Below are 72,089 nucleotides of genomic sequence, written 5' to 3'. Positions count from 1 at the left end.
TAATTTATTAGAGGCACAGAGGACTTATTCCTAATCTTACTGGTGTAATGGGACAGAACTTAGGGGCAGCAAAAAGAGCCACGTGTATCTGGACTCCACAAATGTCTTGTTATCTGAGGCATTAGTTTGTGTGTTGCACAATTTCTTCAAAACTAAAATTACATGCTTTTATTTACACCATTTTTAGTCAGGGCTATCTTGCATAATAATAATTTTACCTGAAGAATTAAACCCCCCATTTTTTAAAACATTTCCCTTTGATACAGGACAATGACATCCATAAAGTCTCCCTGTACTTCTAATACTTAAAGGTACCACAGGTCAGTAAACAAAGGGAAGCTGGACACAGCTCAGAACATAAAAGACTTAACAAAGACATTAGCATTAAGTGGGGGCTCCAATATTTTCTAATCCCAAATAAGAACTTCCTTATTTATACTAAAAGAAAGTGCTTCGCCTTTGAAAGATCTGAGTGACACTTAGATTTTTATTTGGGGGGGTTGTTATAGGAGTTTTGTTCATTTTTTTTTCCTGATTCTGCACCCCACCCCTCCCAAACTTTGAGTCCTGGAAAACGAGGGAAGCATGGAAGAATGTCTCAGTGCTTGGGTTGGAGTGAATTAACCAAACATTGTCGTAATCATTTGCACAGTGACAGATCAATTAGGCAGAGTCCAGGGCACAGCAAAATATTTATGGTCCTCCTTCTTCCTGGAACAATGCACACCATTGCCTGGCAGCCAGCAAGCAACCACTCACTTTCCTAAGCAAACTGACCTTTTCTTTAGCTAGAAATTTCAGTTAAGCTAGCCACAGAGTAGGCTGTATAAGTCTGAATGGAATCATAGAGACAGAACAGTATGCAGTGGCCACATTCTACAACAGCCAAAAGATCACAATGTCCAAGGTTGTCTTGGGCACAAATTCTCTACCTGTTCACCAATCCTGGGATTTATTGAGTTCTTGCAGCAGGCCAAGCCTCATTCTAAATATTTTGTCTTTAATGATTCATTTGATCTTTATTTAAAACCCATGTTGTGGATACTGTTGCTTTTCTCATTTGATAGACAAAAACATCAGTTTTTCAAGAGGTTTCAACTTGCGGGATGACACTCAGTTTTACCCCTAAAATGAGCAGTATAGATGTAACCATTTTGTTAAATAAGAAACACAGAGCCTATTGCAGAGTTAAAAGCCAGAGCAATAGCTGAGAGGTGAAAACCTTACCCTTCACTGCTTCTGCTGTCTTTCCCCTCCGCAAGAGGCCTACTTCCTGTGTCCTGTCTTTTTTATAGACTTTCTGTTCTGCCTCTTCATTGGTTGTAAACCCAACCACATGACCTCATCACTGCCTGTCTGTACAGACCTCCAGGTCTGCTATGGTTGGTATTGAGATTAAAGGCGTGTGTCTGTCATGCTGGCTGTGTCCTTGAACTCACAGAGATCCACCTAGCTCTGCTTCCCAAGTGCTGGGATGAAAGGCGTGCACCACCACCTCCCAGCTTCTGCTATGGCTTGCTCTGACCCCAAGGCAACTTTATTAATATACAAATAAAATCACATTTCAGTACAAATAAAATATCACCATATTTCCCCTTTTCTATTTTAATAAAAAGGAAAAAGTTATAACTAACATAAGAAAAACTATATACAAAAGTATAATAACTATATACCATATATACAAGCAATAAATACCTTAAAAAATGTCTCGTCCATTCGTATTTGACAAATTTAGAGAAAATAATTCCATTATCTATCCTATTTTGGTAAGTCCAAAATGTACCTGATTCACTTTCTATCCTAACTTTTATTACTAACAGAACTGTCTTATAACATCTTTCAAATTTATGCACTTACACCTCTTTGTGAGTTTCTTTTCTGAAATTGTTAAGAAGGAAAACTATAACTATAACTATCTGATTTTCAACTCCTTCAGAGACCCAAGAAGGAAATAATACTACCTAATAAAAAATAAAAACAGGAAGTACAGGCAAGCAGCTTCCAGGAAAAAAAAAAATGTGAATTGACAGAAACAGCCAGCTGCCTGGACAGTCACCTGAGGTTTCTCCGCAGTGTTGGGGCATCATCTGCAGCCTATAGGCTTAGTGTATCTGACAGACTCATTTGTGAACTAGGATGTACACAAGGTCAACAGTTTGATGTCACATTTGATGAGAGCAGTCCATGTACCAGAAACACCTGAATTCCACTAGTGTCATGTCATGATTCAGGATTTTAAATTCTGGAAATGGTTGAGATTTTTTGAATTCAGCTGTTCATTCTTCTTGGCTGTGTATATGTGGCTTCATCAAAAGGCATCTTCTGAAGCCAAGACAATATGGCACCATCTCTGAAGTGAGTGGCCTTTGCAATCTGGAAAAGCTACCGTGCTCTTTTCTTCAAAGGTAACTGAACAGCACCTGAAACAGTTATTCTTGAAGAGTAACTAAGCTCACACCTCTCAATAGTAGACTGGCAAATAGCAAATAGTGCTTTACAAATTTTATACTATAACATCCTATCATCTTTTCTAGTGAATAAATACTAACTAATCTTAATTTGCAATGAGTAATCTCCACCTTTTGAGACAGTTATAAAACTCCAGCTTCTTATTTGAATTTTTCAAGATGACCTTCTCCGTGCTGGTACAGAGGGCACTCAGTCAATACAGTCAACTAATGAAGCCAGGGAAAGGGAATGTTCAGGCAGTATCTGAGTCAGAGTTGCCTCCTGTGAAGTTATAATCGGAAAATGTAATTCCCCAAAATAGAAATGGAAAGTATATTGGAGAAACCACTGCTGTTTAAGATACAAGTAGATCATTGCATGCCTGGAAAACTCAAAATACCTTCAAATGCTTCTATGCAACATGGCAGTAAGAGATGGAGAAAATATGGAGGACTTGGGTGGACAAGCGGAACCAAATCAAAATGCAATCCCCTGTCCATTGTCTCTGTGCCCCCAGAGTCCATGTCTTTTGTGAGAGAATTCAGGGACTAGGCAAACTAACACATGAAGGATAACTCAGACTAATTTGCATGAATGATAAAAATCTGATCATAGCTTTAAGATCTATGGAAATAAGATGCCCACCGAAGCGTAGCTTTCTGGAAGACAAAGACCTACCCATGGGCCAGGGTGGAAGGTCTAGGAAGACTTCCTAGGGTCTGTGGTGAATGGTATCACCCAAACAATAGGTAGGAGTGCCAGGTGGTAAGGACAAAAAGTGCCCTCCGCTGAAGGACCTGTTAGTGAGGTCAAGATGGAAGACATTGGAATCCATCTGTAGCTGGAGAGCTTCTCTCCAGGTGCCACCAAGCCCCCTGCGGTCCCACAACCCACTTATAAAATAAACACACAGCCGCTTATAGTATTTAAACTGCTTGGCTGTTAGCTCAGGCCTGCCTTTGTCTAGCTCTTACTCTTATATTTAGCCCATTTCTATTAATCTATACTTTGCCACGTGGCTCGTGGCTTACATGTACCTTACATCTCACTTGTCATGGTGGCGGCTGGCTGGTCTCTCTGCCTCAGCCTTTCTGTTCCCAGAATTCTCTTCTCTGCTTGTCCCTCCTATACTTCCTGCCTGGTCACTGGCCAATCAGCATTTTATTTACACAGAGCGATATCCACAGCATCCATCTGTACAGTAGGGACCTGAGGAGTCCTCCTGAAACAGACAGGGTACTGATGCAGAGGAGGAAGTCAGGCAGGAACACAGTCAAGGAGTGGGGGCTTGCAGATGGAGAAATACAGAGGTGCTGTGGGATATTCTGTATGTCAAATGTGTTGCTTTGATTGGTTAATAAATAAAACACTGATTTGCCAGTAGCCAGGCAGGAAGTATAGGTGGGACAAGCAGAGGGGAGAATTCAGGGAAGTAGAAGGCTGAGGGGAGAGACACTGCCAGCTGCCGCCATGACAAGGGAGATGTAAGGTACTGGTAAGCCACGAGCCATGCGGCAACTTATAGACTAATAGAAATGGGTTGATTTAAGATATAAGAACAGTTAGTAAGAAGCCTGCCACAGTCATACAGTTTGTAACCAATATAAGTCTCTGCGTGTTTACTTGGTTGGGTCTGAGTGGCTGTGGGACTGGCAGGTGAGAGAGATTTGTCCTGACTGTGGGCCAGGAAAACTCTAACGACAAATAGAAAACTCTAGCTACATAGGGTCATAGTTGGAGGGGAGGGGACTTGAGATGGAGGGATGCAGGAGCACAGTCAAGGGGGAGGGGAGTTCCAGATGGAGGGATGTCTTGGGGAAGTTTGAAGATTTATCGGATTGCAAATAATTAGATTGGTTGAGTCAATAAATAAAGGCATTGTTGATCATGAAAGCCACATTGCATTTTAATGGAAAATGCACTTTTAAACATGTCAAGTCAGAAGTCCAGAATAATTCTAAAATATTAGATTAGAGTCAGTGTGAACTAGAGATCAGATAGGTATGTCCTTATCTTTTCTTGTTATCCTTTGTTTTTTGAGACAGGCTGGCCTAGAATCACCAGGCAGCCCAGGCTGACCTCAAACTCATGGCCATTCTCCTGCTTTAGCCTTTCAAGTGCTAAGATAATAAGTGTGAGCCACCACACTGCATTGGCTTTTTTTCCCACCCCCCTTCATTCTTTCTCTCTCTTTTTCCTTCCTTGCTCTCATTAATCTGTCATCTAGAAGCTCAAAACAATGGTACTCAATTAGTCATAACAGTAAAATCACTCTAAACTTGACTGCCAACATCTAAAGAAACCATAAGCTGAGCTGGAGCCTGACTCAGTTGTTAAGAGCACTGACTGCTCTTTCAGAAGACCCACATGGCTGGCATTCATAAGGTTCTGTACCTGCAGCTCCAAGGGCTCTGACATCCTTTCTAGTCTCTAAGATAGCTGAACACACAGCCAAAACACCCATACACCTAATTTTTTTTAAGTTAACATTTCACTTTTTACTCCCAGAGTTTAAAGAGTTTCTTAATCACACATGCACTTCTTTATAATCCCTAGGCCAACCACAATGAAGAAAAGCAGGCAGAGAATGAACAGTGGGGCATAAATGAAAAGTGTTCCTGACTCAGGGGCCTGCATTCTTTGAGAACCACTTTTCAAACAATAAAATTTATGTTTACTTTTTATTTTAGTTAACATACACTTATTGAAGTCTTGCTATGTTTAAGGCATTGTGTACTTCCCTGGCACAATTTCCTGGTGATGAATTATATTGTTTCTGTCCCTGTGAGAAACAGCACAGTAAGCAATTACTAAATGAAGGTATTCTAGTATAAATCTGTTGTAGAATATTAAGATGGGTTACATTTGTTTATGTAACATTTGTTTAATGATGTAAAGATGTGTTGCATTTGTTTACCTCTGTGAAGCTGTGTTACTTTGCCTGTCTAAAACACCTGATTAGTCTAATGAGGTGGTATTGTGTTCCCCAAAATATTGTGCACCCTTTAATAAGACTGTTACATCTACAGTCTAATAAAGAGCTGAATGGCCAATAGCGAGGCAGGAGAAAGGATAGGTGGGGCTGGCAGGCAGAGAGAATAAATGGAGAAATCTGGGAGGAGCAAGAGAACAAGGAGAGGAGGACGCAAGGAGCCAGCCACCCAGCCACACAACCAGCCACAGAGTAAGAGTGAAAGAAAGGTATATAGAAACAGAAAAGGATAAAAGCCCAGAGGCAAAAGATAGATGGGATAATTTAAGAAAAGCTGGTTAGAAACAAGCCAAGCTAAGGCTGAGTGTATATAAGTAATAATAAGACTCTATGTAGATTTGTTTGGGAGCTGGGTGGTGACCCCCAAAAGAGCAAAGAGCAAAAGAGTAAAAAGAACACAACAACCAACCACATAAATCTCCAGTGTTTTCTAAAGCAAATATGTATCTTGTCATATAAGTATTGATAAGATACTGATAGGAACTTGAAATGCCCTATCCAAGGTGGATCCAAGCTCAGAGTCCCTGTCATGCAGTGGGCCCAGTGTCCTTTTAACTTGCACAGTGTCCAAATGCAATGTGTGGAGAATTGATGAAGTCCTGGGTGAATGTGTGTAGTTGGCATGGGCACAGCCATGCCAAGGACCTCAATGCCTCAGACCCATAGAAATCACAAAGCCATCCCCTGGTCCATGTACCAATGTTAACAATGTGTGCAGAAAGTGTGGACCACTGTTCCCTTCTCTAGGACTTCTACAGTCTGAGACTGCTCCCCTGCAGAGACCCCCCTACTAAGATTAGTTAATCCCACTCTTACAATAAACCCACTTTCTCTACTCCAATGTACAAAATAAGCATCCTGAGTTTCCAGTTGTGAATACATCTCCATCAGAGCACACGGCCCACCTGATCTCAGCCTTTTAGTGTGTGTGTGTGTGTGTGTGTGTGTGTGTCTGTCTGTCTGTCTGTCTGTCTGTCTGTCTGCCTGCCTGTCTGTCTATCTATCCTTTATTCGTTCCCTTATCGCCCCAGTCATGCCAACCCCTAGAGCCATGCAGAGCAAGGCAGTAATGCCTGCAAGTGTTCTTGGATCAAAGGGAGAGAGAACCCCATCGTCAATTTAACCTGTGCAGTTCCAAAGAATGAAAAGCATAGCAGTGATGTGCAGTAACATAAAGAAAAGCCAAATAACATAAAATACTGGAATTGGTTTGTTTTTAATAAATCATTTCATACGGAAACCATTTTGAATTTTTCTACACTTTTTTCCAAATAGTCAAATTCTTAAATTGCTTCTTCAATTTTTTAAAAAAAAAAAATTAATTTTAACATGTATGAGTGTTTTGCCTGCATGTCTATCTGTACAACACATGTGTGCCTAGTGCTCTGAAAGGTCAGGAGAGGACATCGAATCACCTGGAACTGTAGTGACAGACAATCGTAAGCCACCATGTCGGTGCTGGGACTTGAACCTAGACCCTCTGGAAGAATAATTGGTGCTCTTAACTAGTGAGCCACCTCCCCAACCCCTGCTTCTTGAATCTTACAGAACAAAATACCTAACGTGTATTGAAATTCGTGCTGTATAAACAAATTTACTTTGGCGATGATTTTTAGAACTTGGGTTAGAAATTGCTCCGTCTAGTAAGAGTCAGGGGCTGGAAGCTTTGGCAGTTTTGCTAATCAGTGGTGAGCACAGAAAACAGGACTTAAATGACTTCCACTGTCTATCCAGTGCTTTCTCCCGTGCACACACAGCCCCCGAGGCTCTTGGCAGACTCTGGCTGGAGACCTGCAGAGGTCTGAGACAGCAAGCTTCTCACACACAGTCCAGACTGCAGGTCTGGGAACTATAATTTCAACAGTCTACAGTCCATCCAACTAGTATAAATTAAATAATACTAAATGTGGTGGTATTGTGTTACACAATAAATATTGTGTACCCTAATAAATGTATCTGGGGTCAGAGAACAGACAGCCACTAGATGCAGAGGCTAGAAAATGGTGGCACTCACGCCTTTAATCCTAGCATTCCAGAGGCAGAAATCCCATCTGGATCTCTGTGAGTTCAAGGCCACATTGGAAATAGCCAGGCATGGTGACACAGGCCTTTAATCCCAAGAAGTGAGCCTTTAATCCCAGGGAGTGACAGCAGAAAGAGAAAGATACATAAGGCGTGAAAACCAGAAACTAGAAGATTTGGCTGGTTAAGCATTCAGAAGCAGTCAGCTAAGATTCATTTGGATGAGGACTCAGAAGCTTGCAGTCTGAGGAAACAAGATCACATGAGGAATTGGCGAAGTGAGGAAGCTGTGGCTTGTTCTGCTTCTCTGATCTTCCAGGATTCACCCCAATACCTGGCTCAGGTTTGATTTTTATTAATAAGACCTGTTAAGATTCGTGCTACAACTAAAAGTCACAGTAAGTGGGTCTGACTATTAGTCTTCAATACTGATCTATGGAATTAAGTAAAATAACTGGTTCACTGCTATATCCATTGAGATGTGGACAATTTGGTGAAAAAGAGTTTTACAACCTCAGAGATTGATTGATTTGTGTGTTGTGGTGCTGGAGGTGGGACTCGGGGCCTTCTCCATGCTAGACAGGCACTCTGACTCTGAGCTACAACCTCAGCCTTTGGTGCTTTTTGTAACAGGGTCTTGCTATGCGGCTTAGGCTGACCGGATACTGACAGGCACTCAGCCTTACATGTGCTGGTGTTATATGTATGAGTCACCAAGTCAGGCTAGAAATTTAAAAATCATCTATTATAGCACATATAAATGGAATGGAACATCAAAGACTTTAAAAGGTAACTATATTCTTGCATTGAGAAAACTTGGTTAGTAAATAATAAATAGAAACACTCACTAAACACTAGATTAAGAAACACTAAATGTGTGTGTGTGTGTGTGTGTGTGTGTGTGTGTGTGTGTGTGTGTGAGAGAGAGAGAGAGAGAGAGAGAGAGAGAGAGAGTGCTGGGGCTCAAACTCTGGGCCTTGGATGTGCAAAACAAACCCTCTGTCACTGAGTTCTATCTCAATTCTGGTTCAACAGTGTGTCACTATGTAACATAGACTGGCCTTGAACCTGTACCTTCTGGCTTTGCCTTCCACTGGGAATTAAGGCCTCGCCCATGCTAGACAAGCATTCTACCACTTGGCTACATCCCCAGGCCTTGGCTGGATTACAGGTGTGTATAACCATGCCTGGCCTTCATCAATGTGGAAATCAAAATCAATGCTAGCAGAGCATTTAAAGCACCAAGAAGACGAAATAAACTGACCCAAAGGCCCAGAAACCACGCCTCTGCTCTCCCGAACAGGTTATACTTTGGCATCAACCTGATGCCAAAATATTCTTTCTTCACAGGAAGATGAGCAGAAGCCTTGGCTCTGTGAATCCCTAGAAGGATGCTCTCTGGGCTTCTGATGGTCACATTTACAACTTGGCTACGTTATGAGGACAAAGAGCCCCTCTTCCCAGTCAAAGGCCCCATTCTTGTCCATGTGTTGAATAGTCACTGTGCTTTTGAAGCCTCTTTTGAGCTATCTAATGAAACCACTTTTGACCAAGAGAGATTGTTAGAGGCCTCAACGCAAAGTCTGTCCTCCATGAGCAAACAACAGCTTTTCCAAGGTGTCAATCCAAGGAACAAGCAAATGTTTGTGCAGTGAAGAAATTGGAAGGAGGGGGGGTGAATGTGCAAACTGAAGACTTGGCACAGTGACGACGTGGTTCCTGTGGCCAAGCCAAGAACAGCATATCCATGCTTTGTCCAAGTTCTTAGACAGTACAGATAGGGCAGGTCGACACCAGCCACTCTTTCACGTGTCTGGATGCCCTTGTCCAAATTCTGGAGTGCATTGGAACACACTGGGCACTTTAAAGGACAGGCATGTTCTATGAGCTTTGTTTAAATCATATTGGAAACTATTAGAGGCTGATACTCTAATTTTAAAAAAAAAAGTAAATTTTGAAAACTATGAAGACTATGAAAACCACAAGGTATTCATTTACTTAGAAGATAAACTAAATTTTCCTTTTAGGTTTTCTACAGAAATTTTCTACAGAAATCACTTCTTAGGTCTCACCTTAAAAGAAAATTAGTGTAATTAATTCAATGTTGTTCTTCTGACACAAAATAACCCCATAGTTTTGTGTGCCTAAAATCCTTACTGCTAGAAATTCTTTAGTTTTGACTTACAAGTATTTTCAATATTTATTTATTTTATGTTAAAATGCATCCATCGGGAGGCAGAGAAAGGCAGATCTTTGTGAGTTCGAGGCCAGCCTGGTCTACAGAGTGAGATCCAGGAAAGGTGCAAAGCTACACAGGGAAACCCTGCCTTGAAACTCGCTCCCCCCCCAAAAAAAATGCATTTAACTATCAAATAGTTGATGCCTTGACCATTATGATCAGGTCAACTTACAAATGACCGAATGGGAGCCTTTAGAAGAGGATAGGATGGAACTATGATGTTCTGGGTCAGACACTGCTATTTCCTATTGAGTCAGAATTATCTGGGCATTTCTTTCAACATGTAAGGGCATTTCTTTTTTGGAGAGATATCTGTGAAATTACCTCTAAGATAATTACAATTATCTTATACAATAATTAAAATAGATTATACAATAATATAACATAAAAACGGGGAAAGCAACAAAAGAGGGCTAATTTCCAACTTCACCAAGTTAAGAAAAAAATCTTTTAAAGAAAAGCCAAGAAGATGGCTGACTGGATAAAGCACTTCTCAGTAGGACACGAGGAAAGAAGATGGCCCTTCCCTACAGGGATTGTGCGCTTCTGCCTCTTTCTAAGTAAGAAAAAGATTTCAATTGGTGGCTGAACAAAGCCTGCCCCCCATGTGTGGGGGCCACATCTAATCAACTGAGACCTCACAGAGCAAAAAGGCCAAATTCTGCCTGACTTTTGAGCTGAGAGGTCAGGTTGTGTCAGCCTTGCTCTTGGATGAAAGCATCACAGTCTTTGGATCTGAGGTGCTGGAATTGGGACTGGAGATAACCTCATCGGCTGCCATGCTCCTTGGGCCATTGAGCTTGGAATGAGACCCTGTACCGGCTCCCTGGGGCTCCATCTCCATGACTGCAGATCTTAGGTTTAACCTTCTCATTCTTTCTTTCAAATATGTAACCAACCAAGCAAACAAATAACAACAGAGAAGGCGTGGCTGCTACTCTTACATCTAAAAACACTTTAATGGAGTCAAGTCGCTATTATTTGGTATCTCGGTTTGCTCACTGCACCCCGCTCATTCTGTGGCTAGCCATTTTAGCTATGTGGATTCCTTGCACTTGCTAATGAAAGTCTGCACAGGTTCACCTTCGCTATCTTTTTCTCCTGCAGCCGTCCCTGCTGGTACCAACGTCCATCCACCCTGCTCCGCACCTGGCTTTTAAAATGTTTCATGTTAGGTTGAAGAGCCTCAGAGTGGGAATCATATCTGTCTTGTTAATTAATGATTGACTACTCACTACCTTTGGCAATGAGTGACAGGTTAGTGTACAGGAATTATCCTGCTAGGTTTTATCCTTGCCTGGTTAATTATCTGATGGGCTTTCAAAGTAATATTTACGTGATAGGCATTGACAAGAAGCCAAAGATAAGAGGAATTAGTGACTTTGTGTTATCAGAACTTTATGGTCAGCAACAAAAGAATTGTAGAGCCATTGAAACTGTTTGTAAATTATATCGTATCTTATACAACTGTCATAGCAGTTTGGCTGAACATACCTATATTTACTGTTGCAGGAATATGTCAGAATCGGTGGAAATTAGAACTGGCCGGAGGCAAACTCAGACTGAGCAAGAGAGTGTATCCCCCTTAAACATATTATCACTGTGCCACAGTGATACGATACAGAGTGGTGGAAAGACTGGTATGTTCAACACAAGCCACAGTTAAACATAACCTTTCAAACATCACCATAGAAACCGCAGTGAACTTAGCACCCAGGCTTGAAGGGTGATCAGCCCAATTTGAGATTGCCCAGACCTACCCAGCTAAGATATCTCCATTTTAGTTTTTTGGTTTTTTTTTCATGTAGCAAGAAATAAAAAAGACAAACAGGAAATAGGACACAACTTCTCAGTAGCTCCCCTTCAAATTATTAAAACTCAGCTTTATAATCTGGGAAATGATATGGAAAGAGTCTTACTCAGGGAACTCACTTTCATCTTATATAGAGAGAAAGGGTCACATCTTTTCCTTCAAATTAACACACAGGCTCTGAGTTCAGCTTGTTTGTGGCCTATAAGCTTCATTATATTATTTTCCTTATTTCTACCCAATCTCAACTTCTGAAATTCCTATCTCGATGTGTCATTGAGCCAACAAATAAGTTTGTGTTAAGAGGGTGGTGTTAGCTGAAGGTGAGTGTTTTTCCGAGTCTGTGTTTCTGTCAATCAAATTTGCAGCTTCCTGTGGAAGGATGGGGGTTTGGAAGATGAACTGCAGGTTATAAATGATTCCTTATGTTCTTATGGTTCACACACATCATTGCTCCAACTTGTGTAGCCACTGCTCCAAGCTCTTGGTATTTTTCTCTAGTGTAAAACTGAAGTTATAGATTCAACATGTCTTCACTGATGTATTGTTGGGCATCTCTAATAAGGTTCCATTTCACATTTGTTGGTCTGCCTGGGTGGAGTGATATTTTGGATTAGGGGATCCTTGGCAAATGGGAGGGTTAAAAACTTGAGCTTTGTTTATGAACTTGGAAAGCACTTGGCTCTACACAAGCAGCCAGGTGGATGTACTTGACTTGACCTACCTCAGAAGCACCTGTTTCTCCCCCAATTACCTCTCTTCAATCACTTGTCCACAGTTGCACATCATGCCCAGAAATTTCTTGTCAACAATGATGAAGTGATGGGAGAGTTAAGCATCTGGGAACAAAGGGGAACCTCGATTTGTAAAACAGCTTATTGTTCAAGAGGGAAAGGACTAGTTCCCTTTCAAAGGATTGGCACATGAGGAACTGAATAGTTTTGTTTAGTTTGAAGCATAATTAGCTGCCTATAGGTTACTAGTCTTGGGTAATACTGCAGTTGTGTTGACTTTACCATTTCATAAAGGGGAACTTGAAATTCAATGTTCTCAGGAATGCCAGGATAAACATCTATTTTCACTCTTAAAATGGACTGTGATTAATTATGCTGCTAGGAACACCAACAAAGGTTAAAGCAGGTAATTCCAGGACCACTTTGTGGTGCCTTGCTCACATTCACAGTGGCCAGGGAAATACGCACATGCTCCCCGAGGCCTGCAGCTCTCACCAGCCAACTGATGGCGCAGACTTCCTCATTCTCTATTCCTTTTCTGAATGGATGCATTATGCAATTATATCAATGCCCATGATGCTAATATCACCCACATGTTATAATGATTTCTGAATTTCTCTCTACGTCTCTGTTCCCACTCACGCGTCTTGTTATGCATGTGGCCTACTGACGATAAATTCACCTCCTACTTTCTATGGACCCTAAATCCTCCTTGTCTATTTTGGTCCTTGTCTTGCAGTGCCTGCTTCACTTCCTCCTCTCTTCAATCCCTATCAGAACAGCTTCAATTCTAAGAAGTAGGATGAAAACCGAAGAGCGGTTGCCCATGTTGAGGCCCTTGACCTTGCCAGTCAGGATTGTCTTTGAGCAGTTTCTGTGGTTTGAGGTTTATTCCCCACCATTCTAAGTCTACCTTGCTGTTTTCTGTGGAATATAGGAATTATTATACTCATGACCTTTTTTTTTTAATAACATGGTCTTACTGTGTATCCTGGATTGGGCTTGATTTTCTTTTCTACCTGCAAAATTTCTAATCATTCCAACATTTCCAATCCCTAAAACACCTCCTTATTAAACTCTTTAGTAATGTTCTCATTCATACCATTAATGTGATTCCATAGAACACTGATTATAGTTCCAAAATAAATTATTGTTTGTTATCAATTGGCATTGACATCTATGTTTGCATATTCCTCTGAACAGATAGCCAGTTACATTTGGTATTGTTCATGAGGTTGTCACAATAACTTGATACAGCCCGAAGACCCTCACAACATGCATTCTCTCATAGCCTGGAGTTATTTTTCTGCTACATCACTTATATTGGTTACAATAGTTACCTGTGTGCTTAGCTATTAAATCTTTGTCTTTCTGGTAATATGATTCAGCCATTTATATTTCCCTATTCATATCTACCACCTACCATAACACTAGTAGATTAGTAGATTAGTGTGCATTCAATAAAAAGCACCCTGAGTAAGTACAGCCATGGAACAGCAATGACCCACATAGTATTGAATCTCTCGGGTGATTGTAGGGACAGAAATTTGTACTACTGTCCTCACTGACCATAGAGCCACAGTCAACACTTCTAAAACAAAAGACAGGCTGAGAAGAAGCATGCATACATAACAAACTTACTGAATAAGGTTTTATATGACTTGAACGAGCTCAGAGATTGAGACACAAAGGCCCTGAACTGCCCCTTTTAATTCTTAGATATCATGAGTGATGAACACAGAAATGAGACTGGACCAAATGTACGTGACCTCATGCTAACAGAGGAGATAACACAGCAAAGCATCTGTGTGTGATGCTTCTTTGTCTCTTTGTGTGATTTAACTGGCTCCTGACAACAAACCAAGACTCCTAGAATGAGATCCTTAGGTCTACTATCTGTTGAGATGAATCACAGGATTTTTTTTTTTTTTTTATAGCCAATGATTAGTCAGCTTCGCATCACTACCAAAAAATACCTGAGGCAGTGAATTTTATAAAGAGAACGTGTTTATTCAGTTCTTAAGCGTGTCAAAGTTCATTGGTTTGACCATTGGTGATGATGGCACTGGATATTCACCACACCAAGGCTGGGGCGCTTGTGTGTGGAAGATCTTAGATTTCCAAACAGGAAATCAAAGAGAGATATTGGTATTTCACAATCCCTTCTAAGGGGTATCTCCAAAACATAAGGATCTCCCACTGGGCCTTATCCAGCCAAGGATAAGCCATCTCCCAACAGCACCACCTTGTGGGCCAAGCATTAGTTATAATGGCCCCGGGGAGACTGCTCACATTCAAACCAAAGCAGCCAGCCCTGAGGGCTGCAGGGTTGCCTTTGCACAAGTGGGACTCTTGTTTCTATGACTCCTTCAAGAAACAAGAGCCCTTAGATTTTATGGCCCTCTTTGGTGAGAAAAGGGAGCAAGAAAATGGAAGACAGCATCTGCGGGCCTGTGATGTCCAGAGTGCAGTCATTCGGACAGATTGCCGAGACTCAATGTGGCAGGGTGTATCTAACTTTGTTCTTTTTCTTGTACATCCTTAGGCTCAACAGAACCCACTGAGAGTACAAACATGTGCCATATTGACCTTTCCTATGTTTATTTTAGGTATCATAGATGTGTTATTTTATGTTAACTGAAAGTAAGAAGTTTGCATTCACCCCCTGATATCTTGGTGTAGTATAAAGGCCATTAACTCAAGAATCTACTCCTGAATGAATCCACCTCCCTACCCCCTCTCCTTTCGTCCCTTCCTTCCTTATCCCCTTTCTTATTTCTTTCCACCTCCTCTTCTTTTCTCCACTCTTTCCATGTTTATTTCTCTCTTAGTATTTGATCCATCGTGCCTTTAAATACAGAAAATTGAACCCTATTTATAAATGATTTTCTTTTACGTTATGAGATTATAAAAGAATAACAGCATATTCAGTTATCCATAAAGTAAGTCTGTATTAAGATGTGTGTTCCACGAACACATTTTCCTTTTGAGGATCAGTATTGAGATAGCGTTTTGCAGAGATTTTTTTTTCCAAGTGTTCCTCCCTCGGTAGTGCTGCGTAGCAATTGCTGTCAGCCCCACATGGAGGATTTAAACAGTATGAACTCCTGCATGTCACACAACTCCTTTCTTTGTTTTTCCCTTCTTCCTGTCCAACTTGCACAGCCGCCTCCATGCAGGCCAGCATCCAGAGAACTTTTGCAGGAAGTTACCCCTGGCGAGGTAACAGGAGAGGCAGTGTAAAGTGATCAGTCCCATGAGCCTTGCTCCAAAAGGTAATTGATCTTCTGTTCTATGAGACTATAAAAGCATCGACAGAGTTAGCACGAGAGGAAGAAGGAAAGCGGAGCAGTAGGTAGCTGACTTCTGGTGGGAGGAGGAGAGAATGCTTCATTTAGAGTTACCTGTCAGGCGCTGGGACAAAATGGTGCCTACCATTTTGCTCAGTGCCCTTCTGCTTCATCTCGCTGATGCTGTGGCTTCAGAACCGTAAGGGAATTCTAAACTCTCTGTATCCAAGTACTGGCAATGCCATCTCATTAAATAGATTCCATGTTAAAATCTGGTTGGTTCATTATTCTATTTCAACTTCAGTGAGTGCGGGTTTGCCCTCCAAGTGTTGAGCTAAAACCATGTGCTGAGAATGGATGCCCTTAAGAGCCCATTGTTAGCATCTGTTTTATCATAATCCTGCCTGTGAAAACTGTACAGTTTGAGAAACCCTTCCAAAGCTCAAGTTGCTGTTTGTGGGCGGTCGACTTGACAGAGTGCTGACTGTTCTCTTTGTGCAGGCGATACATCCTGTGGGTTTCTTCTGTGGTACAGCGCTCTTCCCCAGAAAAAGCCTGCCTTCATCTTTTGAACCTCAACGAGTCTGTTTCCTTGAGCATCATCCTAGAATATGATGGATCCACCACAACTATTTTTGACCAGTCTGTGGAAATGGGGAACTTCTACGCTTGCATGAATTTCAAAGTGAGGCACCAAATTTAATGCAGCTGGAGTGCAAGTGGGAATGTGAACTTACTCTCTTAAAGTTGCTTTTGAATAACAAATCTTAATTTGGAGTGATTTGCAAAATCTAGGGGCGGGGGAATGTGAAAATTTCAAGAGAAGCAAAAAAAAAGAGAAAAATTTTAATGTGCAGCATATATTGATGCTGTTGTTGACAATTTTCTATTATAGGAAATGATAAGGTGATTGCTATTTTAAAGAATGAATGTGTTTCATGGAGTCTAAAAGGAAAATGAAGGTTAAGGGTGAAGGGTTTTGGTTCAGGACAACATGAAAAGAAAATAAACAAGAAGAAGACAGGAACCTGGATTTATTTTAAAAGACCCTTATACCGAGTTAAACGTTTTCAACAAGTGATCAGTGAGTTTTTTGTTAGAAAGTGAGGAGTTTACAAGGCTTGGACTGTCTGACCATCTAAATTAAGACACACAATCTTCCCATCTCTGCTCTTCTACATAAACAGGTGTCTCAGACATCCTCGGAGCAGTTGGCCTTTGTGACATTACTTGCTCAGGGAAACACTCTTAAAATCTCGGAAAGGAGAGCTGTAGCAATCGCTGCTGAGGAGAACGCAACTTTTGTGCAGACAGACACACCCATCTACAAACCTGGAGACACTGGTAATTCCCTTTCAAAACACATTCTCCAAATTAACGTATACAAGTTAGTAAAGCTTGTCTTTACTATCATTGACTGCTGCACCCCCATCATCTCTAGCTATGAGATGGTGTCCTTAGAGCAGGAGCTGATGTTCATAAGTTGTATACCCAGATCCTACTGACAAGGCTCCATGGTCCAGTGGTTACCAGCACAGAGCGCAATGCACAATGGTTTCTTCTAAACCATTGGTCCATAACATGCCTATTTGACAAGCCCGTTCATTTTCCTCTTCAAGCCAATTATTTCATCCTTGGAGTAGAGATAGTGAAAGTTTCTTGGGACTTTCAGGGAAGAGGTGAGAGTCATTGTACCAACAGTGCCAATCACAACAAAGCTGTCACCAGCAACATTTATGGGTTCTATTGTTCTATTTTTATATTCATTGATATAACACGTGAAAGTCAGGCAGAGCCTATCTGCTTTTTTACAGTTGTTCCAAACAATAATTCAAAGCAGCTTGCTTCAAATCTTGGCTCTGTTAATCAATGATTGACTTTTGACAAGTAAATTCTAATCTTTGAGATTTAATTTCTTCATTTGTAAAATTAAGGGTTTAGAGATGAAACCACCTGTGCATTCTGTCCTGATTTTTAAAAATAGCTGAAAATAGACTTTATTTTTGCTTAAAACAACAGACATTTATTATTTCTGGCAGTTGTAGAACCTGCTGATGCGATGGTGTCAGAAGTGGTTTCCTCCAAGGACTCTCTACTGTGCTCTGACTGACATGACCATGTCTGGGGCAGGGAAGTTCCTCCAAGGACTCTCTACTGTGCTCTGACTGACATGACCATGTCTGGGGCAGGGGAGTTCCTCCAAGGAGTCTCTACTGTGCTCTCACTGGCATGACCATGTCTGGGGCAGAGGAGTTCCTCCAAGGAGTCTCTACTGTGCTCTGAATGGCCAGCTTATGCATACTTCTTTCGCTTTTCTTTTATTATTAAAGTCAGCACACAAGACATTGAATTTCATTATGACATTTTCACATATAATATGGCAAAGATAATCCTTAAAGAGAGATGTTCACCTCCTGATATCCTCTTTACTGCTCTTATTAAAATATTAGAATGAGTGGTACATTCACAAGAGCCAACATCTTTCATTTGTAGTTCTGTTAAAATAACTTAATTTTGCTAGCATGGTCTTCAAGGAAAATTATACTTATCCCCTCCCATAAATGTTTCATAGTTGTGCTTCTGTGGATAATTCTGTCACTAAGTCTGTTCCAAGATATCCCAGTCTTACATCTTATGGCCAATAAGGTAAAAGTTTCTAACGGTAGCTGGTGTCAGCACTGGAGACAACAGGAATCATTAACAAAGGGACAATAAATACTATAAGAGACTTTCTCCCATGGACTCCTGACCTCAAAGGGTCAGAAGAGGGTGAGGGGAAGGGAATGCAGTATTCTGTGATGGAAAGCAATTGATTAAGTACGTATTTAAAAGCAATCGTGGCTGTAAGGTGGGAGTCACAAGAAGAACACTTTATGGCCTTGCCTCTGTCTTTTTAGTTCACTTTCGCATTGTGACACTGAACTCCTGGCTCAAACCTGTTGCCGACGTGGTGAGTCCATGATTTCTGATAGTACAATGACATTCAAATCCATTAACCAAATCTATTGCTATACAGAGCACCATTCGAGAATGTAAGTCAGCGTACTTCAGATGTCTGCACACCCATGCTTATTCCTGTACTATTCACGATAGCCAAGGTACAGAACCAGCTTAGACGTCCATCAGCAGACGGGTGGATAAAGCTGCTGTGGTGTATGTACATGGTGGAGTTTTATTCACCCATAAAGAATGGAATTAGAGTTCATTATGTTAGTTCAAATTAGCCATACTCAAAAGATAAATACTATGTTTTCTTTCATATGCATAGTTATATCCAAACATACACACACACACACACACACACACACACACACACACACACACACACACACACGAGACATGAAACAGGATATCAGGAAGGTAAAGAAATGGTTCTAAAGGGAGAAGGGACAGAGAGGATAGTGGGACAGAGAAGGAGAAAGTACCATGATTTCGCTCATATGGGAATCTAGACTTAGCTATATATTCACACACACACACACACACACACACACACACACACACACACACACACACACACACACAAGCAAAGGGGGAGAAGGGGGAGGTGGGCAGACAGGAGAGGGTAAAATGAAGTGAACCCAAGCATGATACAATGATATACATATGTGAAAACATCATAACCAAGTCCATTGTTTTATACACTCACTAAAACAAAATAATTAAAAAATAAACCTTGGGGACAATACTATTTGGCAAAAGAATATCTCACTGAAGTGTTAACCTGTGTTTTTTTCTTTTAGTACCCTTCAATCACCCTTCAGGTAAGACATCTACTTTCCATGTCCAGTTTAAATCATCCAGATTAGGAATGGTGTGCTTCTAGTTTTATGTAACTAATAACTAAGATGACTGAAACAAATGGTTAGAAGCAGGTTTAAAACATAATTTTAAAAACTCTGAAGATACCTAGGAATACTGATTTCTTGTCCATGAATCCTGAAGAGTAATATGCCGGGAATTTGAAAGCAGAAACTTGTTTATTATTCCCCACTGTATGTTATGGTTCTAAATCGTATCATCATTGATGAATAAACATATTTTATTGATTTTATTAGATGTCTTGCACTTATCATTTCATTGGTTTTGCTTACAGCTTGCTTGTAAATAGGAATCAGTCCCTGTGTTTTGGTTTTGGTTTTTGTTTTGTTTTGTTTGTTTGTCTCTGCATACAGTATGTACTGCCATTATTAGTTAACTCTGGAGGTTAATATGGAATCTAGGCTCACACTTCACAGTAATGTGGGCAAACACAGATACTCACAAACTTCTAACTGACCTGTCTAATATTTGGATGCCTTAAGCTTTTCATATTGGTAACATCCTTAAAATGACATGAATGAATTCCAGGTTAGCCTGTCTCCTGTTCTCTGCATTACTCAATAGTTTGCTTTCGTACCTGATCCAGCTACTGCTGTGTTCTGCTGAAAGAAACACAAAGCTTGATTAACATTGACTTAGATGAGTAAAAGGTCACCATTCACAAGTTACAATGTGTCCGTGTGGGCACTCAGAGCAGCACCAGTGTTACCGAGGGTGGTGGAGTGGAGTGTTTTAGCCTCAATGCACATGAAGTCTGGTAGTTTAGAAGTAATTTATTCTTCTCCGTGATATCCACTCACATGCAAGCCAGTGTAGAGTCTCGTGGGCAGCCCTGAAGGAAAAGAGGTCTAGGATATTGAATATTCTAAACTTTAAAGTGGAGGAAAACAATTCATTAAAACCTTTGAAATAGTCTGTGACAGTTTTGTTTCCTTACATAATCTGTTAAACACGATCTCTTTAAAGAAATCTTTTGAACACAATCTCTTCAATCAGAGTTGGAAAATGTAAACTATTTTTGGAAGTAAACTTGTGTGTGTGGCAAGGTGCTCACAGCAAATGAAGAAGATTGCATTCTGATAACTGTCCCTGCTTTTTAAAATCATAGAAATTTCACATAGTTGTTATTAGATAATCCATGACCAACTGTCCAGACCAGGTGGAAATTTCTGACAAAAATAATTTTAAATTTTTATTTTAATTAATTAAAAATAATATTTAATTAAAATTGGTGGTTATAAAATTCATAATTAATAATATATTGATTTAACTACATGGGTATTTTGCCAGCATGTAGGTATTTGCACTACATGCATGCAATACCTATAGAGGCCAAAAGGTGGCGTCCGATCCCCTAGAACTGGAGTTACAAATGCTTATGAGCCACCATGAAGGTGCTAGAACCTATGTCTTCTAGAAGAGCAACTAGTGCTCTTAACCACTGAGCTATCTCTCCAGCCCCTGTGAAAGTCATCTTAAATGTTTTGTTAGGATTAGTGTTCCCTTATATACTCACTGGTTATGAGTCCACTCTGCTTTGGAAACATAAAAATCAAAGGTGTCAGTTATAAATTATTTTTCATATGAATTTTAGTTTTAAGAGAAACATCGATTGAATTTGAATATGTTGGAGTAGTTACACGGATCTGAGGTCATTAATTAAGCATTATAGTAGTTCATTCTTTACTTCCAGTAACTATGAAGAACATTCACAATAAGGAAAGCATAATTTTCACACGCAACCTCTGATGGCCCTTTATTCACTGTTTTCAAGGATCCCGAAAACAACGTGATTTTCCAGTGGAAAAACGTGACCACTCTCAGAAACATCACCCAGCTCTCTTTCCTTCTGAGTTCAGAGCCAATGTTTGGGGATTACACGATCGTCATAAGAAAGCAATCAGAAATTACAGTGGTGCATCAATTCACCGTTAATCAAGATGGTAACCAAGTACTGCTTCTGATTCTCCTATAGACTTCAACACAACAGAACAAAACTTTTTGGACCCGGGAGAAAGCGCCTGAAGCCACATTGGGTCTCTGCTTCTTGCTTTTCTGTCGTGTCCTCAGTCCTTTTGCCCAACTCTCCCCTCACCTAAGAAATATCTCATTTTCTGAGAGTCAGATAACTCTCCTAGAAAAGATCGAAGAGCTAAAACATAAAAAAGGGTGAATTTTTGAGGCTAGCCAAAATAAACAAAAACAAACAAATAAACAAACCCCACAGAATAATTGCTCTTTAGTGAGGTACCATCACAGACCTCAGTGCACCTCAGGGCTCGTGGAGGAAAGCAGCATGCATGGAAACAGTTTGCTCCAGATGTCGGAGCTTTGCTGTCCAGGGTTGTCAGCTGAACTGTGTTTCTTTGTTTTCAGTATTGCCCAAATTTGAAGTTGAGATCAGTGCGCCAGGGACAATAACTATTGCGGACAATCAATTTCAAGTGGCTGCGTGTGCCAAGTAAGTGTTCACTCGGGTTTACCCCCACAGGGAAACTAAGGTAAGTTCGATCAGGAAGGGCTAGTTATACACTTACAGTAAACTTAGTGTAGAAAATTTTAAATGTTTGATAAATATAAAGAAAAGCATAAAAACAAACTACAGTATAGTCTACCAATTTCTATCATATTATAGCTGACTTTCCTCTAATACTTTGTGAAAATTTCCCCTGGTTGTATTTATTCTTTTCTTTCCAGTTTCTATCTATTCTAATTCCTTGCCTTGTAAGCATATCTTCATATGCAAAAGGCAATTTTACCTAATTATAGTTCTACTGTATAACACGTAATCTGTTACATTGTGGTTTCTAGTAATTTAAACATTGTTAGTAGGTGTCTTTTGAAAAACTGTGTAATAGCCTGGTTTAGAACTGAAAATTGTTTGCTTAAGAAGGATTTCACTAAAGGTAATTACCAAGTCAAAATGTATACTATTCTTTTAGTCTTTTAAATGTCATGTTGCTTACCTAACTCCAGCCACTGGTATGAAAGAACGTACTGGCTTCACTGAATCTTTACCATCACTGAGTGTTCTCATTTTTAAAAAGGAAGGGAGGGAGGGAGGGAGGGGAGGGAGGGAGGAAGGAAAATTAGCTATCAAAATTTCATAGAAATGAGGGAGTTTATAATTTAGTTTGAATTTATTTGAGTTCCCTAACATAAAAACATCCTATCTGCTCTTGGGAACATTTATTCTCTATTTGGGAAATTATTTCTGACACTCTTTATCCTTTTTGTGATATCTTTTTAAAATTTTTATAATAATGTAAAACAGCTAATATTTATTAGGTGTCAGCTATAAAAATTATTCCCACAATGTCATGAGATAGGGTTGTCATCAACTATTTTTATAGTGAAAGATAAGCCATGAGTATTGGGAGAACATCAGCTTTGTGAATGTTCTGATGACCAGATAGTTACACCTGGGCAGTTTAGCTTCACAGTTATTCTGTCGATTGCTAACTGTGCCATCCTATGAACACACACCAGGGGAGAGTTGTTGAATGCTTTAACAGGTGACATAGAAATACTAACCTTTGGATATTTTTTAATATGTTGAAGTTGCAATCTGGAAAGGGCTACCTGGTGAACACATGATGGGGGTTCTTCATAATCTCCCCCAAGGAATCTTAGAATCAGGTCTGTCTTTCTCAGAGAAGGATCATAACATTTCTGAGGTTCAGTGCAGAGTGTTCCAGAAAGCTCATTCTCCAATACTTTTGACAGATTAAACATATTTTAAATTTTTACTCATTAAGTTTTTCTTCACTGATATTTTAAATCATCTAAAACTGAATGTAACTTTTTGGTTTTGTTTGTTTTGAAAATCAGTCGTGTCCTCTTCATAAATCAAATGCCCAATTTTGCCTAAATTCTGTGGAGAAAATAGCCTCAACGCTGATTAGATGGAAGCAGTTTCAAGGCTTCATGTGTGGTTTCTGATGAAGTCCATACATGTCACTATGGTACTGCCCATCTGTGATCATGGATGCACATTTTCCCGCTAGGTACACCTATGGCCAGGCTGTGCAGGGAAAAGCCCAGATCCAAGTGTGCAGAGAATTTTCCTCCTCTGGGTATTGTGAGAGCGACAATAAGGAAATATGTGAGCAGTTCACTGCACAGGTACAGTCCACGGGCTTGCTCCACAGGGACATTCTCAGAGTGACTTTATTCCTCTTACAAAAAGATTCACAGCACTTTCCTTGTGTGGCTCTGGAGGTTAGAGCTGAGTTAGGTGAAGAACATGGAGATAACGCAATGTTCAAAATAATGCCTTGGCTTGTAGGTGCTTTTACCTGAAGGGTTTTAGACCTACAAAGGAGCTCATTGGTTTCTTTACATTCTGTATTATCTGGATGGTCTCCACAATCTTTCCTTGGAGGATCCTTTCTCATGCAGTTCATTTGGAAACAGCTGCAATCCAGGATGTTCTGTGTGCATAGACCTCTGTTCTCCTCCATTCTAAATCCTGTTTATGAAAATCTCACCTATTCTCCCAGGTTTTATCATCATTAATATATTTTTGTGCATGTCTATAAGTCATTGATCTTAATTTTCATCTTTTTTTTTTTTTGAGCTGAGGATTGAACCCAGGGCCTTGTGCTTGCTAGGCAAGCGCTCTACCATTGGGCTAAATCCCCAACCCAATTTTCATCTTTTTAATTCATTTTTTAAATATATTTTTTATCCATGTGCATGCATATGTCTACATGATGGATGTAATAATACTGCCTAGACCAAGTGATAGTTTTGAGGGTCAAATGAGTTGGTGTACCCTTCTAATGTCTAAACTTTGACGTTAATACATATTTCTTATTTTAAAAAATAACTAAATTTACAGTTTTCTAATTATTGTTGTTAGTAGTGAAAAAGTACGTTTCCCCTATTTCAAATAATAGACCTTAACAAGTGTTGATGTCCTTCATTTAAAGAGTGTTGTTTCTTCTGGGTGTGGGAGCTTCTTAATTCTTAGGATATGGTTAGCTTTATTCTCCTCCTTTAATTGTTTCATGCCTACGTTACTTTGAGAAGAATGTCCTTGAGTCTGTAAAGTATGGATATCTCCCTTCTCTTGATGTGCATCTTCTCCCACTTCATCTTCCTGCTTTAACTCTTTTTTATTGGTTCAGTAACTTACTGAGGGGGACCTGGGTGTGCAGGGATGGGATGTACCCATGCTGAAATTCCATGAGACTCTTGGATCCCTAACTTTTTTCATTATATCTCTGTTTGTTTTTTCAGCTGAAAGATGGCTGTATTTCTCAAATTGTCAATACAAAAGTCTTCCAACTATACCGCTCTGGATTTTTCATGGCATTTAATGTTAATGTAATGGTTACAGAATTTGGAACAGGTAATGATAGTTTTTTATGGACAACTTGGGAATACATGGTGGCCCACTGAGAAAAAAATATGGAGTTAGTAACATCACTTATTAATTATGAATTAATTATTGCTCAAAATGGTAAAAAGAAGCATCTTTAAAGGTGGCTTTGTGGGGAATGGAACCACTGAATCCATAGCCTCACATCTGCTTAGGCAGCAAGCATTCTACCACTAAGATACATGCCCTGCCCTGATGGGGTTTGTGCAAATGATTAATTCCTTCCTGACACTATGCTTCATCATTCCCTACAGGTGTGCAGATCAGTAAAACACACCCTGTTTTTATTACATCAGTGCTTGGCAGCGTGAGCTTTGAGAACATGGAGTCTTTCTACAGGAGAGGGATCACTTATTTTGGAACCGTAGGTTTGAGTAGACTTTTAAGAGGACCTTGTTTGGTTTTCTTTGTCCACAGATTATTCCTTGAAATTTCCTAGACACTCTTTTCTAGGCTCACAATCCACTTCTAACATTACTATGTCTGGTATGTTTGGAAAGTTCTAGTCTAAAAGAAAGCCAAGTATAAAATGGCAGCTTCTCCAGCTTCTTATGTAAACACATCTACACCATTAGTAGGTTGGATATTTCTAGTCACTGTAATTTCTGTTGAATGATCACTATCATGAATTGAAATTTTCCTGTAGAAATGTGAACTTTTGTGTCATAAGAGTATTAACATTTCTGCTTTTGTACAGCTTAGATTTTCTGGTCCTGATAATACACCGATGGTGAGCAAGCTTTTGCAACTGGAGCTCAATGGCAAATTTCTAGGAAATTATACCACAGATGTGAATGGGGAAGCTCAATTTTCCATTAACACTTCAGAGATATTCGATGCACAGATCAGCCTGAAAGTAAGACATCCAAGGGTGGGCAGAGACTCTGAGGAATCCTGCAGAGGCCCAATGCTAGGGACTCAGAGCACGAGAAGGCTCTTAGATGGTAGGGTATTTTCTGTGACTTTCTTGTCCCTTCGGTACTCAGTAGGAGCAGAGTTCAGACAGTGAGATACTAGTGTTCTCTTACAGTGACTCTATAATGACCAACATTTCTGCTGTGGAAGTAGAAGCAGCATGTAAGAAGATCTGGTCTTTTCCCTTACATAATTCTGTGCATAGATGGGAGATGCTATGAGACCTCCTTTCTGAAACTTCCACAGAGGCTTGCAATTAAACAGTTCATCATGGCTTATGTACAGGTGGAGGTCATAGAACTTATATCCAATTCTCTGACTAATTAAAAGTAAAAAGCCAGAACATAGTGGTGATGCCTGTAATTAAAAGTAAAAAGCCAGAACATAGTGGTGATGCCTGTAATTCTAGCACCCAAGGTGCTGAGACAGGAGAATCTTGAGTTACAGGCCACACTGGGCTACGTAGTCAATCATCCCCCAACCCTCTAGCACATGCACATACAAAATAAAAAATGTAACAGTTCACTGTTGGTCCAATTAGACAGCCACATAACCATGTTCATTTTTTATATATGAAAAATGAAAGAGAGAGATGCCATTATTAGAAAGAGAGAATGGCATTATTATCTTACTTTGAATGAATCAATTCTCTTCTTCCACCACAACGGCCCCACAAATCAAGCTTGGATGGTGAGACTTGGTAGCAAATGCCCTTGCATGCTGAGCCATCACACCAGCCTCCCCAATAACAGCTGTGAGCCAGGTTCCTCCTGCTCCAAAGAGATGAGAAGCCTTGCATGCTGAAGTATTCCCCCTGTCTTTGGAAGTGTCCGTCATTCTAAAGTCTTTCCTTTGTTCCTGTCATGTCAGGCCGCATACGTCCAACCTGGAACCTGCCATCGTCCCAGCTGGTTGGACCCTGAGTATTTGGACGGCTACTTCTTGGTCTCCCGCTTTTACTCTCAAACCAACAGCTTCCTGAAGATTGTTGCTGAGTCAAAGCAGCTCCCGTGTAATCAAGAGAAGATGGTTTCAGTACTTTACTCCCTAAACCCTGAGGCCTACAAGGATGACTCAGATGTCAATTTCTTCTATTTGGTAAGTCTCAGCTGTGGATCTGACTATTCGGCATGACCTGGTTGAGGAGGTGACATCTCTCAGGCCTTGTTAATCTGAGTGAGTTCTATCTACTCACTTTGCTGCTGAATACCCCTGGCTCCAAGAACACAGGAACAGGCTTGCAAAATAGTCCCAGGCACTCTGAGTTTCCCTCAGACTGCAGCCCTTGCTTCTTCGACCAGTCCGTTATACTTCACATCAGTTATTTATGAGCATGTGTAAGGGTGAGAAACATGGAAAGTTGAAAATGATGAGCAGTAAAGGAGGCTGTTCTCATCCCCTCTCATCAAGGCTTCCCGGAGAGAGAAACCAGACTTGGAAATTAGGACATTTCTACTTCCATCCCCCAACTCTCTCCTAGCTGTCAAGCACGTGTGTCCACCTTGGACATGTTGTTCAGACTCTGTAAGCCCTGGCGTTCTCAGCTGTAGATTCCTAACTGGAGAAAATAGTGTAATCAATTCGACTCACCAACTAGAGTAGCAGGCTTGAGGCACTGTTAAAGAGTTCCATGTGTATCAAGTCACCTGGTCAGCTTTATGGGCTTTCCTTCACAGCATGGAACAGAGGCAAATGGATAGACAATGGTGGCTAAACCACCAGCTTGCATATGCATTAGAAGGCTTCACAAAGTTTCTGGTATTTTTCTCTGTTCCCGCTCAACATGTGTGAAGTTCCCTTTTAATATTGGTTAGTGAAAGCTGCCTTGTTACAGGACAGAACTGTCGCTAGATCAGTCCATGATGACATGATGTGATGTTAGCTGCAATATTCACACAGGGCCAGTCCACATGACATAATATGATGTTAGCAGCAATACTCACACGGGGTCAATCCACAATGACATATATGATGTTAGCTGCAATATTCACACAGGGTCAGTTCACAGTGACATTTAGGATGTTAGCGGCAATACTCACAAAGGGTCAGACCACAATGACATGATATGATGTTAGTGGCAATATTCACACAGGGTCAGTCCACAATGACATCTATGATGTTAGTGGCAATACTCACACAGGGTCAGTCCACGATGACATGATATGATATTAACAGCAATACTCACAGAGGGTTTTCTGTGTCTGGTACAGGTGATGGCAAGAGGAAGCATCTTCCTCAGTGGACAGAAAGAAGTCAGAAACCAAGGTATAAACAATGCACTTGCTTTGGAATATGCACCTTGTCTTCATGGTTTTTTCTGAAGTTAGGAAGGTCACTTATTTCCACTTGCAGTTGGAGGGTAGTCGATGGCATGGCTTGAGGTGACATACAGAATAGTTTGAACAAGGAGATTGCTATCTTTCTATCATTGTTCTAGTTTGTTTGCTCTTGCTGTGATAAAACACTAACCAAAAGAAACTTGGAGAAGAAAGGGTTACTCATCTTATATGTCCATCATGGAATTGGGAGCAGGAACTCGAGGCAGGAACCTGGAGGCAGGAATTGGAGCAGAGACCATGGAAGAACACCAGTTACCAACTTGCCCAGCCTGCTTTCTTATACCTCCCAACTCTACCTATTCAGAATTGGCACAAACCAGAGTGGACTGGGCCCTCCCACATCAATCATTAGTCAAGAAAATGCCCTTATAGATGTCCCCACGGGCCAATCAGATGAAGGCAATTCCTTAATTGGTTTCCTCTTTCCAGGTGACTCTAGTTTGTGTCAAGTTGCAAGAATTAGCTGGTACCATTTCTATCAGTTAATCATGTATATTATAGAGCGACATCTACGACATTCCTATTGTACTGTCGTCTTCATCTGCATATAAGTTCCCGTATCTTACTTTCATTTGAAGAAGGCACAGTTTACTTTTTTTTTTATCCACAAACCATTCTCTTTCATCTAAGCAAACTCAGAGATGTAAGTTAGAGCCAACTCCATGTCGTCTGTGAATTGCCTGTTTCCACAGCCTGGAGTGGAAACTTCTCTTTCCCAATCAGCATCAGTGCGGATTTGGCACCAGAGGCTGTCCTCTTCGTCTACACCCTCCACCCTGGTGGGGAAATCGTTGCGGACAGTGTCAGACTCCAGATTGACAAGTGCTTTAAAAACAAGGTGATGTTTCTTATATCAGCAGGGTGAGCATTTTGTTTCCTGCCACCTCCTTTGTAAAATTGGTCTTTACATTAGTTTGCTTATTGAGTGTGTGTGTGTGTGTGTGTGTGTGTGTGTGTGTGTGTGTGTGTGTGCACACATGCATGCGTGCCCATGAAGTGAGCGCATGGAGATCAGGGGACAGTTTGCAGGACTCTGTTCTCTCCTTCTACCGTATGGCTTCCAGAGATTGATCTCAAGCTACTAATAGTGCTTGGTAGCAAGCACTTTTATCCACTGAGCCATTTTGACAGCCCTGTCTCTGTCTGACCACCTCATAATCTTTACACAGTAATCTCATAGTTAAATTACTAAAGGATGGGCATCGTGAATAGTTATCTTGAAGATACCTGATCATGGGAAGCTGGAGCATGGTGAAAGGAAATATTCCTACAGGGAACTGAGAACGGACAGGAAAATGTCAGGATTTGTTTGGAAACGACAAGATTTATTTGCATTGTCTTCGTGTGTAATGATCTCTCTCCTCATCACTTTCCTTCCTCTACCCCAGGTTAGCATAAAATTCTCAAAGGAGCAGGACCTGCCCGGTTCCACCACCCATCTACGTCTTCAAGCAGCCCCTGACTCCTTCTGTGCCCTGCGAGCAGTGGACAAAAGTGTCCTTCTACTGAAACCTGAACAAGAGTTGACACCTGAAATTGTAAGCACCGTTGTTCCTCAGTGTCCCCGAGCTGTGTGGATGCGTGCCCTGCTCCTTTGTAGGATACTTTTATTTGTGATGGGACGTTCTGAAAGCATCAAGTCTTTGTTTCTGTGTTCCTTCCTTGGTTACCAGCATAGGTGGTTAACTACATGAGTTTCCTGTCTAGCATTCACAGCAATGCAGAACACTAGATTATTGTAACAGGTTAAGGTTCTAAAGCAATGTGATATTTTAAAATTGTAGTGACAGAGTTTTTCAGTTGGTCTCTGTGCCCTTTGAAAATGTCAAATTATAATATAAGTATATTATGATACACTTATATTATATTTGATTATAATTATATTTAATTATAATTATATTATAATCTCAGCTCTAACTAACTTGCTGTCCAGGATGTCCTGGGCCTATCTTTATTGTCTTTGTACCAGCCTTAAAAACTGTTTTTTTGCCGGGCGTTGGTGGAGTACCTTTAATCCCAGCACTCAGGAGGTAGAGGCAGGCAGATCTCTGTGAGTTCGAGGCCAGCCTGGGCTACCAAGTGAGTTCCAAGAAAGGCACAAAGCTACACAGAGAAACCTTGTCTCAAAAAAACAAAAACAAAAAACAAAAAACAAAAAAACCTAAGTTCCCCCCCCCCGGGAGCCCTGGTTCCTTGAATATGAAATGTTTGTCTAGTTCATTTTTTTTTTAGGTAAAATATATCCAGTTAACATGTTACCTCTGCTCAAGTGACATGAGACACAGCCCTGGACTGCATTTCTGTTTATTATGTTTATTTCTCAGTTTCATATTCCATTCCACTGGTTTTTCCTTTCTTATGTCAGTATCATAGTTTTAATGATAAAGATTAATTTTTCAGTAGGAATTGACTCCTTTGGCCAGGGAACTCCAAGCATCTCAACTCCAGGCCACCCCTTGCTATTCTAGTTGATTTTTAATATCAACTTACTTCTCTGGCTCAAAGAGGGAAAGCAAACTGGTATTTTCACTGTGATTGCCTGGGATTTACAAATTAACTTCAGCATTGCCCCCTGATGGTGGAATAGTCTAATTCAGAATTTGGCTTTTTATTTTTCCAAGTATGTTTTTTTCTGTCACTTATGAACTAAATTTTAAATAGTTTTCTTATGTAAACTCTTTGTTTATTCATAAGGGTGTCATAACAACTCTGTTGCAGTTGTAAAAAGGTTTTCTCCTACTACATGTTCTATTGTTATTTATGTGCCCAGCAGCTGTTCTGCATAATAATTTATGTTTTGCCAAATTGCTAAATTCCTCTATTAATTGAATTATATTTTCATTGGTTCTCTGTTTCTGTGTATTACATTGCCATCAAGTAGGAAGTTTTCTTTTTCTCACACTCCCTCCCTTTTCCTTCCTTCTTTCTTCCTTCCTTTCTTCTTTCTTTCCCTCCCTCCCCCCTCCCTTCCTCCCTCCCTCCCTCCCCATGCCTCCTTGCATGATTCCGGCACAGTATTTCACCAAGGGGACAGCGGCAACCTTTTCTCACTCTTGCCTTAGTGGAGACCACAGTGGAACACAAGTTCTTAGTGACCTATGTAGGTCAGTCTCTTAACAACTTTCTATGCTTGTTTTTATAAAAGTTGGCTTTGTTGAAAACGAAGGAAGTCTTTATGACTTAAGAAATATGTTCTCTGTGTCAACAGTTATGTGCCTTTATGTTTCATTATATTTTTATACTTTTTTCTTTATTAGTTACTGGCTGGCCCATTATTTGCAGAGTTATCAACTACATGTAAAGTGGATTTTGTGGGGGTTTGTTTGGTTTGGGTTTTGATGCTCTGCCACATTATTCTTACTTGTATTTTGCTGTTACTGTTTTTACCAGGATTTTAAAATCTGTCACTTGCATTAATGTAGTAAAGCAGGTTAGATGTCTAAGCCTTTTTCTCCGCTATCACTGTCTGTCTTCTGTTTGCTGTGGTGGTGGGATTGGAGCCAGAACGGGTGCGTGCAGAGCAAGGACTTCATCACTAAACTTTGGTCCTAGCCCTGCTCCCTGCTTTCAACTCCCCTGTAGGCCCCAATGTGTAGTGATTGCTCCGTTTTTGTTTTTCAGAAATTTCTCTTCTGTTTACAGTTACCCTTTTATGCCAAAAATTCACATACTGAGACTTTTGTAATTACATATAAGAGACATTTTATCTTGGATTACTCTGTTATTTCAGATTATACTGCTTCATGTTCAGTAATATTTCTATTTTATAAAACCCTCTGGTGCATTGCTCTGCTCAGATATGGGTTTTGAAATGTTTATGTGTGTTAAAAACATGTCATTCCTATTATCAGTTTATTATATACCTATGGTATATAAATATATATGTATGTACATGTGTATATATGTGCATGTGTGTATCTATGTATATGTATGTGTGAGAGAGAGTCTCACTATGTAGCCCGGGCTATCCTAAAACTGGCTCTGTAGACCAGGCTCACCTCAAACTCACAGAGATCCACCTGCCTCTGCCTCGGAGTGCTGGGATTAGAGGTGTGCACAGTCACACCCAGCTTTGAAAATTTATTGTAGCAACTTTCTCAAGAATAGCATGGCATCACTTTCTTCTTGTTTAACCTTGAAATCCAGCCAGCCATTCCAAGTGACAGCCACTGACCCCCGTGACCAGCTCAACCATTAATAGTCTTGACGGCTTCCTTCTTCTTTTCTTTTCTCACATCTTAAAGTTGTATCTTTCCTTCCTTGGACAACATATCATGCTTACAGTTGTGTTACTCTCTTGTTCCCTGAGCTATCCCAATTTCCAAGTCATCTTTTGGTTACCTAAATCATATTCTCTGCTAGCTTCCTCAGAAGGGCACATGAATTCCCTGACACTTTTCATCCTCAGAATCATTCTTCTAAAGCCTTGACACAGAAGATGGGCATGGTGGTGACCTGTGACCTCAGCACTTGGGAGGTAGAGGCAGGAGGATCAGGAGATGAGGGCCAACCTCAGCTAATAAGACCTGTCTCAAAAAACAAAACAAACAGACACTTTTAAAAATAAAAAACAATGCCTTACTCTGTGAAGTCAGGTTAAGGGACTATGTACTTTTCTTTAGGGTTCCTGAGAACCCTGCCCCCGCCCCTGTACCTCACTGTGAACATTGTTTTAAGGAATTGTGCTGTCAGACCAACTTATTTTCTGTGGTAGGTTATTTGATCTTTTTGCCTAGAGGCCTTGGAGGGCTTCCCCCCCCACACACACACTGCCGCCCTTTATAGTTAAACTAAAAATTTTAGTAAAATATCACTGAGGATTTATTGTGTGAGGAAAATACAAAGCTTAGCCTTAGTTATGACTTCAAAATTAAGCTTTTTAAAATTCTTCCTTGTATTGAAATTTTTCACTCAGGTATTGACTCTTTTTTATGTGCTCTCGTGCTCTGTGTTGGCCTGTGACCTGCTTTGACTCTCTTTTTTCTTTTGTTTTCTATCTCTTCTATCAGCTTGGTGTGCTGGGAGTGGTGGTGCGCATCTGTATCCTCTTTACTTGGGAGACAGACACAGGAGTTCACAGCCACAAGACCTGGCCTCAGAAAACAGAAACAGATAAACAATGGATGGTTTCTGCCAGCCATTTTCTCCTTGGGGTCTTTAGTCTTTAGAGTTCATGTCTGATGTTTTTGTCATATCTAAGTTCATTCTCAATTATTTCTTCCTTGGTTTTGCCCATTTTTATCCTTCCTTTGTTGAATTTCAGATTCATGATCTTTTAAAATACCTCGCATGTCAATTTGGGAATATTTCCTTTATTCTGAAATATTTGAGGAATACCTGTCTCTATTTGTTAATCATTTGGGCTGAGAAGTTTCACTAGCTACAGTGTGTCCTCTTGTTTTATCCTGTTACATCCTTCCTTCCCTTCGGCACCAGCTCTGAGGGCCGGTGCTCTCCTCTGCTCACACCACTGGTTTCCATCAGTTATACCCACATGATAGCCGCCACCCCTGTCAGTCACGCATTTCAGTGAATGGAAGCCGCCCCTTCACTTCAGGTCCCTCCCACTTACCGGGAGCTATTGTGTCCAGGGAAGACACAAGTTGTTCGAGTGTTTTTAACCAGAATGAATTTGTAATGTGTTTCTTCTCATTTCCTTATGTCAATCTCCCTGTGTGCATGTAGTTTCTTAAGCTTTCCTCCAGTTTTACATACCCTCGGTTTTTTTCACTCTTTCAGAACATGGCATGCATAATTCTACCAATAACTAGAAGATTACAGGGGTAGTCACCGTCTCTCTTAACGGTGAAAGTATAAGTCATAGATCTCACTCTTTGTTCACTTTGTTCTTATTGGTGCATATTTGTTGCACATAGTGCCGGTCTTCATGAGAATATTTTCATACTGGTATATAAAGTACTTTGACTGCTTATTCATTGCTTGATGCTGTATTTTAGCTGGACGGTTTTAGTACGCTAATACTTGGATTCAAGCAGCAGATATAAGCCTCCAGGACTGAGAACACTACTAATACGATTTTGGGTAGTTATCTGTGTGCTAGGCTTTGGAACAACCAAGAATTCTCCATGACTTCATTCTTATTTGCTATCCCAAATCCTGCACCATCAGCCAGGAAAGCTTGCAAATAACATTGACTACATAAAACAAAATTAGTCTCCTCATTTGAATTTTTGGACAGTTGACTCAGAAATAAACAATTATAACACAAATTTTTCCAATATTATAATTATGCAAGGAATGCTTAAAATCACCAAGGACCATATCTTGCTCTTCTAGGTATACAACCTGCTCCCAAATATCTATCAATATGGTTACTTCTACCGTGGTCTCAACCTGGATGATGATAGAGTAGACCCATGCATCCCTCAGAAGGATTTGTTCTACAATGGACTGTATTATACACCTGCAAGCAATGTTTGGGATGGAGACATTGCTAATCTTCTCAGGGTAAGATCACACAGATGAGTCTGCAGAACATCCCTATTGTAACTTTAGTGGTCAGGTCCCCCTCTATGTCTCTCTCACTGTGTAGATTCTTTCCATACTGTGCTGACACAGTACTCATAAAAAAGGCATGCTAATCCCGTTGGCTTTTTCTGTTTGCTGAAAAGAAATTATGTGGCAAAAATCATGGAATCCCAAGATCAGAAGCAATGAGATGGTATTCAATGTACTGCAATACCTCTCATGCATCAATAGTTAAAACAAGAAGATAAATCACAGTCTGTATTCCACATAAACAGAGGCTGTCAGCTACATGTGCTCAGGGGTCATACAAGATCTTTATGATCAGAATCATAGGGTTTAGAAAGAGAACACTGAGTCAGACAGGCTTTAGTTCAAGTCTCAATTCTGCTGTTTACTGTGTGTGCACTGTGTGTAGACATGCATGTTCATGTGTGCATGCATGTTTGCTGATAATTAAGACAGTAGTGGTGCTGATTTCTTGTATTCCCTTAAGCATAAGTGGGAAAAAATGAAAATATTAGCACATTAATAATAATAAAAATAATAGTGATTATTGATTTTCTTCCAAATTATGAACTTTTCTATAAGTCAAATTAAGGAGATTTATTTCTATGGCACTGGATCATGGATAACACAAAAAATATTATATTTATTGTCTGTTTACTGTGACTGTAGGCCTTTCACAGTTTTCTCAGGAAAGGAATGTATAATTTTTTGTTTCTTTCTCTGAAAGGACATAGGTCTGAAAATCTTTACTAATTTCCATTACCGGAAACCAGAAGTGTGTTCATCCCAGAAAAACCTGCACTTGCTGAGGACATTTGATAACCCAAGAGAACCAGTGATGATGTACGGCGCAGGCGGTCTGGCTGCTTCTGCCTGTGGGTAATCTAGAATTTCCTGTTGGAGTAACATTCAGTAGAATTCTTTGGATTGAGTCTATGTAAGACAAAACCATGTCAAACACAGGTCTTGTAGAAGATTTAGGATAGTTTGGAGCAGGAACTAGAATGGGCACTGTTCAACAAGACAGGCTGGAAATAGTTTTGGCCTTAAAGAATGATTAGCTTCTGATAGAAGAAGAAAATAGTTTCTGCCTTTGTTTTAAGACAGGGTTTCTCTGTGTAGCCCTGGCTGTCCTGGAACTAACTCTCTCTGTAGACCAGGCTGGCCTTGAACTCACAGACATCCACCTGCCTCTGCCTCTTGAGTGGGATTAAAGGCGTGTACCACCACTGCTGCCCAGCTCACTACCCTTTTAAATTTTTGTTTGTTTGTTTCTTAAAATATGGTCTTTCTCTGTAGCCCAGCTGGCCTCGAAATAGATATGAAGACAACTACACAGGATAACGCAGGCAGCAACTAGACAAGGTGTCTATACTCAACAATACTTACTTGTTTGTATTGAGAAAGGGTCTCACATAGCCCAGGCTGGCCTTAACCTTGTTATGTAGTCAAGGATGACCTTGAACTTCTGATTATCCTGACTCCACTTCTCAAATACTGGGGTTTGCAAGCATACACCAACATGCCCAGCTCTATAGCTGCTATTTTGATGTAAAAACACTGACTAAGTGCATCATATGCAGCCTACAGGCCAGTCTTGTAAAGGAAAAGGTTCTAGAGAATTAGAACTATTAATACCACTGAAAGTTTCCACAAAAATAATGCCAGTGGGCAGAGTTGGCAGGTACTGGCATGTCAGCCAAGAGTCGGGGCAGAGATTTAATTCATCCAGATTTGGCTGTAGGATGAGATTTGTTGTTTGTAGCTTTTAAACAAATACAGTAATCTGATCATCAAAACAGCTATTTGATTTTATCAGTATTAAGCCCTAGGAGCAAACTTCTGTATCATCTCATGCCATGACACAGTAGGCCTGATCTAGTGAAGAGCTCAACTCCAGGGCCTGGGAGATGGCTCAGCAGGGAAAGTGCCTGCTGTGCAGTCATGAGGACCTGAGTTCAACCCTCCACCCACATAAACGCTCCAGTGCACATGTCAGTCACCCTAGTGCTCCAGTGCACATGTCAGTCACCCTAGTGCTCCAGTGCACATGTCAGTCACCCTAGTGTTCCAGTGCACATCTGTCACCTTAGTGCTCCAGTGCACATCTGCCAGTCACCCTAGTGCTCCAGTGCACATCTGCCAGTCACCCTAATGCTCCAGTGCACATGTCAGTCACCCTAGTGTTCCAGTGCACATGTCAGTCACCCTAGTGTTCCAGTGCACATCTGTCACCCTAGTGCTCCAGTGCACATCTGTCAGTCACCCTAGTGCTCCAGTGCACATGTCAGTCACCCTAGTGTTCCAGTGCACATGTCAGTCACCCTAGTGTTCCAGTGCACATCTGTCACCCTAGTGCTCCAGTGCACATCTGTCAGTCACCCTAGTGCTCCAGTGCACATGTCAGTCACCCTAGTGCTCCAGTGCACATCTATCACCCTAGTACTCAGGAGCAGACATGGGTAGTCTTTGGGGATTACTGACCAGCCAGTCTAGCTGACACTCAAGGTGCAGGTTCAGTGAGACCCTGCCTCAGAAGTCAAGAGAGAAAAGCAAGTGAGGAAATCAACCTGTCCACTGGCACCTCCACTGTTGGTCATACATCACACACACACAAACATACACACACACACACACACACACACACACACACACACACAGAGCTTAATTAGGCATGTGGCACTGAAGTCTAGCACATAGTTTGATCTTTCTACATAGGACATTTCTTTGCATCCCTTGTTTTAGCTCGTGACGCTGTAGATGGCATCAACCACGCAGAACTGGCCATCAAAGAGACAGTCAGGACACACTTCCCCAAGACCTGGATATGGGACCTCATCAGTGTGGAGTGAGTTTTATTTTTCCGTTACTTCTGAATGTTTTTCTTAAACAGATTTCTCCCCTCTATGCCTCTATCTCTGTTTTTCTTCTTTTGATTTGTTAACTTTTATTCCTGGGCAATAAACTAGTGAGGTTTTTTTTTTTTTTTTAAAGTCATGCATATGTGCATCCTGATCACGTTTGATGGTTTGTTTGCTTATTTGTTCTGTAAAACTTTACTTTTCCACCAAACCTTCACTCCTATAAACTTCATGCAGGTAGATATATGCTACTTCGAATTTTTAAAAAAGATATTTATAGAAACATGACATTTCTGAGGTTCTGTTCTACAGACACTTCATTAGGGCTGTGTAACAGTGCCTTACCTAAACACCTGAAGTCATTTTCCAAACCTTCAGTCACCATGTTTGTGTGTGTCCTGCATAAGCTCGGGTTCTCACTTAGAGGACATATGTCATCCACAGCCTGTCTTTTCAGTTCCTCAGGCTCAGCAAATGTCTCATTCCTTGTCCCTGATACTGTAAGCCAATGGGAGGCCAGCGCCTTCTGTGTGAATGGTGATGCTGGGTTTGGCATTTCACCCAAAGCGTATCTACAGATCTCCCAGCCCTTCTTTGTTGAAATCGCCTCACCCTTTTCTGTCATTCGAAATGAACAGAGTGACGTGGTAGTCACTGTCTTCAGCTACCTGACCACATGCGTAGAGGTAAGACACCTTCTTTAATCTGGAGACAAAAATCCAGCAGGCTAAATTATTCACTAATTTCTTCATTAAATATCACCACAGTCTATTAACAAATGAAAATTCATACTATAAGGAAGTCGTTTCTTTCTATAATCTTTAGAAATAATTATTTAAATTTCTAATTTTCTGAGTATGATTTTTGTGCCTATATGTATGCACATGCACCGTGTGCATTTCTGGTGCCCACAGAGGTCAGAAAAGGACATCAGATCCCCTTGAATTAACATTATTGGCTGTTGTGAGATGCCACATGCATGTTGAGAACTGAACCCAGGTCCTTGCAAAAGCAACAAGTGGGGCTGGAGAGATGGCTCAGAGGTTAAGAACACTGGCTGTTCTTCCAGAGGTCCTGAGTTCAATTCCCAGCACCCATATGGTGGCTCATAACCATCTGCAATGAGATCTGGCTCCCTCTTCTGGCCTGCAGGGATACATGCAAATAGAATACTGTATACATAATAAATAATAAATCTTTAAAAAAAAAAAAAAGTGGGGTTGGGGATTTAGCTCAGTGGTAAAGTGCTTGCCTAGAAAGTGCAAGGCCCTGGGTTGTTCGATCCTCAGCTCCAAAAAAAAAAAAAAAAGTGAACCTGAATTGGAGCAAGCTTAGAGCTACCTTTAATAATAATAATAATAATAATAATAATAATAATAATAATAATAACAAAAGCAACAAGTGCTCTCACTTGCTGCATGAACTCTACAGTCCCAGAAATAATTGTTTTAAATCACAACAATGACTTGAAATTTTAGTGAGAATGATCCACATTCTACTATTTTGTGAACTTGTGAATAAGTCCTTGGGTATCTTTTCATTTTCTAAGTTAAAATAAAGAAAACCTTACAATGAAAAATGTCATGTTCTTTGAAGATGTTGAAGAAACCATGTATGATAAACTGTAGAATTTCAGGCAAAGGAGACAGAAAACTTAAAGTGCTACCCTTGTGGCCATTATTCTGTTTTCAGATTTCTGTTCAGCTAGAAGCATCTGAAGATTATGAAGCAAATAGCAACACCCTGAGTACCAATGGCAGTGATGTTCTCCAGGCTGGAAAACGGAAAACATATGTCTGGACCATTACACCAAAAACACTGGGTAAGCAGCAGTCCTTCATGGATTGACCCACATTTTATCAACCTATCTTTTTCTTAGATTTTCTGAAGAAACATGATTTTATTCAGCATCATATTTTCAATTTCCTTTATTCATTTCTCTATATTCAAAATTCTTATAATTTCTCTGTTTAAAAGTATTTTTATTTTCTGTGTGTATATATGTGCCTGCATGTATGTATGTGCACCATGTACATGTGGGTGCCTAGGGACTCGGGAACAAAATGTTCCATTAGGACTTGATGGTTGTGCATGCCTTATGTGAGTGCTGGGAACAAACCCAGGTCTTCTGCAAGAGCAGCAAGTGCTCTTAAACACCGAGCCCTCTCTCTAGCCCTGTAGCTCCTCACTGTTACTACTCTGTGGAACAAAACTCCATTCATTCACATAAAAAGTATAATAAGATTAAAATGCGGCACAAATGCTAATTTGTGTGATTTATCAAATCCACATATCATATTCCCAAATAAAGACCATATCTCTTTAAGGCTACCCTGATGCTGGCATTTGCTGCTTTTCCTAACAGTTACATAAAATGCCACTTTTACAAAAATTTCTCCTCAGCCACCATCATCAATTATGAGAGCCACTGGGTTGTTGTTGTTGTTGTTGTTTTAACTAAATGTGCTAAATAGGGCACCAACTACTAAAATCCAACCATTGGATCAAATATTGAGAATTTGGCTCTAGTGCCTGGCAGTTTAGGAAAATAACTTTAGAAGTCTCTTGCAGGTGATACAGGAGAAGTTTAGTGAACCAGAAATACAAAAATGTAGATGACTCTTAGTCTGAGAAGACTTTTAAAACTTATGTCATTAAAATTCTTTTATTCATTTTCTTGTATTCATTGTATTATTATGTCAGTGGAGAATATAAGATTTTTTTTTAATTCAGCTGTGATGTTGATTCACCTCAGACCATTTTTCTATTAGACTTAAACCTTAACACTTATGCTATGTAAGATCTTCAAATATTTTGCTCTGGAAAGTGAGACAGAAGGCTGCATTCACTGCTCACTGCTGTGTCTTTGTGGTGCTCAACAACTGTGCAAAGCAAAGAAAGAAATTAGCAGAACCCACAACAAAGAGACAAACAATATGTTGGGTATGTTTATAGCACACAGGCAATATTAAGCCTTGTGAGTAGCTTTCCCAATCCTCCAATTTCTATAAACAAGGAAACTGGAGATCAGTTTTGATTACACACTGATACCACAGAAATTAAAATCAATGGATTTCTTGCCAGCACTCAGTTTATATCTGGTGATCCTTGTGCTGTATCATATTTTACTGTTTTTCTTTTATCTTTAAAAGCATTAGAAACCCCAGTAATATATTACCAGGTGTTGTGGTATTTTTCTTTGATCCTGGGAAACATTAGAAGTCCTAGTTATTTGCCAGGAAAGGTGGTCCACGCCTTTAGTCCCAGCCTAGGAAGGAAGAGGCGGGCAGATCTCTGTGAGTTCTAGACTTGGTCAATGGAGTGAGCTCCAGACCAGCCAGGACTACATGGTGAGAACCTATCTCAAAAAGAAAGAGAGAGGAAGGGATGGGAGGGGAGGGGAGGGGAGAGGAGAGGAGAGGAGAGGAGAGGAGAGGAGGGAGAGGAAGAGAGGAGAGAGAGAGAGAGAGACAGAGAGAGACAGAGAGAGAGACAGACAGACAGAGAGAGAGAGAGAGAGAGAGAGAGAGAGAGAGAGAGAGAGAGAGAAGTAAAGTTTAAAAAAAGAAAGGAAGGAAGGAGAGAACACCCAGGTATCTGATGTTATATTGTCCAATGTCATCTTTATACACAATATCAAGGTGTTGGCACAGGTGCATAGAATGTTATCTTTCTTACAACTTTGTAAGTTGGCCGCTGGCTGTTGCTGCGTCAGGGTCAGCTGTGAGGTCGGCATTCGGTGCTCTATTGTTGGCTGGCAGCTTGGCCGTTGGCACTCCTCCGTCTGGGGCCGCCATGGCAGGGATTGCAAAGCTATTGCAGAAAACTCAAGAATATGTAAAAACCAAGGAGTTCCGGGATTACATAACCAGCACCCACTTCTGGGGTCCTGTGGCCAACTGGGGCCTTCCACTGGCCGCCTTCAGGGATACAAGGGCGCCTCCCGACATCATCAGCGGCCGCATGACGACGGCGCTGGTCTTGTACTCCATGGCTTTCATGCGCTTTGCCTACCGAGTCCAGCCTCGAAATTACCTGCTGATGGCATGCCATTTCACCAACGTGGTGGCGCAGAGCATTCAGGGCTGCCGCTACATGAAGCACTACTGGTTTGGTGGGGCCAAGGCCAGCAAACCTTTGGCCAAATGAGCTTGATGACTGGGGGATGGGAGGAGTAGCCTAACCCAAGACTTTTAAGCACTGGACTCTATTCCTCCTAAAGAAAATACCAAGGAAAACGTTGGTTCGGACTCTAAAACAGTGCAACCCCAATTGAAACCTGAAGTTTGATTAATTAAAAAAAAAAAAAAAAAACTAAGTTCTAAGGGAGTAAATGAGTGACTTACTATAGGGAATCTTGAAATAAGTAGAACAAGACATGTTTATTGCCTTATCTCCAGGCAGGAGAAGAAGCGGGTAGTTTGATCTAAACTTCAGTGTGATGGTAGAGTTTGGTTTATCCCATTCAAGACAAGATTGACAGACCTGAAGCATCTCCCATTGGAGAAAGTGTCAGTGTTCTTTATCTCATGCTTGGCAGTATTTTCCAGGCAAAGTGAACATTACCGTCGTGGCTACGTCCAAACAAAGCAGTGGCTGCCCAAGTGATGCCAGTAAGGAGCAAGATGTCACCTGGAAAGACACTGTGGTCAAAAGCTTACTGGTAGAGGTATGTACATATGAAAGACCAAGTTCCTCCTGAGGGGAAACGGTGTCTAAGAGACAAACTAGGACATTCTTCTTGAAAATGCTTAACTGACCAAAGTTATTTCTGACACAAACCTTCTGCTTTGAACAAATTACAGTATTATACATCCATCAATACCTCAGGCCTTCCCTGAGAAAATACTCACCTAGCTGTGCAAGGCCCTGGGTTCTATTCTCAACAGCTCTCAACCCAACCAACCAACCAGAGCCTCACCAATGATGATGAGCCCCTTTGAAACATGCTTCATGCTTTCTGCGCTCCCTTCTTGGTGTGAAGCAGCCTATAGATCTCCTCCCCACCCCTCTTTTCAACTGATCCCAAAGTTCAAGAGTCAAATTCATTTGCTCTATGCTGATGAGCAGCTCCTGTTCACGTCAATAGAAAATAAACATCAATAGAGCAGTTGAAAGAGTCACTCAAAGGCACAGGGTTATCTTTGTACAACCTATGGGAGCCGAGGGCCTGAAGGGGTGTTGGTACCGCACAGAGACTTCCACATAATAAGGACAGGGACAATGAATGGCTCCCAGAAGCAACCCTGAGCCAGCCATGCCTTCATGGAAAAATGATCCAACTTATTGTTCTATTCTTGGTTTTATTTACTCTGTAACAGCCTGAAGGCATTGAAAAAGAAGCAAGCCAGAGTTTCCTTATCTGCACAAAAGGTAAGTGGGCTCTCCAGGCGGTCAGTTGGTCCTAGAGAAATCTGTAAGTATGGCAGGTTTACTTTCTTGGCCTATGCACAATCCACAAGCCACAAGCCACAAGCCCACTTGCCACATGGATACATTTTGAGTTCCTCTTAGGGGTTTTACATTATTTCAGGTTTTATCTTCATTGATAATATAATTTTTAGCAAACAAAATGTGTATTAATGAATTACATTTATTTATTTGTCTAATAAGATTAGTCTACCTTTGCTTATTTTCTGCAACTTGTATATTTTGGTTTCTTTGTTCATAAGACTGTCTCACAATCTTGATCAATGGAAAACTCGGAATTTTTCAAATTAACATTAACATAGTGGTTGCTTTTATATTCTTGGTACGAAATAGTCTCAGTTACCTGACTTGTTGTCATCCTGAGTATTGTTTTAGCTGGTTACTGGTAATATGATTTTAATGTTTACTCAGCCTGAGGATTCCTTTATGATCTATGAGTCACATCTTCCACTTTTTTATACACAGGTTAAGTGCTGGACTGAGAGAAAAGTGAAATCACTGTCTAAGACAAAGGATACATCATTTTCTGATTATTATTCTAAACTAGCTCAATTTCTCAGTTTATTTTTAAAAAATTGTATTGCATTTATTTGTGTGTGTGTGTGTGTGTGTGTGTGTGTGTGTGTGTGTGTGTGTGTGTGTGTGTGTGTGTGTGTGTGTGTGTGTATAAGAGGGTGCATTGCATGCCGTTGGGGGTGTGAAAGTCAGAGGACAGTCTGCAGGAGTTCCTTCTCTCCTTCTACCCTGTGGGTCCCAGGCATTGAACTGAGATCATCAGGTTTGGTGGCACATGCCATTACCCTCTGAACCATCTCACTGTCCCAAATTCACAATTTCATTTTGTCCAATAGGCAAAACTAACCAGTGGCCTTTTCTTCTTAATACAGCTGTTCCAAAACTCTGCTGCTGTGACTTGTAGAGGGAAGTCTTTGCATTATCTGTATGGGTATTTTCTTTCAGGTACCAAAGCCTCAAAGCAAATACTTCTGGACTTGCCAAGCGATGTAGTGGAAGGGTCATCCAGATCCTTTGTCATGGTTGTGGGTGAGCTTATCAAATTCTGTGTCATGGTGATTTGAAAATCTTCATTGAGGTTGTCTACAAAAAGTCCTAAAATAACCTAATGGAGATATTTGCTAAAGCTACCAGGGCAGGAAGTGTGTTCAGACCACCTTTTCTGCCTGTTTCCATGTGGGATCTGAAGGTGTGGGAATTTCCAGACCTGAATCTCCATGAGGCACTCACACTGGTGGGTAACAGTAGATGCTCAAGCAATGGGAGACCCTGTTATGACCTGTAAATATGAATGCTAAATTAGCCTCTTGGAGATTATGATATTTTGTGATACTGGGGATTTTCTGGGATTTAAAAACAAAAACAAAAACAAAAACAAAAACAAAAAGGTATGTTTCCTAAAGTAAAGTTATTCGTCTATCATCAACTTCCAATCCTATAGTAGAGGGATGGGTTACAGTTTATTTTTCATTAGGTCAATATCTAAAACCACAGAGTAGAAGCAAGCCAGTAAGGAGCACACTTCCCAAGCATCCACCTTGCTGTGGGATGAAATTTTCAGGAACATTTCATACTCAAAGACTCTCTAATTCCACACTTAAGAACCACCTGCCTTAGATTCCCTCTAGGAAACTTGGACTTGTTTACGGTTTTGTTTATTTTATTTTAAATTATGTGTATAGGGGGCAGTATGTTCATATAAGTGCAATGCCCAACAAGGCTAGAGGCATTGCTTCCCCTGGAAGTGAAGTTAGACCCAGATGTGAGCCACCTGATAGGGGTGCTGGAAACTGAATTCAGGCCTGCTTCCAGAGCAGCATGGGCTCTTAACCACTGAGCCACCTCTCCAGCCTCCTGCTTATACTTTTTAGAGCCAACTTTAAATGTTTTATGCCCCACCATGCAATAATAACCACAGGTTATAATGCTGAGGAAGCAGCTCAGCATTAGCGTGAGCGTTATGACTCTCCTTTTCTGTCTTTAGGAGACATTCTCGGAGTTGCAATGCAGAATCTAGACAGCCTTCTCCATATGTCCTATGGGTGTGGCGAGCAGAACATTGCTCAACTAGCATCTGACACTTACATACTCGACTACCTGAGCGCTACCCAACAGCTGACAGAAGAAGTCAAATCCAAGGCTCTACTGCTCTTAACTAATGGTGAGCAGGGATAAGGAGTTTCTGCCAACAGAGATGAAATCAATTGCAACTGATGTCAAACATGGTCATCCATACTCTTTGGTCCCCTGATGAGACAAAAGGGAACCTTTTAGGTACTCTGGGTCCTAGCTGTATGCTCCTTTTTAACTTTAAAATCTGTGTCCACTGGGCAGTGGTGGCACACGCCTTTAATTCCAGTACTCGGGAGGCAGAGGCAGATGGATCGCTGTGAGTTCAAGGTCAGCCTGCTCTATAGAGTGAGTTCCAGGACAACCAGAACTGTAACACAGAAAAACGCTGTTGTGAAAATAAATAATATCTGTGTCCATCATTTAACCTTATGATACAGAACTGTTGTTTCAAATTGTGAAGTCATCTTAATTTAGATGTTCTTTATTCATACATGCATACAACAAAATACGGTCATATCCATCCCTATATCTCCCCTTCAGCTCTCACCTCACCCTCCTCAACATGCTGCCTCTCATCTTCATGTCCTTTTTTTTTTTAAAATATAACCCAAGTCCAGTTAGCACAGCCCATGTGTGCATGGGCATAGCGCCCTCCCCTGGAACAGGAGACACCTACCAGTGGCCACACCCTCAATAAAGAATGAGTCTTCCACCTGCAGCAACTACTCACTGCCAGTAGCTCCTTAGTATAGAAGTGAGTCTGGAGATCATCTACCCCATCTATGCCAGGACTGGCTTGATCTGACGTAGCTCTTGTACAGGTAACCACAGCTGATGTGGGCTCACAGTTGTAATAGCTGCATCATGCTCTGAAGATGCAGCACTCCTACCCATCCTACGGCTCTTGCATTCTTTCTGTCCTCCTCCTCCAAGATGCTCCCTGGACCTTGGTGGTAATGGAGTTAGCATCAATGAACTCATTTGTCATAGTGAGCATAATATCTTACTTGTTTGGGCTGGGAATAGCAGCTGAAAATGATTCATTTGTCAGCTCCTAGACCTGCTTGCTTGGCTGTGTTCCAGTGCAGGGAGGTGACTGGATATGAATGTTCAAAGACAATATACAAGCAACATAAAAATGTGATGTTGAGGACAGGTCCCAATGCAATTTGGCTTTTCTTCTTAGGAAGGTAAAACTGAGTGAAGTAAAATAATCTTAAGGGAAAGGTACTGATTGGTAAGCACAGTGCTAAGCCAGCTTTTATTATTATTATTTTTTTTTTCCGAGACAGGGTTTCTCTGTAGCTTTGGAGGCTGTCCTGGAACTCGCTTTGTCAACCAGGTTGGCTTCGAACTCACAGAGATCCGCCTGCCTCTGCCTCCCGAGTGCTGGGATTACAGGCATGCGCCACCACTGCCTGGCCAGTGCTGAGCCAGCTTTTAAATAAGGCATTCTCTGTCTACACAGAGGTAGACAGCCTGAAGTTTCAGGAAGCAAAGTTGAAGTGATCACAACAGCACATCCCAGGCTTACACCCATTCACCCAGTCTACATCATTCTTTCCCTTCTCTCTTAGGCTAATGATCAGCTTCCTCCTGTGTTGTGTTTTAGGTTACCAGAAGCACTTGTCTTTCAAAAACTATGATGGTTCATACAGCATGTTTTGCCAGAGCAATCAGAAAGGAAGCATATGGTAAGAGAGAAAAACTTCGTTTTCAATAGTATAGGGTTTTTTCTAAGCATGACTTGCAAGAAGGTGAGAGCAGCTAGTGCTCAGTGGGAGATTTCCAGCCAAGTGAGTTTCAAAGTGGATTTACAGAGACTAAAACAAAACTCAAAAATGTATTATTTCCATTCTGATGCAACAGTATCCCCATAGTCTCATGCAACTTGCTCAGCTGTATGATCATTTAGTGATGGCTCTCTGTGATGTCACAGCTCATCAGCTCCATGGAAAGTGTCACATCTTACTCTGTGCCTCTCAGTCTCATTTAGATGCCAGGAAAGGAAGCTAGAAGGCCCCTTAGCAATGGGTTATAGATCATACAAGTCCTGTTTCTGGGTATGTGTATCAAATGGACTATACAGCCAGAACTCTGGGTAGCTAAAATCCACCTGCTCAAATTTCTACAGATTTGCTCTCCATCATATTTTACTGACCCCAATAAAAGGGCTACTGTCAATCAAGACTAGTAACTGTCGGCATTGGACAAGTTGTATGAATGCGTTACCCAAAGAGAACAACACCAATAAACCTGCTGAGCAGTTGACATCATCTTTCCCCCTAACTTTTGCTTTGATGATCCCCATTACAGGCTTAGTGCCCTTACTTTCAAGACATTTGAGAGAATGAAGGAATATATTTTCATTGAAGAGTCGGTCCCCAAACAGACCTTAATCTGGCTTTCAAGCAAGCAGAGAACCAATGGATGCTTTAGAAGGGATGACAAGCCTGTTGACAATGCTGGGGAGGTAAGGGACTGAAAATGAGTTGTTCCTTGCCTGTTTGTCTGTGGCATCTGCCTCCATTGCCCTCCCTCATCTAGGGTGCTTCATCCTTGTGAATGTCATGCCTTTTGAGTATGCTCTAGTCACAGGTCCCCTGCATCCTCTCCATGAGCATCAGTCCTGCTTCATGAGTGTTTAACCAGAGCCTAGACACAACCCTACCTGAGTCTTTTGTTTGCCTTCTTCAGCCTTTAGTCTTTCTACAGAGCCAGGCTTCTGCAATCATTAAACCAGGAAGAGGAGGAAAAACAGGAATCAACTGAGAAAGCTTCTGGGAATTTGGAGTCAGACAGGAAGAAGTCTTGAGTGTGTGAGGAATTCCTTTCTGTGCCTTAGTCCTAAGGTTTAAATCCCGGTCTCAGGGTAGAAGAGTATGTCAACACAAAAACACAGCTCTCACCTCAAAGAGAATAAGAGAGAATTTATTCTGAAGCCAAGCATGAGTGACCATGGTCCAGGAACATAGATTGACGTTACTCAAACTTCCATCTTCCAACTCTGTAACAATTTGATTTAGTTTTGAAGTAACAGAATGAAGGAAGTCATAACTCAGAGAACTTTTCAAATACATTGGTGGGAACACTGACTAGGCAGCCACAGCAAAGCAGGGGGAACTCAGTGACCCCAGGACTCAGATGCTATCTGATGACACTCTTAGCTGTTTGTTGGTGGAAGCTATGGATTTGTTAGTGTATTCCAAACAGTTTTTATCTGTCAGTCACAGGATGTTAGACAGGTGCGCAAGGAATGGCTACTTAAGAGGTCAAAGAAAGCTGAACAGGGTTCTGGAACATTCCAACCTCCCCACGACCACTGATGGTTGAATCAGTTAATGATCCTTGTAGAATGTTCAGTGGCAGGTGTGACTTCCTTCTGGGAACTTTGTTCACAAATGCTTGCAATGTGTATGAAGCCCTAGTTCCACACAGTTCTCACCAGGCATATACCAGATTTGGTGGCACATCCCTGTAATCGCAGCATATGAGAATTAGGAGAGACAGGAGGGGCAGAAGTTCAAGGTTATCCTCAACTAACAAGTAGACTACCTGAGAGTCTGTCTCAAAAAAATAAAAATGAGGCATGGCGGCCCACACCTTAAATACTAGCACTGAAGAGGCAGAGGCAGGCAGAACTCTATGAGATTGAGGTCAGCCTTATCTGGTAGGGAGTTCCTGGCCAGCCAAGGCTACATAGCAAGACTCTGTCTAAAAAAACAACACGGCCAAAACAAAAACCAACCAAACTGCAACAACCAAACACCATAGTCATGGTTTGTTTAATGCTAGTCTTCTCCAGGGATTTTGATGCACGATCAGTGTGCAATCCATGCATTTTTAATTCTTTTCTAATTTGCACTATACTCATATATGAGTCCTAATAACCTGTACTGGCTAGTTTTATACCAACTTGACACAAGCTAGAGTCATTTCGGAAGAAGGAACCTCAACTGAGAACATGTCTCCACCAGACTGGCCTGTGGGCAAGTCTGTGGTGCATTTTCTTAACTAGTGATTGATGTGGGAGAGCCCAGACCTTTGTGACTGATGCCACCTCAGGGCAGGCTGGGCAAGGTTGGGGCAATAAGCCAGTGAGCAGCATTCCTCCATGGCCTTTGCTTCAGCCTGGAGTTTCTGCCCTAACTTCTGGGACTACAGTCTGTGAGGTAAAATAAGCCCTTTCCTCCCCAAGCTGCTCTTGGTCATTGTCTTGTCTTAGAGTTCCTATTGCTGTGAAGAGACACCTTGAACATGGCAACTTTTGTTAAAGGAAAATATTCCATTACAGTTTCAGAGGTTCAGTCCATTATCATCATGGCAGGCAGTGTGCAAGCAGACATGGTGCTGGAGAAAGAGCTGAGAGTTCTGTATCTTGATCCACAGGCAATAGGAAGTGAACTGTCTACACTGATCATAGCTTGAACATAGGAGACCTCAAAGCCCACCCCCACAGTGACACACTTCCTCCAACAAAGCCACCTAACACTACCGTCCCCTATGAGCTTATGGAGGCCAATTACATGCAAATCACAGCAGTCATGGTGCTAATCACAGCAGTCATGGTGCTAATCACAGCAGTAGCGCCCAGGAAGATGCTGCTGTAACTGCCACTTTGGCACGGGTTTCCACGAAGTCTTTCATCTCCTTTCTGTCCAACCACATCAGCTAAATGGGTTTTTTGCTTTCTTCAAATTAATACCAAAAGAGCCACGTGAGCTGCTCAGAATTCAGGCCAAACACCAGGCCACATAATACCATATACTAATGCAAAATTCACATGTTTAAAATTCTTATGTTTTATTTAATTACACCATTGAGTGTTAATGGAACCTTACTCAGCATGACTATGATTTATCTAACTTGTTTTTTTTGTTTATTTGTTTGTTTGGTTTTTTTTGTTTTTTTTTGTTTTTTTTTCGAGACAGGGATTCTCTGTAGCTTTGGAGCCTGTCCTGGAACTCGCTTTGTAGACCAGGCTGCCTCGAACTCACAAAGATCCACCTGACTCTGCCTCCCAAGTGCTGGGATTACAGGCGTGTACCACCACCGCCCGGCCGATTTATCTAACTTAAAAACTATGTGTTAGTGTTTTTGTGAATAACAATGTTTGTTCAAGCATTTTTTCCTAGTTAGTCTCAATTCAGAAACAACTGTTCTTTTGTGTTCTGCTATCCTAATATGGCTCACTGTTCCTATGTTTTCAGGGCAGTGATGAAGAGGATGTTGTGCTCACTGCATATGTCGTCGGGGCCTTCCTTGAAGTTGGATTCGATTCCAGTGTATGAATTCCCATCATCCCTGGCTTCACTTAGCTGAATAAACCTTAGATAGAACCTGGATTCAGAATGACCTGAAATTTGTAAACAGTATAAGACACCAAGACAATATTTAATCCATTACATCCTTTAAACTGATGATATTCAAAATTCTTTTGGTGTACTGATAGGATTGATGTTTCCCCCAGGTGGGATAAAGTCATGAAAAAAATACTTTTTCATAATATCTCTGGTATTTATATGTTCCCTGAACTGCAGCCATGGACTTCAGATTATGAACCTCTGCTGTGGCAGGCATGATGGCACACACCAGTGTTCAGTGGGCAAAAGGATCACAATGTTTGAGGCCAGTCTAGCCTATACAGCAAGATCCAGAATCAAAAATAAAGGCAACTATCAATGAAAAATAATGTCTGCCCTCAGTAAATCCATGGTCTAGAAGTCTGTTTTCAAGTCACAGAAGCATTTTCAATATGGTTTCAATCCACAGACTATCCATTTACAAAATCTGTTCTTAAAAGAGATACTATGTGTTTTTTCAGGTTGTTAGTGTATCTTGAAATGCAAACCTCTATTTAAAGCATGAAAGTAAAACATTTTAGGTCTAAAAGAACTGTGTGCGATCTGGGGAGATCACTCAGTAAAGAACTTGCCCCACATGCATGAGGAATGTCCCGACCAGCCGGATCTTCAGCAGAGACCCTAGAAAGGGAATGGCAAATGAAAGGGACAAGAGACACAAAGAATTGACAGCAAGACAGTATTCTGATCAAGCTGCAAAAGTTTATTTTTCTCAGATGGGTTTTATAGTAAGCAGACCAGGAAACTTTCTTTGGGAAAAGATCAGGGGACTGTTGAGTTGCCAAGCAACCCAACCAAGCAACCTAACCACAAAACATTGTTACTAATGGTCACTGTAGCAGAAAGATAAGGAAATGTTAAGTTATTTTCTAATAACTCAAGACTTGTCCAGGCATGTCAAAAGTTTCTGGTTAGTGGCTCAATACTGGACAACAGAAACTTAACTCAGGCAGGCAATATGGCATGGCTCTTAAAATTGTCCTCGGCAGAGGAAGACCTGAGCTCTGTTCCTAGAATCTGTATACAAATGCAGGTTAACATGGTGGCACATGTCTGTAATCCTATTCCTGAGGAGACAGAGAATGGAGGAGATCCTTGGGACTCTCTAGCCAAGTAAAGCTAATATAATTCATGAGCCCCAGCCAGAGACATTGTCTCAAATGAGGTAATTGGTGGGCTTCAGGTTGGCACCCAAATCTATCCTTTGACCACCATGACACATACACAACACAGATACACACACACACATCCACACACATACAATTGTATGTTTTGAGACAAGAAGTTTATATTATAAGTAAAACATTGCTGATCTAATATCAAAACTCACTTTACTCCTTAAATTTTGTTTCCCCCATACTAACAATAGACCAAATTTATTTTTCTGATGCTTAATAAAGATAGATCATATGAATACATGATAGTTTTGTAAGTAAAAATAGAGTATGAGAATATATATGATAGGTTTGTATGTAAAATGTGCTTCGGAGATATATTATGTACATTGCAAACTGCATTATAAGCAGGAGTTAGCTTAAGTATTCAGCAAACTCATGAAATGTTCAGGTGTCACTGACAAGCCTCTCTTCCTCCCACCAGTTTCCTGCCCTCCGCAATGGTCTCTATTGCCTGGAGGAGGCATTTTCAAATGGTGTCACCAACAGTGACACACAAGCTATTCTGGCTTACATGTTTGCACTGGCTGGAAAAGAGCAGCAAGTGAAATCCTTACTCCAGAGCCTGGATCAATCTGCTACAAAGATAAGTAAGTAAGTCTTATTCCATGTGGCTCTGCAGGGAGAAACTACTGACAACAAAAGCCCAGCTCTCACTGAGGGCTCAGATCAGCCCCCCACCACCACCAAGGAGCTTCTGCTTCTCCTACAGAGCGCATCAGCAGCACCCACGTCTTCCAAGAGTATCAGATATTTAATTTCTCTCTTTCTCTTTTCCACCAATTTTTTTCTCAAACAGATGAAGTAAAGGAAATTAAGCATGCTGCAGACAATAGTAATTACTTCTGAAACCACTTATGACCCTAGGGAGTCACCATACTTATTCCCAGGGTCTTTATGGAAAAATAACACAGACTGGCTAATTTAAACCTCAGAATGCTTTTTCTCTCTTAGAGGGTAAAAGTCTAAGATCCAAATAGCAGGAAGTGTAGTGTTTCCTCTGTATGTGTACAACCTTAGCACCCTTTTCTATGTCCATATTTCCTCTTCTCATAATCACCATCAAACTGGACCGTGCAGCACCTTAGAAAACGCCTTTTAACTTTATCTCTTTAAAGATCCTATCCCAAAATCCAGTCACATTATGAGGTCAAGACTCCAGTATATGAGTTTAAAATTCAGGCTACAACAAGAATCCAGAGACTAGAACCTGTCCCCTTTAAATGGGTAACTTATAGGAACTTGTTTTAAGGACGGTGAAAATTCTTTTTATAGAGATCCATTTCTCCATTTTCTCAGATAATATGATATCTTGGGAGAAAGAAGAGAAACATGAAACAGAAGGCTCCCCATCGTTCATTCCTTCGGCACTTTCTGGTGAGACACAGAAGACATGCTATGTGCTATTGGCTGTCATCTCTCAGGTCACTCAGGACCTTGATTATGCTAGTAAGATTGTTCAGTGGCTCGCCCAGAGGATGAACTCCCATGGAGGCTTCTCTGCCATACAGGTGATTAGCCTGATACAAAGTGAATGTGTTTAATGCGGAAGATGCCACTGTAGATGACAACAATAATGGTCATGAAAACGTAGATTCTGGGATGAAGAATGTATGATATTCTTTGTAAAAGTTTCTTTAGTTATTTTGCTTTATGTGTATGAATATTCTCTATGCATGTGTGTGCACCACATACATGCCTGTTAGATTAACTTGACCTGGAGTTACAGATGGTTGTGAGCCATCATGTGGGTTCTGGGAATCAAACCTAGGTCCTCTGCAAAAAACAGCAGTGCTCTTAACTTCTGAGCCATCTCTCCAGTCTCCACATTTGATATTCTGATTCCTGTTTTGTTTAGTCATGGGCTCCTCATTGTGTTTCAGACACTCTTTCAAGGAGATTCTATTTTAAATGATACATGAGATCCTCCCTTTAAGGAATTCAGGCTGTCTGTCTCTCCACTGCACAGTGGAATGTAAGTCTAGAAGAGATTTTCTGTGTAAGAAGAGTCTTGGTATAGTTGATATCTGATGATACAATGGCCAAACCACATGTCAGTTAGGAATAAAGATCTCTCCTTGCTTCTGTGGTCCCCACATCAGAAAAAAGAAAACAGAGGGCACAGGAAACAAGAAAATGAATGGTCATGAAGCAGTGGATGATTCCTTCCCTAACAGGAAAAATTGAAAGCCAGGGGAGTTGCAGGTTCATTGAACGAGTTTCCCTTCTCTCTTCTCTAAGGCTGCGTCCCCATGAGATGGCAGGCTGGAGAATCTCCAAAGTGCTCTTCTGACTATTGTCCCTCTTTTAGTCATCATATTGTACCACACCTTCACTTTCTGACTACACATGACATGATTTTCAGCAGTGGGGATGGTTATTTATCTTTAGAAAACTAAAATCAAATTAAGATTTGCTAAAGAAAATGAATTGGCAGCAACTCACACATGTAAACATCCTCTATTGTTCAGGACATCATTTCTTGACCTATCTCCAGCTTCAGGAATGTTTGTAGGAACTGACTGAAAGTCCATGGTCAACCATGACTGACCTTGCACCACTGTTCCGTGCAGGACACCACAGTGTGCCTTCTGGCCCTAACCCAATACATGAAGTTAACTGGCTCTAACTCACAAAACACTGTCACCTTGAGCACTGAAGAATCTGAGGAGGTTTTCACTGTCAACAATGATAACCGCCTTCTGGTACAGCGCTCAAAATTATCCAAAGGGCACGGACAGTACATGGTGGATGTAGAAGGAGAAGGCTGTACATTTATCCAGGTAATTGGGGCCCTCCTCCGAGGGAGAATTGAGCTTGCCTATAAGAATTCAGATCATTGTTCAGTTACATGTGAAGTGGTTTGTCATTTTGACTCTTCCCGTAATTATCTCTACTTCCCTCACATTTTTCTAATCAATAGCAGAAAATACAGGCTATGTTATATAGAAGTTATTCACATTTTTATTCATTTTAAAGTTAACACACAGAGGGACTAGAGAGATGATTCAGTGATTAAGAGTACTGGCTACTCCTGTAGAGAACACTGAGTTCGATTCTCAGCCCTTACAACTCCAGTTCCAGGAGATCTGATGCCCTCTGCTGGCCTCCTCGGGCACTGCACATAAGTGGTGCATAGATGCAGGCAAAACACCCACACACATGAAATAAAGTAAGTCTTTAAAAAATAATAAAGCTGGCATGCAGAGTAATAGGTTTCATGATAGCATGTTCGTGCACATTTTGTTCTTATTTGTCTTTCTTCTCTTTTATGTCATATGTACTCCATTATCCCCTCCCAAACAAGAGCTCTTCTCTCCAATTCATGATCCTCTTTCTAGTCTCTCTCTCTCCCTCCCTCTCTCTCTCCCTCTCTCCTCCCTCTCTCTCCATAAACATATATACTCACATAAGCACAGGTATACAAATTAAACCATTTCACAATCCTCTTTCTAGTCTCTCTCTCTCTCTCTCTCTCTCTCTCTCTCTCTCTCTCTCTCTCTCTCCCTCCCTCCCTCCCTCTCTCTCCCTCCCTCCCTCCCCTCTCCCTTCCTCTCTCTCACCATATACATATACATTCACATAAGCACAGATATGCAAATTAAACATTTTTATTAATTAAATTCGTTCTTATACAGTTTTGTATAAGCACAGCTGGCTAACAGAAGTTTCTTGAGGAATACTGCTGGTAGGAAGTATTCCATCCTCATCAAATCACATCATCATGCTGTGTCTCATAAAAACTACATTTAATTTATCCTGGCTCCCTGATGATAACGATGTAAAGCATATTAGTAATGGAGTTAGATATTCAACAGGTCCTTCAGTTCTTACTACAGATGATTTGTAAGATGTTATCCTTTCCAGGCCATCCTCAGGTACAATGTGCCTCTTCCTAAGAAGGCATCAGGATTTTCCCTTTCCTTGAAAATGGGGCATAGCAACTCTTCGGATGTATTCCAGACTAAGTTTGACCTCACAGTGACCCTCATGTAAGTATAACATTTTGATATCCACTGCTAGGTTAGAGAATTACATCAAAGAATTACTTCAAGTAGGACTGAAGAAAAACAAATCTGAATGATGGTGAGTCATGTGTTGACGGGTGATATTCTACACCATAGTTACTTCACTCCTGGTTCAGTAGCAGATCTTCAGCAAGGTCCATCTATGCATGTGTGGTTTATACTCCTCAGCTATAACCTGGGAGCTGTTGCCTTGCTAACAGGTCAACAGTGTGGAAGATCTCCTCTAGTGTTGGGCAAGTCTAAAGCTGACAGGAACCTATATAACATAAACACGGAAATTTTGTCTGTAAATTCTGACTTCAAGAGATTGAGGAAACTTTGCGTCCACAGACTTCATCATCTGTACCAACTAATGTCAGGTCATACACTTGCCATCTTGTCCACTGTGATGCAACTGCGATTATTCTTTGACATTGGGGAATGAAGTTTTCCAGCTCCTTCCCTTCCAGCCTTTGCCAGCTCTCCAGACACCAAGCTTATTGGTGCATCTGTCTGCCTGCCACCCTCACTGAGAGAGCTCATGTCTCTAAGTCCATGTAGAAATGTGTTTGCATTTTTGTTTCAGGTATACGGGAACTCATGAAAGCTCCGATATGGTCCTTGTGGATGTGAAGATGTTCTCTGGGTTTACTCCTGTCCTCTCATCCATCCAGGAGGTAAATAAGAGTGGCCTTGTTTATTAGCACAGAGAAAAAAATAGTGGAATCCTTCATCCAAGCATACGTCTTCAGATTTCACATGTGTCTTTTGTCTGTACTGGAAAAGGAGGAACTATATTCTTATTCTGCAGTAATGCACAGTCATTATGTTCATGGTTCATCATATATTTCTCTACTCAGTTCCCTCATATATTCACAGAAACACTGAGGTACAAAAGGACATTTCCCTAAATAGAAGGCACAGTGTTCATTTCTAAAGGGGGACTCTTGGGTATTCCAATGCCTGATCCTCATCCCTTCCTGTCAATCTCTTCAAAGCTTAAACACAACGGCCAAGTAACGAAGACAGACATAAAGAAAGGCCACGTTCTTCTCTACTTGAAAAATGTAAGCTCAGCAACAATAGTTTTTTTCTTTCATGTTGTCTTTCTGAGTTTTATTTCATGGCTTTGTCTTCTGAAGGGTGTTTGAAAACTTCTATTTATCATACAGGTATGTGAAAGAGCTTATTGTTTTAATGAGACATTGAATATAGTCAATGTTTTGTCTCACTAATCATATCCTTTGTATTAACTAGTTATTTCATGGTTGCCTGACTAGATAATTCTCATATTTAGAGGCATCTTCATTCCTTACAGAATGTAATGTCATCATTTACAGAGAAAAATAATTAATTCTTCCACAGCTTGAACTCCAATGAAAGATAACATGATTTTTTTTATTATTTAAAATGTATACTGTAACATTTTGATATATATATGAATTTCAGATTATTATAAACAAGCAAACAACCCTCTCTTCATATAATTACCTTTTTTAGTATACTTTAAAATTCATTCTTACTGAGTTCCATACACATATACAACATATTTTTATTATAGTCACTCTTTATTCCCCACACCTCCTCCCAGGAACCTTACACACACACACACACACACACACACACACACACACACACACACACACTCCAAGCTTCATGTCTTTTTTTAATAATCCATGGGTCTAATTAGTGCTACTCATATGCACACTGGTATGGAACATGCACATTGTACCATGGTCAACCTACCAGAGACCACACCCCTAAAAAAAACTGACTCTCCCTGCCCTAACAGACTTCCATTGTCAATAGTGAAAGGTGTTCTTCTTCTAACATGCCAAATAATTTTCTGTTGTACACATACCACAGTTTCTATATCCACCAATCTGTTGATAGACAGACACGGGTTATTTCAGGTTATTTCTGTACCTTGGCGATTGTGACCAGTGTTGAAGTGAGCATGGCAGTACCTTTTCAAGATAATAATCTAATTTATCTTGGATGCATCCTCACAAATAGGCTTTCTGAATCGTACAGTAATTCTATTTTTATCTGGGGGCGGTGAGGAACTCCAAACCATGATGTGAATTTTAGAGCCTTCCTTCTATGCACACGTCGTTCCTACTCACACAAACTGACAATTCTCTAACATGTTCAGCTAGACAGTGTGACTTAAATGTTGACATGATTTAACATCAGCTGACTCGCTATTTTGTTATTCTATAAGATAGTGATGGACTTTCGGGTTTTAATTAGGTAGGTCATGAGCTTGTGGGGTAAGTTTCTTGGTGACTTTCTTTTTTCAGACCTCCTAGGACTTGCTTATCATTCATGTCTTTATAGGTTCCCAGGGCACCAACCAGCTTCACCTTCTCTGTCGAGCAAACCAACATTGTGTCCAACATCCAGCCAGCCCCAGTCACGGTCCACAGTTATGAGGAAGGTAAGCAACCACGTCACAGCTGTCGGACAGATCTGTAGCGCTAAGCCGCTGCATTCCCCCAAATCATCACTGTCTGTCTTCAAAAAGTAAACAGGTGATGGTTTTCTGTTGTGTAACATTTTTTTTTAATTCCATGATGTGGATTCTGACTGTGCCAGTTCCCAAGGTATCCTAACACTTGGCATCTCTGATGGATTGTGGAGACTCACCCACCCTTCACTTGGAATAGAAACGTCGTAACCTTCCAAGCCTTTCTCTGTTGTCATTACTAGATCAAAGGCTATTGCATGAAGCTTCTCTGGTTTTGACTTAAGAATGGAAGTGAAAACCTTGATGGAAAAAATATAATGGATTATGTTTCAAAACACTTAGTGTGTTGTGGAGACCATGATACATCCCCTGGAAGGTCAGCTCGGAAAAATCTGTCAAGGAGTAGATAACACACTCTGTCCTAACTAACTTAATGGATTCTGTCACAGGACTTACCTTAGTAGAATATTTAAGGATTGGTAAAATGCATGAGGGATTACTTCTCTTGAAAAATTATTGGAAAGATATGATTTAATGTCTTTGTATGGCCTGCCACAGTCTAGTTACACACAGTTGGAGATTTGATAAAGACAAATGCTCTTCTTATTTTTCAGATGAATATGCCCTTGATTCTTACAGCATCGATAACATTTCAGAATCCCAATAAGACAAAGCAGAGCATAGAGAAAAGTAAGGATATTGTATTGAAGCCTTCACAGCCATGCATATACTTCTTAAAGTCTCTCATTTTTATTAATAATTTGACAGGTCATAAATATATATGTACACATACTTATATATCAGCATGCATGTTATATTTATAGATGGAGACATATACATTTGTGTATTTATTGTTAAAACTGTTTTAAATTCCAGGTAGGAAACTATTTCTTTGAATAAACTATTCTCCTGCTCACCATCCTGAAAAGAGACATGACCAAGCACCTCACATCCTGAAGAGCCTTCAATCACAGTGACTTCCTGACAGCCTCAGTTCCTTTCTTCCCATTAAATGACATCATTTCAAGTTGGGGGCCATTGTTTTCTGTTCTTCCTACTTTTCATTGTGGAAATCTGAGGGCTTTGTGAGTGCCGCTGAATAATCTGCTTCATTTTTTCTTTTCAACTTTAAACTCAAGTTTGGGCACCTAAACTATACAGAAATAGACTCCTCCAAAACCCAAAGAGGGAGAGTACTAGGAAGAAGTGGAGGTGGAGAGATTCAGCTAAAGTTAAAAAGGACTCTGTCAGCTCGATACAGAAACACACACAATAAAACATGATTAAGAACGATCAGAAGCTGGGGCAGGTGGGAAGCAGAGTCCCGAATTAAGCGATTTATTGAGTACAGGACTGAGAGGCTAACTGAAGGGCATTTTGCCATTTTAAAAACTGTTGTACAGCTTCAAGCACAACACTTGTACCAGGGAAGCAATACTGTATGTCTGCTCTTGGTCTGACTTAGTGTTCCGGCTGTGGTAATGGATTTCAGTTGAGGTCACAAAGGTGGGAAGAAGCTGGAGAAAATGCTAGAAATGGAAAGTTTCTGTATCAACTTTAACATGGGCTTCTGGATTCACTAAGATTCTTTACAGACAAGAAAAAGCTACCAAGGTCTGCAGTTGTGCAGTTAAAGAATTTGGAACCAAGATCTCCTAGAGCCCAAGTTCTCAACCTTCCCAGTGCTGCGACCCTTTAATACAGTTCCCCATGCTGTGGTGACCCCCAACCATAAAATAATTTTTTGTTGCTACTTTATAGCATAATAGTTTGCTACTGTCATCAATTGTAATGTAAATGTCAGTGTTTACTTATTTTTTTTAAAGATTCCCTTTTTGTTTGTTTGTTGTTTTTCGAGACAGGGTTTCTCTGTGTAGCCCTGGCTGTCCTGGAACTCACTCTGTACACCAGGCTAGCCTCAAACTCAGAGATCCACTTGCCTCTGCCTCCCAAGAGCTGTGACTAACGGCATGCACCACCATGCCCGGCTAATATCTGTGTTTTCTGCTAGGCTTGGGCCACCCCTGTGAAAGGGTGGTTTGACACCCTCCAGGGGGCCATGACCCACAGGTTGAGAATGACTGTCCTAGACTGCCAGGATACAACAAAATTTGAAAATATATTTAGGTGATTAGATGTGCTTCTGCATGTAGTTCCTCTGCTCAGGGTATTATGGTCACAGTGCCTACACACATTTAACCAGTATGCACATTGACTGGCATCACAGTGAGCACTTGCCCCCAACTGTGTAAGAGATTAAGTTTATTCCACTTAGTTAAGATTCAGTTCTTCTATTTTATCAAACATAGCAAGCCAAGCATGTAAGCAGGCCATCAGCACTCATCAAAATCCCAAAACAAATAAACACAGTCTGCCTGAATACTCAAAGATTCCACTCAAGGAAAATATACCTCTTATAGCATAACATTTCCAAGAAAATTGAGGCATTTTGCTTTTTGTTGTTTTGATATGTTTATGGGAAACTTCTTTTTTTTTCCTAAGCAAAGATCAGTTATCAGTGTATTTGTGTATTCAGTAGTTACATCAGATATCCAATAAAGTGGTATCTCAAATTAGAGGCAAGGAAGAAGGGCCCAGTGATGACAATAGACAGCTGGCCAATTGTTGATCCACCTCCTGAAGGCTTATGGAGGGCGCTCTGCTTTTGTTGACCATGTCACGCTGACCTAGTTACAGAGTCCTCGTCTTGAGTGTTGACAGTGGATGAACACTCCCTTGATGTTATATGAATTGCTAAAAGGTCTTATTAATAAAAAAAAAAAATCCAGAGCCAGATATTGGTGTTAAAACCTGAGAGATCAGAGGAATAGGAAAAACCACACCAACCTCACCTTATCTGCCCCCAGTTTCCAAAGAGAACTACTTCCTGTATACCCATGTCTATATGCCTTTCTGTTCTGCCTCCTCATTTCCTCTCTCCACTCAGCTACATCACTTCCTCTTTCTGCCCAGCTCTGTCACCTTGATGTGTGGCAGTCAATAGAAGCATAGGAACAGCGCCACCCCTGTAGTCTTACCTTCTGATGGGAGAGATAGACAGTATGTTTATACTGTAATCAAACAATGTACACAGACATAATGGATGGACATAATGAGATCTGAGAAAGTGATAAACGTGGGAGATGTAAAGAGTCAGAGGATCCAGAACAGGGAGCTAGGGACAGGAAAGACCGGAAGATGAGACGCGACTTTAGGGATAATCTCATGCAGCAATGACATTCAAACAAGGGCCTGAAGTAGGAGAGGGACCTCACCTAGATATCTCAGGAAAGATTATTCCTGGTTATAAGATTCCAGGAGCCGGGCAGTGGTGGCACACACCTTTAATCCCAGCACTTAGGAGGCAGAGACAGGTGGATCTCTGTGAGTTTGAGGCCAGCCTGGGCTACAGAGTGAGTTCCAAGACAGGCTCCAAAGCTACACAGAAACACTCTGTCTGCAAAAAACAAACAAAAAAATTCCAGGAAAAGAATCAGACTCACAAGGTAGAGATGTGCTCTGTGGTCAAGGAAGAGCAACTAAGTATGAATAGAGCAACAGAAGAAAGAAATCAAGGATGGGCACCAGATGCCAAACCACTTAGGAGTCTGAGGGTCATTGCTAAGACTTTGGCTTTCTCTCTGTAACTCATTGCAGGGTTTTAGGGAGAAGAGGTACCTGACTGGTTGTTCTAATGTGATTACCTCACTACAGTTATTGAGGACAACCTGTAGAATCACAACAATTTGGAGGGAATGTTACCTACACATTGTGTGTGTAGTATGTATGTGTTAGTGAATATATTCAGTAGATACATATATACATATATATGTACATATATGAACACATCTAAAGAGTATGAAAGATATGTACAACAGAAACTTTAAGACAGTGTAATACATGGTATTTTCCTTCTCCAAACTGAAAAAGTCCTTCCAGTATAGAAAGGAAAGCTCATGAGCCTCAGGAGGGAAACAAAAGGTCACATATACAAGAAACCAAAAACTTAAAAGAGTTTTGAGGCCCCTTCCCAGCAGTACAAAATGAATAAATTTCTGGGGGGTGGAAACTCCACCAGCTGTGGAAAGAAAAGATTGTGGTGGTATTTTGTGTATATTCTACTAAATAAAGCTTGCCTGAGGATCAGAGGACAGAGCCAGCCACTAGTTAGCCATGGAGGCCAGGCAGTGGTGGCTCACACCTTTAATTCCAGCACTTGAAAGGAAGAAGCAGGAAGATCAGGAGTTCAGGGCTACTCTGAGCTACACAAGATTGATCCAGTCTGAAAGAGAAACAGAGCCAGGCAGTCATGGCACACACTTTTGATCCTAACACTAAGGATCCCATGCCTTTGCTCCCAGTTCTTGGGAGGCACACACACCTTTAATCCCAGCACTAGGGAGGTTTAGACAGGAAGTAATAAGGTTGGATGGAGAAAAGGAATATAAGCAGGAAGGAGGCAGGAGCTCAGTCTCTTTTTGGCTGAGGAGTTGGTGAGGTGATAGGTGGCTGTGGCTCGTTCCTTGTCTCTCTGATCTTTCAGCATTTACCCTGATATCTGACCCTGGGTTTTTATTAAGACCAATTAGGATTTGTGCTACAAAAGATGTTAAGCCCTGTGCCTGCAGGTGTGTAAAGAGCTCCAGAGATACAGTTTTTAGGACCTGTCACCATGAGGGTGGGTGTCCTTTCTAGAGATACAGCTACTTTTGAATTATCCGTGCTCCCTGGAAGTAACCCCTCACCTATATTCCTGTTAGTAACCCCAATAAAAAACTCATTTGTGGTGATTTAAATAAGAATACCCCCTGCAGGCTCATATAAAAAGCTTAGTCACCAGGGAGTGAAACTCTTTAATAGAATTAAAAGGATTAAGATGTATGGCCTTTGTTGGAGGAAGTGTGTCACAGGAGTGGCCCTTAAGGTTTTCAAAAGCCCATATTCCACCCAACTCAATCTCTCTCTCTCTCTCTTCTCTTCTCTTCTCCTCTCCTCTTCTCTCTCTCTCTCTCTCTCTCTCTCTCTCTCTCTCTCTCTCTCTCTCTCTCTCTCTCTCTCTGCTTGTCGTTAGGATGTAGCTCTCAACTACTTCTTCAGTGTCATATATGCTGACATGTTCCCTGCTATGATGATAATGAACTAAACCTCTGAAACTGTAAGCAAGCCCCCCAGTTAAATGCTTTCTTTTATAAGAAATAAACTAGTGACTAACAGTTTGGAACCAGGGACTGGGGTATTGCTATGACAGGCCTGCCCCTGCTGTTTGATGGAGGAACGTGGAAGACTGTGGGACTATTGGACGAGACAAGTGCTTGGAAGCCTTAAGTGGGGCTTAATGGGCCTTCCTCATAAGTGCATGGAAGGCAGTACAGAGGGTAATTTGAACTGTGCAGGCCCAGCTCAAGAGGTTTCATGGGGAAAGAATATTTTGTAAGTGACCTAGAGACTGTTCTTGTGATATTTTGGTGAAATATGGCTGTTTTCTGCCCCTGCCCAAAAAAACTGCCTGAGGTTAAATTGAAAAGTTTTAGATTAATGATTATGGCAAAGGAGATTTCAAGACAATCCGATATTGACTGTGTCATATGGTTATTAGTGATCCCTTTCATGCTGATCTATAATGAAAAGGAACAAGCTGGACAAAGAGAAAGACAAGCTGTACAATTTGAGAAGAAAAGGAGAACCAGGAAGTGCAATAAAGCTAAGTCCAGTGCTCAAGAAGATAAACATTTTCAAGAAAAACCTGATGCTAAATGGAATAAAGGGAGTAGTGTCCTCCAAGCAAGACCAAGCTAAGCTTCCAACTTGTGAAAGCAAACTAAAGAAAATCTTGATCAATGAAGGAAACCAGTGTCCTAGTTAGAGTTACTATTGCTGTGATGAAACACCATGACCAACGCAACTTAGGGAGAAAAGAGTCTATTTGGCTTATACTTCCATATTACTGTTTCTCATTAAAGGAAGATAGACAGGAACTCAAACAGGACAGGAACCTAGAGGAAGGGGCTGATGCAGAGGCAGTGGAGGGGTGCTGCTTACTGGCTTGCTCATCCTGGCTTGTTCAGCCTGCTTTCTTAAAGAACTCAGGACCACCAGCTCAAGGAAGGCACCACCCACAATAGACTGGGCCCTCCCCCATCAATCACTAATTAAGAAAATGCCCTGTAGCAATATCTTATGGAGGCATTTGCTCAATTGAGGTTCCCTCCTCTCAGATAACACTAGCCTGTGTCAAGCTAACATAAAACTAGTCAGCATAGCCATCACCAACAAAACCTGGTGCAAATGTAATTAAAAGAGGGGACCATGTTCCAGCCCCAGCAAGCAACTGCACTTGGTAGTTTGGGCTACTGAATTTGGCCAAAGTGGTTTGGCTTTAGAGTCAATGATACAAGGAAGGGGTTATGGAATCTCCCTCCTCGGCTAAGGAAAGCCACTGAGGTTGGGCATGCGTCAGGGCTGTCCTAGCATGAAGCCCCAGAGAGAACATTTTGTGAAGCTGTGAAGGTAAAGCCTGGATTTCATTGAAGACCCCAAGATGTTGGAGATACCAGAGCCATCCTGCCAAAAAGAGTTACATACAGGATGTGGAACTAGCCCAAGATCGGGAAGTGTGGTGCAGTCAACAAAGCTGAAAGGAGTTGGACATCTGAAGAGTGCTTTGACATCACACGTGGAGATACAGAATTTGGAGTTTGCCCTACTGGTTTTAGGTCTTGCCTTAGCCCAATGTTTCCTCACTATGTTGTCTTTCCTCCCTTTTGGAATGGTAATATATATCCTGTGCCCACCACTGCCCAACTTCTGCTATAGCTTACTCTTCCCATTTTCTAGCCACCATTTTTGGCTCTGTTCTAGTGGCTGTCTGTTCTCTGACCCCAGATATGTTTATTTCGGGGAACACACAATATTTCAGGGAACACAATACCCACCACATTTCCCCTGTTTTTGTCTAAAATTAAAAAAAGGTTATAACTAATACAAGAAAAATCATATCCAATAAGTATATACAATATACACAGTCAAGATTACATTAATGATGTCTAGTCCATTAACATTTGACAGATTCAGGTGAAAAACTCCATTATCTATAATAATGTCCAGTCCAGTAACATTTGATAAACGCAGACAAAAATTTTTTCAGTACTTATCCTATCTTTTCTTTTCATAATAGATTCAGTAGTCTACCTTTTGTCATTTTTATATCTTCTCCTTTTTCTTTTTAGAGTAGATTCAGTGATCTACCCATTTATCCTATTATTTCTTTATCTTTTTTCTCAGGGTAGATTCATTGATCTACCTTATATCTATTTTCTCTTTTTCCTTTTCTTTTTTTAACAAAACCTCTGAATCTAATCTTCATGTTCAGCTTTTTCCCTGACCATTAACAATTAACAACTTGTAACCAATCATCATAAACAATGACAATATCCAAAACTCATTAAACGACCGAAAACCTCCCATCCCACCTTTTGGGGATGTTGGCGTCATCTTCTTAAAATTGCTTCCATCTTTAGGGGATCCTGAAAAGAAAATTTTTGGGTTAATTGTCAAGTCCTGTATCATTTGTCCCGCCGCTGCATTGTGAGAAAGTGCAGGGCTTGTTTCAAGTCCTTGTTCAGGTAGTCTGTCAGCCTGGATCATCTCAGCTAGCCATCTTGAAATTGTCCTGAGCAGTTTGTAGTCCAGAGTCAATCTTTCCGTGGTGTTAATGGCTTTACTATAGTCCATGTGGCATCATCATTGTGGAGTCCCATCATCCTTCTGAAGATTTCAAAGTCACTGTTAGGCATGATCATGGTTCCCTTTTTTTTTTTTTTTTTTTTTTTTTTTTTTTTTTTTTTTTTTGTGCCTCCTCTGTGGTTTGGAGCAATCACAGTCTGATAAATGTCTGCCTCTTGGAACCATGAACGTTCTTCCCTAGAAGAGAACATCTTCACAGCAATTTCTCCCCAGCATTTGTCTTGCCAAACTTTTCCAAACTGACCTTTGTCGATGATTTCTTGTAACACGATGGTCCTGGCAATTCTCTGAACCAGCAGCAGTAAACTCTTTGTTCCAGGTGGCAGCATCACCGCAGTCACCAACACGATGAGAAGCAGCCAGCAACTTGGAGCAGCAGCTGCTGCCTCCATATTTCCACCACTCTGATTGTGGCTCCCCCCGGCCGAAGCTTCTCCTAGGCCGACTCGGGATCCTCCTGCCTCTGCCTTCTTTAGTAAATCCTACCGAAAGTGTCACCACAGCCGGCCGAGTGTAGCTTGGGCCTGAGCTAGGGCTCACGAGGCCACAGGCAAGAGGCTTTGTCATGAATTCGAGGTACCACAAACGTTGGGCGCCAGATGTAGTAGGAATCTTAAAGAGTTCTTATTAATGAAACTCAAACCTGAGGCCAGTTATTGGGGTGAATGCTAGAAGATCAGAGAAGGAGAACAAGCCACAACTATCTCACCTTGCTAGTTCCTCAGGTGATCCTGTTTCCTCAGGCTGGAAGCTTCTGAGTTCTCATCCCAATGGCTCTCAGCTGGACTGTGCTGCTCCAAAGCTTAACTAACTACATGCTTTTTCCTCTAGTTCCTTGTCCTCACACCTTATATACTTTTCTCTTTCTGCCCACACTCCTTGGGATTAAAGGGGTGAGTTACCATGCTTAGCTGTTTCTAAAGTGGCCTTGAACTCAGAGATCCAGCTAGCTCTATCTCCCAAGTGCTGGGATTAAAGGCGTGTACCACCACTGCCCAACTTCTGCTATAGCTTACTCTTCCCATTTTCTAGCCACCATTTTTGGCTCTGTTCTAGTGGCTGTCTGTACTGTATGTTAGAAGTATGTGATCTGCTTTTTTATTTGATTTTACAGGGGGTTACAGTTAAGAGAATGCCATGAATCTCAAAGACTATGAACTTTGGACTTTTAAACAATGTTGAGACTGTGATAGATGATGGGGACTTTTGAAACTGGAATGAATGTACTTTTGCATTAATTATATGGCTACAAACCCACAGGGACCAGGGAGTAGAAAATGGTGATTTGGATAAGAATGGCCCCCACAAGATCCTATATTTGAATGCTTAGTCACCAGGGAGTGGAACTCTTTGGTAAAATTAAAAGGATTAGGAGATGTGGACTTGTTGGAGGAAGTGTGTCACTGGATGTGGACTTTGAGGTATCAAAAGGCCATGGTAGGCCCAGTCTATGTCTCTGCCTACATGCTTCCTGCCATGATAATGAACTAACCTTCTGAAACCATAAGCAAGTCCCCAATTAAATGCTTACTTTTGTAAGAGTTACCTTGGTTGTGGTGATGTCATGCCCAGATCGCGAGGACCCCCAAAAGACCACCACAGAGACTGAATCCCATATATAAAAGCAAAGAGTCTTTATTTTTCAAGCTCTGAGCTTGGTCTCTCTGTCTGTCTAATGCAGCGGTGAGAACAGAGATCCCTGAGCTCAGGTGGGGTAGGGTTTTTTCATAGCAGGGGTTGGAGTGAGGAGATTTCCAGGGTTCAGGACCCTGATTGGCTGACATTTGTCTAGGGGGTATAGGGAATGTTTGGAATGTCAGGTATTTCCCCATAAATGCAGGCCCCACTAGGTGAGGTCAGCTTATGGCTCTTCCTGGGTCCAGGTGTTGCCTGCCAGGAGCTGTGTCTGGGCCTCTAAGCCTGTCATGGCAGCTGTGTGGTCAGGCTCTGTGGGGCCCCCACATTGTCTCCTCACAGCGACAGAAGAGTGACTAAGACATCACTGGTTCACCAAATTGGACGTTGCTGCACTCATTACTTTGGTCTGTCACAGGCTCCTTTCTGGGATGAGGAGATATGTGTATGTTGTGTCTCCCCAAAAGTATGTCATACAACACAATGCAAAAAGTAACTGAAGGAAATATCAGAAGAAGGAAAGACCTCCCATGATCACAGATCAGTGAAAATGGCCATCTCAAATAGAGATTAGGTTCAATGCCCATCAAAATTCCAACACAACTCTTCACAGAAATTTTCTAAAAATCTTAAATTGAATGTGGAAGCACAAAAGCCCAGGATAGTCTAAACAACCCTGAACAACCCTGATGGAAATTCCACCATTCTAGATTTCGAGTTTACTGCAGAGCTGAAGTAATTAAGACAGCGTGGTGAAAGCATAAAAATAGACACTGACCGGGCATGGTGGCTCACACCTTTAATTTCAGCACCACAGAGGCAGGGGCAGGATTTCTGTGAGTTCAAGACTAGCCTTTCTAGAGAGAGAGTTCCAGGACAGCCAAAGCTACACACACACACACACACACACACACACACACACACACACACACACAAACCTGCCTCAAAAAAAAAAAAATGGACACATTAACCAATGGAATAAAATTGCAAACCCACATATAAGAACACACTTCTACAGCCACCTTATTTTTGTCAAAGAGGCCAACAGCACACATTGAAGAAAGGACAGCATCTTCAACAAATCATACTGGCCAAACTGGATAACTAGGTGTAGGAAAATGAAACCAGATCTTTATGTCCTACCCTGCACAAAATTCAATTCCATATGAACCAAGAACCTCAACATAAGACCTGGAACCCCAATCCTAATTAATACAGGAGAAAGCAGGAGATACACTTGAACTCATTGGTACAGGAAAGGACTTCCTGAACAAGACCCTGACAGTGTAGACATTAAGACCAATAACTGAGCCGGGCGGTGGTGGCACATGCCTTTAATCCCAGCACTCGGGAGGCAGAGCCAGGTGGATCTCTGTGAGTTCAAGGCCAGGCTGGTCTACAGAGCGAGATCCAGGACAGGCACCAAAACTACACAGAGAAACCCTGTCTTGGAAAAAAATAAGAAGACCAGTAACCAATAAATGGGACATAATGAAACTAAAATGTTTCTGAATAGAAAAGGACACCATTATTTGAGTGAAGCAGCAGTCTACTGAATGGAAAAAAATCTTTACCAGCTTTATATCTGACAGGGAGTTACTATCTAGAACATGCAAAGGACTCAGAAAACTAAATACCAAGAAAACAACAACCCAACTTTACATTGTAGTGTGGAACTAAACATAAAGTCCTCAAAAATGAAACAAAAATGGCTGAGAAACACTTTTTTCCTGTTCAAACAGCCTTAGCCATTGGAGAAATGCAGACTAAACTACTTTGAGATTTCATCTTACCCCAGTTAGAAGGTTGATTTTCTTCAAGGGCATTTTTTATCATGTGTATAGGGGATAGGGAATGTCACTGAAGTCTTGCAAAAAGACAGAACAAATGAATCCTGTCTCCCTTGACAATCCGGGGTTGATCTCTGAATGCTGACACCATGTGACACAAAGCATGTGTCTTTGCAAAATAAAAATAGCACATTCCTCATGTCCTGTTTGTCTTTCTTCCTCCCTCCCTCCCTCCCAGATTCCGCTCAGGAGCACCCACTGAGGGCTGCAAGGTGGAAATACATTGTGTAATCCTCTCTTTCCCACTCTGTCCTCTGCCAGAGCAAGATTCACAACGGGAGAAAACACACCACGTTATGGTGCTGGATGATTATTCCCCCTTCTGTTTTTTCCTTAGAGCCCATGTCTGTAACGCTGTGTACTCGTATGAGCTTCAGTTTATGTCTCAAAATGCCAGGAATTAGCTCCCCCTGTGTACACTGACATGGAGAGGACGCTTGCATCCTCAGCCCACTCACAGTTGCTCAACACTGCAAACAGACTTCTCAGGAAGTGACACTGGGTTAGGACTATGTCCAAAGGTAATGATGTTTTCCATAGTTTTTTTTTAAGTAGTTTTATTCTGATGGTTTAAAATATTTGTTATTTAATAACATACCCAAATTATCGGCAATGAAGACATCAACTCCTGTAACCCTTGTTAATATAAATATTTAATGGTATAATTCAGACACAGTTTTGCTTTTTATTCACAAAAGCAATTTGTCATTGCCGTCAAAACTTTGGTGGTTAGTAGAATATGAATCTGTTCATCCTGATGAATATGAAATAGTTGTTGGAATGCCACAGAATTTATCATCTACACACTGATTTGTTTATCCTGTAGGGTTGAACACATGCCATAGCGCACATGCAGAGGCCAGAGCACAGCATCCAGGATCACCTGTCTCCTACCATGTGAGTCCTGAAGCTCAAACTCAGGTCGTCAGGTTTGGACATGGGTGCCTTGACCTGCCGAGCCAACTCATGGGCTCCACAAGGTTTGTGTTTGACATCTGCTAGAAATCTGCCATTCAGATTCAACTTTGGCCTCAGTCTATTTCAACATCATTTCTGGAATCCTTGAAATTGTGTGTATCACTAATCTTACGACCGTTGCAGCTACCCCTGTCCTACAGTTGACCCTAGGCACGACTTGTGAATTATTTCAGTGTGTGAAGACCCTCTTCCAAGTGTCACATGTGTTTTAGATGTGCCCTGGAGAGAAGACCTTCCTTCTAGTTTCTTACAAAAACAGACAATTTAAAACATCACTGTTTGTGTAAATTCTTACAATCAAGGCATCTTTGGCTCGTCTTAAGCTTCAAACTCCCATTTCACTCAAATTTATTTCTGGTATGAGAAAATAATGACATTAGAAATTAGTTCTTCTTGCTCATTCTGGGATTTTTCTATACTCATGTATAAATGCCCATGTTTGCTTAAAAATACTCTTTTGCCTTTTCTAGTTTCTATCTACTTTGTGCTGAGACCTACACAGTAGAAAATGAGCATGGGGAAAAACCGAAGGTGAGTGAGTATGTCTTACATTTAGACAGTCGCTCTCCAACCTGATTGCTTAGCCTAAGTACAAGAATTACCCTAAATACAGGAGTTCATTAAAAGAAAAACTAATTTAACAAGTACTGAACTGCAATCTAGGTTATTAGCAGAGGTGGTTTGTATATACAGTGGGCTAAAGTGTAGACCATGGTTCTGATCAACTAAAAGCATTCCATGGAGGGATATATTAACAAAAGTCTATTTATACTTGTTTTACATCAAAAATAAACAAGCAAATATTTCAATTTATTCAGATTTGCTAAGTCCATTGGGTTCAAAACTGTGTCTTTAATTAAGAAGGTGGCCATCAGTAGTCATTCCAAAGTCCCTGTAAGCCTCTGGGTGTGAGCTCTAAGAACTCGGTGTAGAAATGACTCAAAAGATAGATTTCCAAACTCTTACAACTGACTGACGTACAGATCCATTCTTTCAAAAGAATGAATGAAGGTATGGTTAGTGTATCTATTAAATTAAAATTTAAAATTATTTTATTGAAGATCATAATGTGACCTCTGTCTTCCAAACTTGAAACATAAATGATTAAATGACATTGTTGAAAAGGACCCTCTCCCTTTTCTCTTTTTAGAAGAATAAGTTTCCTTATTGTTCTATCTATACAGCAGGAAACAGGGTAGAAAAAGATAGGTAAAGAATAGACTGCCAAAATTTGTCTCAAACTAGCAATGATCAATATCCATCCAAAGATACACAGTCTCGCCGGGCTGTGGTGGTGCACACCTTTAATCCTAGCACTCAGGAGGCAGAGACAGGCAGATCTCTGTGAATTTGAGGCCAGCCTGGTCTACAAAGTGAGTTCCAGGAAAGCGCAAAGCTACACAGAGAAACTCTGTCTCAAAAAACAAAACAAAACAAATCTCATCAAGGGAGCTAAATGCAATATACATTTAATTTCATTAAAAATAATTTTCAAACAAAATTTTCTCCTGCACCTTCACATGACAGGTAACACATGATCGTTGAGTAATATTTCAGTACTTTTTTTTGTTTTGTTTTGGTTTGGTTTGGTTTTTTTGTTTGTTTCTTTTGAGACAGGGTTTCTCTGTGCAGCTTTGGAGCCTTTCCTAGAACTCACTCTGTAGACCAGGCTGGCCTCGAACTCACAGAGATCCACCTGCCTCTGCCTCCTGAGTGCTGGGATTAAAGGCATGCGCCACCACTGCCCGGCTCAGCACTTTTTATTTAATCTGAGAGAGGATTTCACTGTGTTTCCCTGGCTGGCCTAGAACTCACTGGATAAAACACCCTGGCCTTGAACTGGCAAACAATCCCTTGCCTCTGCCACACAAGTGCTGGGATTACAGACATGTGCCACCACACCTTGCCCCAGCCTGCTCTTTACTTCTTATTTTGAGGCAGAGTCAACAAATTGCACAGAATGCACTTGAACTCACTCCTGCTCCCAGGCTAACCTT

The 72,089-nt window shown here is 41.0% G+C and overlaps 2 protein-coding genes across 2 annotated transcripts; both read left to right on the top strand.

Moving 5' to 3' along the window:
- Positions 1–15,669: 15,669 nt before the first annotated feature.
- On the top strand, positions 15,670–58,553 carry LOC118580784 (ovostatin homolog). Its single transcript, XM_036182743.1, has 35 exons — positions 15,670–15,734; positions 16,037–16,220; positions 16,723–16,879; positions 18,433–18,485; positions 19,279–19,299; positions 21,132–21,300; positions 21,734–21,818; positions 23,365–23,482; positions 24,602–24,713; positions 24,998–25,107; positions 25,441–25,599; positions 26,529–26,756; positions 27,869–27,923; positions 28,690–28,835; positions 29,386–29,535; positions 34,295–34,465; positions 35,220–35,367; positions 37,238–37,340; positions 37,811–38,039; positions 39,046–39,175; positions 41,904–42,022; positions 42,675–42,726; positions 43,744–43,827; positions 44,783–44,959; positions 46,484–46,565; positions 47,188–47,344; positions 50,082–50,156; positions 51,834–51,999; positions 52,709–52,920; positions 53,983–54,192; positions 55,277–55,401; positions 56,003–56,093; positions 56,415–56,483; positions 57,757–57,856; positions 58,501–58,553. Exons 1-35 carry the CDS (start codon positions 15,670–15,672, stop codon positions 58,551–58,553), a joined length of 4,365 nt encoding a protein of 1,454 aa, XP_036038636.1.
- Positions 41,149–41,502, top strand: LOC118580785 (mitochondrial pyruvate carrier-like protein). Its single transcript, XM_036182744.1, has one exon. It carries the CDS (start codon positions 41,149–41,151, stop codon positions 41,500–41,502), a length of 354 nt encoding a protein of 117 aa, XP_036038637.1.
- Positions 58,554–72,089: the final 13,536 nt, after the last annotated feature.

This window comes from Onychomys torridus, chromosome 3, assembly GCF_903995425.1.
Source record: "Onychomys torridus chromosome 3, mOncTor1.1, whole genome shotgun sequence".
NCBI classification, from domain to species: domain Eukaryota; kingdom Metazoa; phylum Chordata; class Mammalia; order Rodentia; family Cricetidae; genus Onychomys; species Onychomys torridus.
Note: the sequence above shows the minus strand (reverse complement) of the source record. Positions and strands in the feature narration are given on the sequence as shown.

What these genes read in the sequence shown, in the direction of transcription:
- LOC118580784 (XM_036182743.1), top strand. Translation starts at nt 15,670, where the DNA reads ATGGTGCCTACCATTTTGCTCAGTGCCCTTCTGCTTCATCTCGCTGAT. An exon ending in ATTCACCGTTAATCAAGATG is followed by an intron (nt 21,301 to 21,733) that starts GTAACCAAGTAC and finishes CTTTGTTTTCAG; the next exon opens with TATTGCCCAAATTTGAAGTT. An exon ending in AAGAGTTGACACCTGAAATT is followed by an intron (nt 29,536 to 34,294) that starts GTAAGCACCGTT and finishes TTGCTCTTCTAG; the next exon opens with GTATACAACCTGCTCCCAAA.
- LOC118580785 (XM_036182744.1), top strand. Translation starts at nt 41,149, where the DNA reads ATGGCAGGGATTGCAAAGCTATTGCAGAAAACTCAAGAATATGTAAAA.